This window comes from Myotis nattereri (assembly GCF_964212035.1).
Source record: "Myotis nattereri genome assembly, chromosome: 17".
NCBI lineage: Eukaryota > Metazoa > Chordata > Mammalia > Chiroptera > Vespertilionidae > Myotis > Myotis nattereri.
In genome coordinates this window covers 40,185,727-40,257,815 of record NC_138092.1, presented here as the reverse complement: position 1 = coordinate 40,257,815, position 72,089 = coordinate 40,185,727, and positions in this window count along the sequence as shown.

Genomic DNA, 72,089 nt, shown 5'->3' with positions numbered 1-72,089 from the left:
AATGTTAACGAAGCTTAAAATATTGGAAAGGACAGAAATCTTTTCCAAATAGAAAACAGCCACGTGTAAGTCACCCCACACCTTATCTTTCCATAACAAGAGGATTTAAGGGGCATTCAGGAGGGGGCAGTTGCATTCCTGACAAAGGAATTAACATAGACTCTAATCCTATCCTATATAATAAAATGCTAATATGCAAATTGTCCCCTCGGGTGGGAGTTCGACCCACCAGGAGTTCAACCAGGGGGTGGGGCTGCTGGCCAACTGCCTGCAGCCCCTCCCCCAGTCAGTCCTGCCCCCAATTGGCCTTCCCCCTGACCCCGATTGGGGGTGAGGCCAGCCTGCCAACCTCCCTCATCCCCTCCCTCCTGCCAGCCCGCCTGATAGGTCCCGATTGGGGTGGGCCAGCCAGACACCACCCATGCATGAATTCGTGCACCGGGTCTCTAATATGTGAATAATATTCTCTCACGGCTCAGAAATAATCATAAAGTCTATGTCTATTTAACAATCATAGTAACGAGCCCCGGACCGTGTGGCTCAGTTGGGTGTCATCCTGTACACCAAAGGGTTTCGGTTTAATTCCTAGTCAGAGCACACACTTAGGTTGTGGGTTTGATCCCCCAGTCAGGGTGCATACGGGAGGCAGCCTATTGATGTATTGCTCTCACGTTGATGTTTCTTCCTCTCCCTTCCTCTCACTCTCTAAAAAAATCAATAAAAAAATCTTTTCAAAAAACAAAAACTACAGTAACGACTCTGGAGGATTTTTGGTGCCAGGCATGAGTCTAAATGTGTCCCATTAATTGTTATTTGTTACTCAGTCCATTTTAAAAATGAGGAAATACAGGTACCGAAAAGTTCAATAACTCGCCCAGCCAAGTGGAGTGGTGGAGCTGGACTCTGGTAAAGGACAGGTTCTCAAACTGTGCTTTGGGGACCCCTGGAGGTCTCTGAGACTCTAACAGGGCCCACGAAGTCATACCTGTTTCGTAATAATGCTAAACTTTTACTTGCCTTTTTACTCTCCGGGTTTGGAACAGTTTTCCAAATGCTACAAGACATGTGATATTGCAACAGCCTCAATGCAGAAGCAGATAAGAGAGTCCAGTCTAGCTGGCTGCGATTAGGAGATAGGCAAACATGCAACGATGCCACTATTCTCACTAAATTGTTCTCGTTTTCAAAAATACATGTGTTTTCATAGAAATTATGTTTATGTTAATACGCACTAGATTTATTCATCTTATTTTTAAATGAATTAATAAATAAATGTTTACATTTTCCTAGATTTAATCTGTAATGTAGTAAATATCTATAGTTGTAAGCCTAACAAGCAAAAGCTATTTGGGGTCCTCAATCATTCTCAAGAGTGTAAAAGAGTCCTGCCCTAACCGGTTTGGCTCAGTGGATAGAGCGCTGGCCTACAAACCAAATGGTCCCGAGTTCAATTCCGGTCAAGGGCATGTACCTTAGTTGCAAGCTTCTCCCCAGCCCAGGTCCTGGTCAGGGCACGTGCAGGAGGCAACCAATCTTATGTGTTTCTCTCACATCGATGTGTCTCTCTGTCTTTCCCTCTATCTTCCACTCTCTCTAAAAGATCAACAGAAAAATATCCTCGGGTGAGGATTAACCAAAAAATATGTAAATAAATAAATATCATAAAAGAGTCCTAAGATCAAAAAAAACTTGGAAACAGCTGAAATGTTCTTTCACACCCTATAAAATGAGCATCGGCACGTCACATCCCTTCTGACAAAAGGAGTTGTGATAACATAGCAGGAGCCATATGTCAGTCCAAGGCCCAAAAGTTGTCAACACCTAAATATTTTGATACCTGACTTTGGAGCTGAGATTTCAAATTTTAATCTGAATATGTCTTGGCTTTTGAAGAAACCACTTGTGCTCCCTTTGCCTGGAATATCCCCAAAGAGTCACAGGCCTTGCATGCTTACTTCATTCGGATCTCTACTTGGATGAGCTGGCCATCCTATTTCCATCGGCAACCTTCCCTAGTCCCGCCACCACTCTACCCCTTGCCAGGCCTTCCTTTTTTCATAGCAGTTGCCACACCCAACACAGACATACTCTTTCTCGGTACCCTCTGCCCTCATGTGAATTGTAAGCTGCATGAAGGCATTTTGCATCCCTCGCATTCAGAAAAACACCAGAAATGTAACAGGTACTCTATATGTATTTCAATAAGTGACTGTTTTATATGAAAAAGAATACAATGAAAGAGCAAGAACAAAAATAAAATAGGTTTTTAAAGCATAAGTCATCTGAGCAAATAGCCAATAAATACTAAGTAAATACTGGAGGGCACAGTTGTAGAGACAACACAGTATTTTCACCACGCTATTTCCTCTTCTGGGGCCCCCATTTCTAGCGTCCTTTGAAGTGGGGGGCCACAGGACTGAGTTCTGGGCAGTGCTGCTCAAACCTGAAGTCCATGCAAACTGCCTAGCAATCTTTTAAAATGTAGATATGAACTCAGTAGGTCTGGAAGCTCTTATGTTAGAATGATGCTTCTAGTCTGTGGACCACACTCTGAGGCTCTTCCCACATCTAGCCCTTAAAACACATGCCAGGCAGAAGCAAAAGCCCCATCGCAGCAAGCATACCTAACACTCAAATCCTGGTTTCACCACTAAAAGGAACCTGGGAGAAATGGCTGATTCTGGGACTAGTGCAGAAAACACAAGCCTGAGGGTCTTGTTGTGCCAAAAAGTAAGAAGTGTTTACTTAAATCAAAGGGACACAGGAGCCACTGAAACACTCCCAGTGACCAAAGCTGGAACAATTCGAGCCACAGGATCAATAAAGAAGTATCCTATATAATAAAAGGCCAATATGCAAATCAACCAAACAGCAGAATGACTGGTTGCTGTGACGCACACTGACCACCAGGGGGCAGACGCTCAATGCAGGAGCTGCCCCTGGTGGTCAGTGCGCTCCCACAGGGGGAGCTCTGCTCAACCAGAAGCCCTGAGCCAGGCTCATGGCTGGCGAGCACAGCGGCAGTGGCAGGAGCCTCTCCGCTGCAGGCGGGTGGTAAGGAGCAAGGGGTCCCAGACTGCAAGAGTGATGTCTGACTGCCAGCTTAGGCCTGATTCCAGGTCAGCAGGCAGACATCCCCTGAGGGCTTCTGGACTGCAAGAGGGCGCAGGCCGGGCTGAGGGACCTCCCCCCCCCCCAACTCCCAGTGTACAATGTTGTGCACCAGGCCTCTAGTTGGATTATAAAGTGTAAAATAAATATATGAGTCCATACTTATATAAATTATTGAATAAGTTAATAAGTGCAAGACAAGCCTCCTTGCATAAGAATTTCAAATAATTTATGCAGATCTTCTGCCCTGAAGGAGAAAGAACATAACCCCCCACCCCCTATGTGTGGGCTGCGCATAGCAAGCAACCCTTTCCAAAGAGTATCACACGGGAAAGGGGGGAGAAGCCTAGCTTTTCAGTGGAGATACCTGACCAACACAACCTCAGCTAAATGGTCAAGGTCACCATCCACAGTGACAAAGCACGTTGATATGATGAGACAAAAATAGCACCTTATCTTTGTGGTCTTCCTCCCAAAAACATGCATAGACACCGTCTAAACCAGTGGTTCCCAACATGGGGCAATTTGATTTTTAAGGGGGGCAATTTGAGAATGAGTTAACAACAGTGAATGTTTTACATTTCTTATGGTTCTCGGGGCTCGTATACAGTATATAGGTATATATTGTGACATATTTATGCATTTCAGTTCTCTATTATATGTTTTGAAACTTTATTTGCTATTTTTTCATATCACTTCATATTATTTTTTTTACAGTTTCTTTGTGATTTCTTCCTCAGCACAACTGTCCTTTCGTTCTTTTATTTTTCTCTTTCATGGATGCCATGTTCTTTGGAAGCTTGTTTAGACCAAGTTAATGGCCTTTTAGGCTTCCTCCACATGAATAGGAGTTCACTTTTTGAATAATAAGAATTATATGTCCCAGGGGGAGGGGGGCATCAGGATTTTAGAGATGCTTAGGTGGGGCATGGCCAAAGAAAGGTTTTTCTGATCTAAACAGAAAACCACCAGACAAATTCCACTGTGTGTGTGTGGGTGGGGGGGGGGCGGTGCATTCTACAAAATCCCTGCGCAGTACACCTCAAAACTCTCCAGGTCATCAAAGACAAAGAAAGTCTGAGAAATATTCCATCCAGAAGGGGCCTGAGGAGATGTGACCACTAAATGTGATGTGGGATCCTGGCTGAGATCCTGGCATTTTATAAAAGGACATTAGGTAAAACTAGGGCAATCGGAATAAAGTGCACGCTTTAGCTAATGCATCAATATTGGTTCATTAACTGACATAAATGTACCATCCTAACACAAGAGGTTGACAATATGGGAGAACGGGGTGCAGGGATTATGGGAAGTTTCTGTGCTATTTTCTCAATTTCTCTGTAATCTAAAACTGTTCTAAAATATAAAGTCATATATATATAGCTCATGTGATTCCAGGGCCCTCCCTTTCCCTTCAGACAGAGAGCCTCCTTAAATGTTGTGCCCTAGGGGCCTCTCGCCCCATCCCAGTGCCAGCCCCATCCTGATGCAGGTGGAAGGCCTGCAGCACGGAGCTGGGCCACCTGAGTGGGCAAGCGTGAAATAATATTAAATGTGGTAAGCCACTGCCATTCCCAAGTTTTAGAGTTGTTACTGTAGCATAACCCAACCTACCCTGACTAATACAATGACCTCCATCAGCGGTCACATTCGTTCTGCAGACTGTTGTTGCACAGCCCTGGAGCTAAGAGTTTTTGTACATTTTTAATGGAAAGAACAAAGGGAGGAGGGGGCAGGGAAGGAAATGTGGAAGAGAGGGGGAGAGGAAAAGGAGCAGAGACCACAGGTGACCTGAAAAGCCTAAAAGGCTCACTATTAGCCCTTTATGGAAAACAATTGCCAACCCCTGATCTACACCAGATAGGTAACCTGGTTAAACAAAGGTGGTACCTACACAAAGTAGGTATCTCGTTAACAAAGTCCCAGTTATCACGGAGACCCTTCAAAAGAGCCCCGAAATCCATTCCTTTTATTTCTGAAATCGGTTCAGAAAGTAGATAGACTTTTTTAATTGAATTTTGAGAGAGAGAGAGAGAGAGAGAGAGAGAGAGAGAGAGAGAGAGAGAGAGAGAGAGAGAGAGAACTAACATTGATTGGGTGCCTCCCTTACACGCCCTGACTGGGGATCAGGGATTGAACCCGAAACCTAAGTATGTGCCCTGACCGGAAATCAAACACGGAATTCTTTTGTTATACCGGACAATGCGCCAAACAACCGAGCCACCTGGAGCAGAAGGTAGCTAGACTGTAAGAGCTTCCCAGTGATGCCAGTTCACATTGGTTACGCCTCCAGAGGAGAAATGCCTTGGAACAGGAAACACATGAAGACACATCAAAAACGCATTTATGAATTGAACCACATACATTTCATCCTATTCATGTTGTAGTCAAGAGGTATTTCAATCCCCTCATAGTGAAGACATGGGCCTTTTAGAAAATGACACCCCGTGCTGATTTCAAAAGGTGACATTTCTATCCCCACAGGTGCGAGAAAGGGGGCATTGCATAGGTGAGTGTGGTTAGCTGTCTGACGAGCTCCCCAGTTAAGCGTTTGTTAAAAGTGGATGAAATAGAAGAGAATTGCAACCATTTGACCATGTTTTCACAATTCTTCACTGTGGGATACCTTTTCCTGTGAAATAAAGTCCCAGCAAATTCATATCAAACTAAGCTAGGAAGAAACTCATAATCAATGAGGAAAATAAAAAAAGCTGCCTTCTGAATCTGAGGGAATCTGAGAATTAATGCCTACATTTGGTTCAGCAAATTGTCACTCACAAAGTTATTGGTTGAGAGCTGACTATGCACCTTACACTCTGTTAAGAGAATCTCCTTAGAAAGGTGCACTCGAACTAAAAGAAATATTCAGGCCCCAGCCAGGTGGCTCAGTTGGTTGGAGCATCATCCTGTATACCAAAAGGTTGAGGGTTCAATTCCTGGTCAAGACGTATACAGGAGACAACTGATGTTTCACTCTCTCTCCCTTCCTCTCTCTCTAAAAATCAATTCTTAATATATATATATATCTTTGGGTGTGAATTTTTAAAAAGATATATTTGGGCCCTGGCCCAGTAGTTCAGTTGGTCAGAGCATCTTCCAGATAATGTCAAGGTTGTGGGTTCAATCCCCAGTCAGGGCACATATAAGAATCAACCAACGAACAACAAATCAATGTCTGTCTCTCTCTCTCTCTCTCTCTCTCTCTCTCTCTCTCTCTCTCTCCTTCTTTCTTTAAAATAAATAAAACAAATGTAATTTTGCCCTGGCCAGTTTTGCTCAGTGGATAGAGCATCAGCCTCAGACTGGGGCGTCCCGGGTTCAATTCTGGTCAATGGTACATAACCGGCTTGCGGGCTCGATCCCCGGGGGGGGGGGGGGGGGGGGGGGCGGGGGGGGGCGTGCAGGAGGCCGCTGATCAATGACTCTCTCTCATCATTGATGTTTCTATCTCTCCCTCTCCCTTCATCTCTGGAATCAATAAAAATATATTTAGAAAAAAAATTAATTTTTTAAAAAAGCTATATTCACACACAAAAGAAAGCAAAGGCTGATGAGTTTATGTATGGAAATCTGTATGTGTGTATACACAGATGTGCACACACCCACACACACAGAACAAGCAGCTGACTGACTTCATAAGCCAGTTGGGGAGGCTTTGAGCACATTTACTCAAAAAAATAATAACATTGAAAATGCTGGGAAGATTCTCGGCTGGTTTACAAAAGGTCAGTTCTGCACAGTTGGTAGAATCTCAGGTGTAGTGGTGGAAATTCTTAATTCATCAGGGGCGCGATTTCCCTTAAGAACGCGTGCTGAGCGGGGAGCGCTGCTGGGTTGTTCAGTGGTTTGTGCTCCCGCCTGGATGGGCCACTGCTCCCATCCTGGCCCCACACAAAGCCCGCAGCTCTTCCGACTCCCCAGTGTGGCACACACAGAGGCACATCCAAAGTTTGCAAAGCTGGTGCTTGGAAAACTTGGAAGGAGTCACTTCACAAAAAAATAGTACAAATGACTAATATTAGGCATGAACGCCAAACAATTTGCGATTTTTAAGAAAGCTGATAAATACCAGTCACAACAGATGTCTGACACATCTCCCAATTTTTTCCCAAAGGTTTTGTCTACATACTCTTATATGACAAATATTTTCTGTACAAAAAAAAAAAAAAGATCATTTATTATTTTCTCTGGCATGGTTAATTTTTTTTTATTGAAAGTTTAGAAAAGTTGTTTTCCGTTTATTTTTAGGATTGGTGAAATTTTTAAAGTGTCATCAAGTTTCTTTCCAATGTGAACTGTGAGGTGTCAGAGTATTTCAACTTTCCTGTGCAGGGATTCATCCTATATAATCTTTAAAGTGATGACACTCAAAGACCAGCATATGGGACACCTTGTGGATTCCCCACCCTATTGGCCCACCTGGCTCCCAGCTGCTGCTGTCAGGAGGGATCTGGAAGCACAGCCACTGTGTAGCACTGGTTTTCTGTCGGGCCTTCTCTGCCTGGACTGGATCTGCTGCAGGAAATGGTTCAACCGTCTGCCTCACAACAAACCCTGGAATGTTTGAGGAAGTTACAGCTCAAGGAGCAACCCTTGACCATGGGGGATGGGGGCTGCTAGATATACCCTCCCCACCTGCGTGCCTCAGCAGACAATTCTCCACGAAATATATGTCTTCATACACAGACTTCCCAGGTTATACCCTTCCAGCACAGGGATTCTGATCAACTCTGGTTTGAACCTGCAACCAAAAAGAAAAAGGTTGATGGTGCACATGTAATTATATGTGCCAAAATAGCAAGTATATGCCTAACAGGGAGAACTTTTATTTTTTTTAATATATTTTATTGATTTTTTACAGAGAGGAAGGGAGAGGGATAGAGAGAAACATCGATGAGAGAGAGCATCGGTCAGCTGCCTCCTGCACACCCCCTACTGGGGATGTGCCTGCAACCAAGGTACATGCTCCCGACTGGAATCTACCTGGGACTCTTCAGTCCGCAGGCTGACGCTCTATCCACTGAGCCAAACCAGTTAGGGCAGAACTTTTACTTTTGACCAAGCATCTATAGAAGACCAAAGATGAGCTGGATGGACTCCATAAAAGAAGCCGAAGGCATATAAGAGTCTACAGGAGCTGAGCAGGGCTGTTGAGGACAAGACCTTGTGGATGTCACTCATCCATAGAGCTGCCAGGAGTCAGAGCCGACACAACAGCATGACACAGCTATGACAACTGAATCTTCTCCTCCTAATTATATGCATCTGATGACTGGAAGAATTTTCCCATAGCTTTTGGCTCCTTATTGAGCTCTGGTTCCACCTCAGACCTAGTTACCCTCCATCTCCCACTTGCTTCCTGTATGGGGCTCCACGGGGCACCTTCACAGGTGGGTAGAACGTCTGGCGCTGCAGCTAAAAACCAGAACACTGGTGTCAGTTCCACGACACTAGATAGGTCAGCAGAGTGACTATAAACCACAGAGTTACATCCCACCAAACTAAACTACATGAATCCCCAACTCAACTTCACCTTAGCCCGATCCCCAAAATGTCCACGGCCCTTCCGACACCCCCTGACATCAGGGGATGTGAGTTCCAGAAGTCACAGCAGAATGAAAGCAGTCCTAACGAATTGCAACCAAAATATCTTATTTTGCAAATTTTATAGCAACACGTGACCATGGGAGTCCATTCCTAGGGTTCTCCCAGGACCTGGGAAAGGACTCGTGCAGAAGAGGGTCCCTGAAGCGACTGAAGGGTTTCAGTCGCTTCATAGCAGATGCACCTCTGGGCATAGGTTGCCTCCAGAATCAAGCTCTGGGCCTTGACTCTGGAACCGAACTGCACGGGGACAGAACCCTCGCTCCACAGCTCAGTAGCCCAGTGATCTGTACCTCTGTGATTCACGTTGCTCACCTGTAAAATGGAGGTCGTGAGAGTGGTGACCTCAGAGTGCTGAGGATTTGGTGATTGGCACATGGAGGGAGTATCAGTAAGTATCCTGTTGTCTCTCTCAATGGCAGGGGGCAATGGGCAGCATTAGTCTTTTATTCGGAAGGGACCACAGTGCTAATTAGCATGGAAGGCATGCCCAGCTTGCATCCACGCCCCTCAGCTCCCCACTGAAATCAAGGACACCTCCATAAGCAATCCTCACCTTCAGAGAACAGTAGCTAAAGAGCTTCGCAAAAATCCAGGGTCCCCCTCACCAGTGTATTTTCCAAGGTATTGCCAAGGGCGGGTCCTGGTGGTTGACACACGACGCATGACCAGGTCCCTGCAAGATGCCCGGCTCTTGGAATTCCCTCTCTACCTGCTTCCAAAAGATGTTTAGCACATCAGCTTCATTTGATGTGAGCTGCTACTGAATTCAGTTTTGGTTTTGTTCTGGTTTTCTTTTTTTGTCAACTAATCAAGCTAAAAATTGGAATGATTCTTGGCTGCTGAAACTATTGCACAGAACTCATTTCCACAAATATTCCACAGGATTTTGCTGCTAGAAAGTAACAAAGTCCTATGATTCTTTGTGGTGGAAGCCTCCCCTTCCTGGCGTAATACAGCCTCCTGGGGCATGCTGGGATCTGACTCTGGTTAGAGACTTAGAGACAGGATCGTGGGTTGAGGGGGTCAGGTGGTGAATGGCGAAGAACTCAGAAGAACTGGCTTCACGTCAGGAGGGAGTTACAGGGCCTTCTAGCGAGGGAACGTCCCCCACCCCACGACACAGGGTGCCGCTGGGCTGCTCCGACTGGCAAGGAGGGCTCACTGGAGGGTCGGGGAGTCCAGCTACCTCTCTGGGTCCTTCAGATCTCCCCACACATCCTCATTCGAATTCTTCCCATAGCTCAGTGTTTTCCAATTTGGTTCACTGTAAGCAGAGTCTTTTTAAATAGAAGAGGACAAAAATAGCAGAACATTTTGCTTATAATAAGGATAAATATTGTTTCATCACACCTTTATCCAGCTTGTGTGTGTGTGTGTGTGTGTGTGTGTGTGTGTGTGTGTGTGTGTGTGCTGGATCAAAATAAAACATAGTTTTTCTAGGGACTGAAGTAAAAAATATATTTGAAATCCATTGTGTAAGAGATTACTAAAACTGTAGCTTTTTTGCAATTATAGTGGATTTATTAAAAACATTCAAAGTTTAGCTTATTTATACATATGAGGGGATCTATATTTCATCAATGATAGAAAACTAATCTTCAAATTAACCTAAATTTAGAATTACAAAGCTGTAGCTTGGACTAATGTAATTTGGCAACTGGCCTACTCTTTGAATTTGGTTTGGGGCTGCCTGACCATTCAGCATCAGGTGGCAAGAGAATTCTTTAGTGAGGTCAAGTGCAGTGCCAGGGCCTCATCGTTGCCTGTGGCTGAGGATTTACATATTGGGGTTCATTGCGCTTTCTTCAGGCTTCCTGGTGCTGTTAGAGGACACCATTTGCCTGTGACTCTTGAGTTCCCAGATCTTCATTCTGTTCTGTGTCAGCAGTAATGTGGCCCCCAACCTGCCCTTCAGCGACTGCCTCATGGCAGGCGGCACTGGACAATAATTTCATTAGTATTTGACACTGCATACCACGGGGTCGTCCAAAGCCCATGAATAACCCTAATGCCCTACTCCCCTCCTCTCGCTGAGGATCTGGGGTCGGCATCACACACCTCACTGTTCGTTCTGGGTCAACTGATTTCAAGGCGGGCAAAACCCCTGAGTAACCTACGGAGAAGATAAATGCACGTAGGGGGAGACCGAGAGCCTGGAAGGCGGGAGAACATTGGAAAATGGGCCGAAACAAAATGCAGTCTCTGAACGCAGTGCCAAGGCTACCACCTTAAAAGCATTTCTCAACAGTCCCTGCATCTTCCTCTCTTTCCCTTGGGATGTGAAGTCCCGGCAGGAGCATTAGACGGGCTGAGCAGGGCCACAGACCTGCCTCTCCTCTGCCGGGCACGTGAAGGAAGGCCCTGCCCCACATGGCGATGCCACCCGTGCAGCTCCTCAGGAACAGAAAGGAGGTCTGGATATGAGACACCCCCCTCCCCCCAAAAAAGACTAATGTCTGATAAAGCATTTGTCCCACTCTTTTGCCATTTCTGGGTGGTGTCCCTCTGTCTCACTAAGCTGTGAGCTACTCTAGCAATTACTGTGCTTTTCTGTGCCACGCCCCATGCCATGCAGAACAGTGGCAGGAGTAAAGAGGGTGATCAGGAAAAGTGGTGGGTGTTGTTTGCTTTGAATAAGAGAACATGTGGAGCTCCTGAGAACCACAGACCAGAGTCAAGCTGAGGGACTAAATCAAAACAACAAGCTCTATCCAATTTGGCTCAGTGGATAGAGTGTCAGCCTTCGGACTGAGGGGTCCCGGGTTTGATTCCCGTCAAGGGCACAAGCCTGGATTGCAGGCTCAATCCCCAGTTGGGGGCGTGCAGGAGGCAGCTGATCCGTGATTCTCTCTCATCACGGATGTTTCTATCTATCTCTTCCCTCTCCCTTCCTCTCTGCAATCAATAAATATATTTTAAAAAAACACACACACACAAGCTCAACAATTGCTCAATCTCCCTGGACCCAGCAGTGGAGTCACTAGGAAGCCATAAGGGATCAAAAGTCAGGAAGCTTGGGCTAGCATCCGCCCCAGGCCAGACTGCACAGAGGAAAATGGGGTTGTGCCAACAAAGCAAATATTCTACGTCAGGATCAACACTTAGAATATACAAATTCAACTTTTTTCATCTTTCCTCTTGATTATTTTTAAGTAAAAACTGCCTCTGAATTACTGCATTTTCCCAACTGCACCAAAGGGGATCTAGGCTGGTGCGGCTACCAGGGTGAGGCTCCCCAAGGAACAAGGCAAGACAGGGTTCACCCGGAAGTCCCAGGAGGAACCCACAAAGCTAGGACAACTGAGAGGCTCACGGCGGTTGATGCCAGGACAAGTAACTAGGGCAGTGGTTCTCAACCTGTGGGTCGCCAACCTGGGGGTCAAACGACCCTTTCACAGGGGTCGCCTAAGACCATCAGAAAACAGATATATAATTACATATTGTTTTCGTGATTAATCACTATGCTTTAATTATGTTCAATTTGTAACAATGAAAATACATCCTGCATATCAGATATTTACATTACAATTCATAACAGAAGCAAAATTACAGTTATGAAGTAGCAACAAAAATAATTTTATGGTTGGGGGTCACACCAACATGAGGAACTGTATTAAAGGGTCGTGGCATGAGGAAGGTTGAGAACCACTGAACTAGGGGATTCCTTCTTCCTGGGATCACTCACCTAGAGGTGGGAGGAAGAGGAAGAGCCAGGGAAGAAGGCAAGGAAAGTGAAGTCAGTGGGGAATGGAGCGAGGGATGGTCAGGTTCTAAATCCCACCGTGGGAACCAGACAAAAAATGTGCAGCACAACAAAACTCTAGAGCTAGGCCATCCATTCACTCAGGGACCTGCAGCTCCTGAAAATCACGTCTGTGTATCCCTTCCTGCCATTAAACATTGATGGTCCCTTTCAAATATGTGGGAATTAGACCCACTAATTCCTTTGTCTCAACTCCTCTCAGAGCTCGATGTTCTGACGAGGTAGATAAAATTGGTGTAATTATTTCAGAGAGAGTGATTTGAGATCCAGAGGAGGCGAACTAGCCGGAGTCACACGGCAAACCCTGAGCGCTTCCCAGCTCAGCACTGGGGCTGCGGCGGCTGCTTCCTGGCTTGTTGATTAAGACCCGTGCGTGAACACTTCTTCTCCATTTTGTGATGCCTTCATAAGTACCAATCAATTTAAATTCAAAGAGCCTTTCTAACTTCAGTAAGCAAGGACACCTTGGACATTCTTGCCGGAGAATTAGTATCTTGGTGAATGGCCTTTGTACCAGATGGTGATGGTCGTTCAGTCATTGGTGCATCCCTTTCTGGCCAGAAACACATTCGTGCTCTGGGTGTAATGGGCTATATGGACACTGAAATATTTTCAATATTTTATATCTCAGACTTTCACCCAAATAAGACAACTTTGAATCTCTCCCGTGAGCCACTATTTCTTACCCTTTAGGTTTTGTTAAAACGATTTTATGGAGCCCTAGAAAAGAGGCCCTAAATAAGCCAGATGGCTAGAGAGATCCGACTATGATTGGACACCACAGTCAGCTTTTTGACTTGCAGTATGATTTTTATTTATTGAGTTATTCAGAGTAACATAAAAACTTCTGGGAACTGGCTCATATCTTAAAGAGGAGTGGCTTAAATTAATGTTTATCGTGCTTCTTTGTGCCTGTGAATTTAATCCTCAGAACCACCGATATTTTGTAGTTAGGTTCCCCTTCTGGTTAGGTCACGTGCTCCATGTCGTTTTATATTATTGACATTTCCCAAGCCTATTTCAACCTGAAACATGCCTCTCTCCCAATTAGATTACAAACTCCAAAAAGGGCGGAGCCTGTAACTCACACTTTTTATTTCCCTAAAATACCTGATCCCGTATTTTGCTCCATAAGTATCTGGTCATTGGCTGAACCAGCAGGACATGGAAAGGTGGAGGAGGAGACCAAGTAATGGAGAGGTGAGCAGGGCCTGAACCCAGCACCGGAAGCTTCAGCACATTGCTCATGAATCACCAGTCACATCAGAGCGGGTGACCCTAGCTCCCCACTTGGAGATAATCGCTTGGTTCTTGCTGTTTGGCACTTGTCTCCCATCCCTTCCCATTTCATCTGAGTTCTAATTGGCCATTTACTTCTTTGGGCTACTCACCTCCTCCCTCCAGCCTCTTTGGTCTAACAGGGTAGCAAAATAACATAAAGGAAATGCACAGACACGTTTTCACGTACCCAACAGGCATCACTCTCAGAAAGAACATGCTGAACATGTAGAACCCAGATGGATACCCAAGTCACAGATGCTCCCTTCTGATTGGGGGTTGGACCAGAAAAACCTGAGGGCGTCCAGTCCTTTCAAGGATGTCTATGATATTGTGATTTACAGTAAGAAATTTATAATTGGTCTTCATCCTATTTTCTGGCACAGAACTCCTAAAACCCTCCGAATTTGTGTTTTGTTATATGAATGACGTGACTTTTGGAAAGTCCTTAAAGATGGGGGCTGGTTGATGGTAAAGTCAACCTTGCAATTACAGGGTTGAAACTTTTAATCCTGCCCCACTGACCTCTGTGAAGGGCAGAGGGGCTGAAGTCTGAGTGATTGAGTTCAATCAGTGATGGCCTATGATTTAATCAATCATGCCTGTGCATTAAAGCCTGGGTAGAAACCGAAAAGGGCTGGGTGTTGAGAGCTTCTGGTAAACAGGCGGAGATTCAAGGGGATCTGAGCACTCAGAGGGCTCCCCACCCTTTCTCCATATCTTGCCCTATGCATCTCTTCCATCTGGCTGCTCCTGAGTTATATCTTTTTATAATGAACCAGTGATGGAGTAAAATGTTTCTGAGTTCTGTGAGCCATGCTAGCAAATGAATTGAGCCCGAGGAAGGGATGGTGAGAACCTCTGATCTATAGCCTGTGGGTTAGAAGCACAGGTGACAACCTAGACTTGTGATCATTGTCTGAAGGGGGCAGTCTGTTTTGGAACTGAGCCTTTAACCTGTGGGATCTGATGCTATCTCCATGTAGACAGTCAGAACTGAGTTTAATTGTAGAACACCCAGCTGGTGTCCAAGACTTGCTTAGATGTGTGAGGAACCTCCCTCACCTTCCCCCCGATCCCACCCCACCACACACACACACACACACACACACACACACACACACACACACACATTAGAATTGAGTGTGGAATTGTTCAGGTCCTAAAAGCTCTGGTCCAAATATGGTCCCATATTTGGCCTGATTTACAAAAGATCTGAAGAATAAACTATGTTCAACAGCAACCCCAGATATAACTCCAATACAGAGTTGGATCAGGGAACCTAATTTGGTCTGATATTCCAGCTGAACTCACCAGAATTAATCAATTTAAAATATGTATTCAGGAGCTACACTGCCCAAGGCAGGAACGAGGCAGATGCAAAGATGGCAAACGCAGGTGTAAGACTCACTCAGTCTGCTGTCCGGAGGAGGAGATGCAAACACATTCCTCATGAACTATAAGACAACCTAAGATGTGCTCATTGCCACAGAAGAGGGGCAAGAGGAAAGTGCCATGAGATTCGGAAGTGGCATTTTCTTCTACCTGGCAACAAGCAGGGGCCGTTTCAAGCCAGCAGAGCATAGAGATGGTTGGGTCAGGGCCCAAACTAGGCATGTATGATGGGAAATCGTGGGAAATAGGGTTGGAAAGGGGTTTTATGGGACTTGAATTCTTCGAGGAGCCTTAGGGAACCTTACATTCTCCATCAAGGAGTCTGGATTCCCACCAGAGGACAGAAGGAGCTGCCCTTGCTTGATGAGGAGAGCCACGAACTGTTCCTGAGGGCGAGGTTCAACCAGCAGCAAGGGACAAAAAGCACCCGGTGAGGAACAGTGGAGACAGACAAAGCTAAGGTGCTTCTTGGTGGGAAGAGGAGAGCGAGCAGAAATGAAAGCCCAGGTCCAGCCCTTGTAAAGGCCTTGTGTGCGAGAGCGTTGGGCTCCAATCACTCTTTTCTGCACCGAGACCTCCTCCAGAACTGCTTGCTGCGCCACCTACAGAGCCAGCTGCTGAGAATGTCTCTCACTAAAAATAATTTCATCAGGCTCCCTGTTGCACATGTCAACTCCTTATTAATAATTTGGTGCCGTGAAGGAACTTTTGGTACCGAGCTTTAAATCTGAAATGACAAATGTGCTCCCATGACTGAACGAAATGGTCATTTGGTGCCATATTATTGAATTGTCACCTAGCATGACAAATGCCCCCTAGAGCAGTGGTTCTCAACCTTCTGGCCCTTTAAATACAGTTCCTCATGTTGTGACCCAACCATAAAATTATTTTCGTTGCTACTTCATAACTGTAATGTTGCTACTGTTATGAATCATCATGTAAATACCTGATATGCAGGATGGTCTTAGGCGACCCCTGTGAAAGGGTAATTCGACCGCCAAAGGGGTCGCGACCCACAGGTTGAGAACCGCTGCCCTAGAGCCACTTGGCCCCTTCTGTGTGTCTGGGAATCCTTTTACTCAGTTTACACTTGGGTTTGGCCAATGAGACACACCTGTGGGAGATGAGAAGTGACCACCACAGACCCCTCCTCCAGCTGGGTGGCCCTAGCCCAGCTTCCAGAGACCATGGCTCCCTGCTCTTACTAATCCCTGGGCACTGCGCTATACCTGGTTTCCCAAATCCCATCCAGGCCTTGAAAAATGTCCCTGTACTAAACTATCTTCCCATCTCCAAGCTTGCAGGTGCCATCTGCTTCCTACGGGAACCATGATGGATATGTCAGGAGTGAGATGAAAGTCTCCGCTGTTATATAAGCTAACCACACCTCTGATTACTGCGACTTCATGTGTAAAATGCTCTCCCCTGGTCAGAATCCAGAGGCCTCTCAACCATAGCTCTGTCACTGAGCCAGAACTTAAACTTGCCCCCTCTCCCAATACCAAGCTCGTTCCTGTGGGACCGCCGGGTGAATTATTTCTGACCAGCAACATTCATCAGCTCTGGGCCTAGGGCAGATTGATTTCAGTGAGTTGGCCTTTCAGCACTTCGGTCTTTTGGTAAAATGATTTGGGCAGGCTGGGCCGGTGTGGCTCAGTGGTTAAACCAGGTGGTCACGGGTTGGATTTATGATCAGGGCACATGCCCAGGGTTGGGGGCTTGATCCCCAGTAGGGGGTGTGCCGGAGGCAGCTGATCAATGATTCTCTCTCACCACTGATGTTTCTATCTCTCTCTCCCTCTTTCTTCCTCTCTGAAATCAATAAAAATATATTTTTTTTAATGATTTGGGCAAGTTGGTATTTGGTAAGGTGACCTGGTTCTGCACTCGATGCCTCCCTTGCTGTTCCGGTTCTGAACCCATTGCGACACCTGGAGAGGGAGAGTCATGTGCTGCTGTGTGTGTGTTTCCCCAGCTCCCTCCCAGGGCCCAGAGCGAGCCACTCGGTGAATGTTTGGTGAAAGAAAGCCAGTGAGCAAAGAGATACCGTGAAAGGCTGAAACAGAGACAGACAGACTCCATCGGGGAGAGACACACGGACACAGGGGGTTTCCCTCTCAGTGGGAAACAGTTACGGAGGGCGGGAAGGAAAGGCATAGAAGGAAGGAAGGGGGAAAAGAAGAGCAGGGAAATTAAGAAAAGGAAGAGAAAAGGAGGCTATCCTTTTATAAATCTATTTGAGTAAAAACAAATGACATAGTGACGAACATAAACAGGCGCACAGCGGAAAGGACTTTGTCCCTGGACACCTCGACGGCCTCTGAGAAAGCCGTTTCTGAAAACTGCCGGTATTCACACACAGAATCCCAACAGCTTATCTCCTCAACAGTATTCTCCAGGTTTGTCCTGCAACTCAGTGCGGATCACTTCAGCTCTCCCCAGAAGAACCTCTCTTGAAATGTAAAACTCAAACCAGAAGGCCGCCGGGATCCAGACGGGAATATGGAGGCTCTGTCTCTGATTTCTAAAATTGGACCTGAGGCATGACTTTCCCAGCGGTATTTTTAGCAGCGGGAGGGAAGGCGCTCCCTGCGCTCCTCCTTGGCGAGCTCGCAGTCTGCCACTCTGAGCCTGTCCCCCGAATCCTCCTGTCACGCCTGTCACCCCCGTCACCCACACCAGTCGGCACCCACACTCCTGCCTGGGAGCCTCTGGAGGGGTCCCCACAGCTGACGAGGGCCTTTCCCTAACATGGGCGTTTAAGACACCAAGCCCTCCTCCCGGGATTACGATGCGGACAAAAAGGTCCATGTGGTGCTCAGTTACACAGTTCCAGACACAGTGCCATGTAAAGAGAAGCTAATTCATGTGTCTTTAGAGTGGGCACTCTCTGTACTGATCATCCTGTGGAGAAGCAGATCCAATGCTCCTCTTCCCACAGACAGGGAAAAGGGCGGCTTAGGGAGGTGAAACAGCCTGCCTGACGCTCCTCAGCTCATTACCAGTGAAAGCAACACTCAACTAATAACCACCTGTGTACAGTGCTGCCCGGGTGGCCGTGTGCTTCTGCTTCCTGATTCTCACAACAAAACCCAGAGGGTGGATTGAATAGGTATTGTCATGATTCCCATTCCACAGAGGGGGAAACTGAGGTTCAGACAAGAAAAGCAAACACTCGTCTGGCCGGTGTGGCTCAGTGGATTGAGCATCATCCCATGCACCAAGATGTCACAATTCCCCATCAGGGCACGTGCCTGAGTTGCAGGCTCAATCCCCAGTAGGGGGCGCAGAGGAGGCAGCCAATTGATGATGTTTCTTTCTCATAGATGTTTCTATCTTTCTCCCTCTCCCTTCCTCTCTCTCTAAAATCAATCTATAATAATAGAAGCATAATATGCTAATTAGACCAGACAGCCGAACGACCTTCCAGACAAAGCCAGGGCTGTGAGGGCTGAGCCCCTTGCATGAAATTCATGCATTGGGCCTCTAGTAAAAACATAAAAAAAGAAAACAGTAAATTCTCTACGTCCATACACTGGGAAGGAGCCGTATCAAAGGTTGAGCCTGTGACTCCCAACTTCCCTGAGCCAGTGCCCAGCCTCTGCCCCTGTCCCTGGCTCTCCAGGCAGCCCGCTCAGGGGAACCAGGGCTCCTCAGCACTGTGGGTCACAGAAGTAAGCTGCCCAAGTCAGGGCAGCCTGGCAAGGGTGTCAAAGGAGTCAAACAGGGAATGTCACGTCTATATCCACAGGATCCCTAGGTAACTGCATGGCCCATCTGATCAAACAAAACAGAGTCAGTGGGGAAGAGTATAAAATTGACAACACATGGCATTTGGCTTATAGAACCTTCCTTGCAAAGCATGACTCAGGAAAGCTGGGTGACCATCTGTCCCATTTGCCTGGGACCGTTGCAATCTAGGCTGTTGCCCTGATATAACTGGGCATGGTGCCCTCTTTACTCTCAAAAGCATCCTGGCCGGCACAATCGATCGTACAGTCACCCTGCATACAGGAATTGGTATTTCATAATTGTCTAAAGCTCAGTGCCTCTCCTACTTCTTCAACACTCCAAAGTGTAACACCAATGTGAGCAAACAGGTGCGTCACGACCCACTGGTGTGGGACTAGCACTTTCTCGGTGTTTCCAGGTTGGTGAACAAAACAGAAAATCGTATGTTTTCCCACAGGTGCCTTGGGATCGAGGCTCCTCAGAAATCCTCCCAGAACAAGAGTCATGGCTAAGAGACAGCAGGAAATGCCTTCCTGCCCGGCCTCTTTGTTGCCATAATAAGGAAGCGACATTTGGAGGGAAAGAAGCAACTTCATTTTTTAAAAATCACACAAATACAAGATAGAATGCAAGACAATACTTTAAGTTCTTAAACCCTAAAAAAAATACGAAGTGTCATTTTTCTCCGGCGCTACAACTGCGTAATAAAAATGAACTCATCGGAGGTGTTGAATTACGTTGTCTACTTTCAGGCACGGCCACTGGTCCTTGGACGTTTCAAGATCAGCTCATGAGTTTACAGTTTCCTGAGCAGCCTTTCTGTCTTCTAATTGCCTTTAAAAGCCCCAGCCATTGAAGCCAGGAGCCTTTCCCAGCCCTTGGGCTTCGCCCAGGACAGCATAGCTCATCCTCTCCCACATCAGCAGATCGGGTTACAGTGCAGGAGGGCGCCCTGACCGGCCTCGGCCTCGGCTCTTTAAGGATCCATTACTGTGTTTTCCAGGCACCTATGGGGCTCCGCCCTCCGTGTCTCACTTACTGGCTTCAGAGGCGACTCTCAATGTCATGAGATTAAACCAGATCTCAGGGAGGCAACATAATGCCCTGGTTCAGAGCTTCAGCGTCAGCGTCGGAGGCTGAGGTGCAAACCCCTGCCCTGCTGTTCACAGGCCATGTGACCTGGTCAAGCGACCCACCTCCTCCTCATCTGTAAAATGGGATGATGACGGTGCACAGCTCATAGGGTGTGTGGGGGGGTGAGGAGGGGATGTGATGAAAGAATTCAGGTAAGCAGGAAGCACCATGCCTGGCGCAGAGTATGTGCTCAAAAAAGTAGCCACCATCTGTCCTTAGAAATGGAACATGGCCCAAAGTATCAGTTTACTTCAAATCGTCATGGTAAGGGAGAGGATGGTTTTCATCGAAAGAAGACAGAGTTTGGAATCAGAAAACCTGAATTCCATTCTTTGTTTCCTTATTCACTGATTGTCATGGTTTGGGATTGTTTAACTTCCCTGAACATCAATTCTTCCCCCCCCCCCCCCCGCCCCCCCACCCTGTGAAATGGTGATAAATATATCCTAGGGTCAGGGAGAGGATCCGATAAGATCACATAAGGAAAATTGTTTGGTAAACCCAACAAATATTTATTATCATTAATCAGAATTATGGTGAATGAAAATATTGAGACAAATATGTATTATTATTTATCATTCAACATATCTGCACAAACCTAAGGGCTAACATGTAACTAAAATGCCAGGTGCCTTTGCTGGAAAGTCCCATGTACCAGGGTCTCAGGACCAGGCGGGAGGGCTGTGCTGGCCCCTCCCAGGTGCTGGGCCACCCCTGCCTGGCTGCCCGGGCCTGTCCCCTGCGCCGTTTCATGTGATGCCGAGGGGCACAGCCGGACCTCCTCTGGGAGGACGTGGAAAGGCCGGTGTGCCTGCCAGCCCTGCAGTGTTTGCTCCGCGGCCGTGTGTTGGGGTGCTGTCGCCTCATTATGTCTGCAATCATCTCCTTATGAGACTGTGTGTGTTCCCATACATGCAAACTTGGCCTTTGCAAAGATCGCCTCCTGTTGCCCATGCCTCACTTCCTGTGCCCACTGAGAACATCACCCTGCTCCTCTCCGTCCCCAGACCCCGGAGAAGGAGGGAATCTGTGACCGGTGAGTTTGGGGAAATGAACTGGGAGGCTCCACGCACCTCCTTCTGGGTCCTCGCTGAGAGCCGGCCTGGCTACAGAGAGGAGCAAGAACGGAGCCTGCGTGCAGAGGAGGCCAGCTGTGCCCTCCGTCTGGCCACTCGTGACGACACCTGTCCACTGCCAGGGTGGCTCAGCTCCGCCTTCCCCACACTTCCGTCCTTCACTCAGTTGGGAACTGGAGCGGGAGGAAGTGCATTAAACTGTAATCCCAAAAGCCCTAAAACCTGGAATTGTATTAGCTCCCTCATCCAATCTCGCTGTTTGCTCCATTCCAGCCAAGGAGACGTTCTCATCTGCCTCACGGGCCTGTCTTACCTCACACTGTACCCCTCATGACGTCAGCCTCTTCCCATTCGACAGCAGGAACCGAGCTGCAGAGTTCCTAGTTGACCGTTCAACTTGGCAATGAGGAGATCTATACAAAGAGGACGCTGGCCATCCCCACTCTGACCGAACATACCCAGGAAGCCGTACCGAGTATTGGAAGTGACACGTACTGAACCATCTCACGCCGTCACTCTGGTTCCCATGGTGAGCAGACAGCCAGCCCAAACAGTGCCACCTAAGGTTGTGCAAAAGAATGACTAACACACAGGCGGTACTCCCACGGCCTGGGTGTCTTGAGCTCAGTACCACGACAACACGAGCAAGTCATCTCAGGCAAAACAGCCAAAGGGAAGGCTGTTACCCGGGAGAAGGCGGTCATGAGCTGGTGGCTGGGGCTCCAGCCCCAGCTTCTCTGCTTACTGTTGTCCTGGCTTCAGATGTGCTCTTCCGCCACCTGCCTCGGCTTCTCATTTGCAAAAGGGGGATAATGAGGGTGTGGTATAGCATTAAATGAATTCATGATTGTAAACACTTAGACGGTGCCGAGCATATCACAAACATTCGTTGAGTTGGAATGTGCTGCTATCCACATAGAATCGGGTAGCATTCCATTTTGTCATCCGGTTGTCTCATAACAGCCCAATGGGGCTCCATCCCCAGGAGCTCAACAGAGCCCCTTTGGAGGTTAGTAATGTGTTCGGCCTCCTCCATTCTACTCTAAATAACGAGGGACATTTAACATACATTTTCGTTGATTGGAGAATTATGTGCTAAATGTTAGTTGAGCTACCAACGGCAGGTGTGACAGTCCCAGACCGCTTAGAAACCACTAAGATTTCCGTTGCCATGGGTCTCCGGGAGCACTGCCTGCGACGTCATCTGCTTGTGTACCTCCGCGTCACGTCAGTTCTGCAGGCGACATCTTGCCCGGAGCTTTGGTTAGCAGCCTCCATGTGGGACATCACAGAGGTGAGCCCAAAATAGTGTGGCAAGCAGAGCAAGGGGGTCTGGGCATGAGGGCTCAGGGTCAAGAGCGTCGCTTCAAATTCTCCTAATGGCACAGAGAAGCGGCATGGTAAGCAGTGATCAACTTCCACAAGGAAGATCAATCCGATGCACCGAGCTCCCGTGGAGTCCTTTGTAATTCCAGTTCCATCCTTCCTTTGCATCTGCACACAATGGACCCCACCCCCTAACTGCTGTGTATTGCCTCAGATACAAGAAACACAGTATGTGCTGTCTTTATGCTAATTGAAGGTCTTGTTCAGAAGACATAAACCTCCACCAGTTGCTGAAACAATTAAGTTGTCGCTGCATTTCCCAGGCTGGGTGGCTCGGCCAGGCAGCACCCGCCTTCCTCTCCCCGTGGGGGCTTCTTTTTGCTTCGACAACAATTACCTCCAGGGCTGCCACTGAGGGTTCCATCACCGTGGAGAGGAAGGGTGTGATTTCCGGTTTGCTTATTCCTGCAGCGCAGGACTCCCTTCACTTCATAGAGGTCAGAAGAGGGTTTTTAATGAATGTGTCTACATAGAGAGTGAAAGCTAAGCAGCTGCTTTTAACTTGGGGCCCCGGGAGAAGCTGAAAGACATTTGAAAAGGCTGGGAACTGTGTGCGTGGAAAGTGGATTTTGGGGGAGTGGGGTTGGCATCGTGGTGGAGTGAGGGAGAGGATTTCGTGGCTGTGAGTCCAAAGGGCTGGGCACTTGGTTGGCCTGGTGGCTCCTGCCCATAGGTCTCCGCTGGGAACTCGAGGTGCCCGGGAGGATACATACATCTCTCCTGATTCAAGGTGGCAGCTGAGAGAGGACACCTCAAATTTCAGGGGGTGAGGTGGCTGGAAGAACTTTGCAAAACTCCCCTTGACTCCAAACTCTCTATAAAGTGAAAAGGCCTCGGTGCCGTGGCATAGACGCCACCAGCGTCCTCCTATGTGGACTGCTGTTGTTTTAAGCGATCCCATTTGTGACAATTTGGTACAGCACCGTGAGGAAGCTAATGCACCTGTCAACATGGCGGCGTGCAGCGCAGCTTTCCCGCTTCCATGCATAGAGTTTTAAATGATAGGCAGCTCTCATTCCAATCTGTCGTGGGTACTGATTCTAATCCTTCACAGCAACGCATCGAAGAGAACGATAGGGAGACGTAAGGAAGACAAATGTCTCTGATCAGTTCTGCCCAGAGTGCCTTATTCTTTAATCACCAGGTTTGTGTCCACACTGTGGTTCTCCTTCTAACAGACCCGGCTTTCTGACCTTTGACCTCTTCCTTCAATACCTGCCAAGGCAGTTCCAGCAGGTCCATTTCTTTTACTAGACGCCAAGGTTGTTTCCAAGCTTCTGGAGCTTGTGCCATCCACATAGGAGGATTGGCTTCGATGTGCCTTTGCCAATATATTAAATTCTGCCCCATGTCAGACATTGTCTATTATGTTCTGTAGTCGCTGAGCCAACATTCAAGTTCAACGCCCTCCGTCTCCTGTTGTTTTTTTTCTTTTGATATATTTTTATTGATTTCAGAGAGGAAGGGAGAAGGAGAGAGAGATAGAAACATCAATGATGAGAGAGAATCATTGATAGGCTGCCTCCTGCACACCCCCCACTGGGGATCGAGCTTGCAACCCAGGCATGTGCCCTTGACCAGAATCGAACCTGGAACCCTTTAGTTCTCAGGCCAACGCTCTATCCACTGAACCAAACCAGCTACAGCATCGTCCTCCTGTTCTTGCTGGTACATAGGAGCCCTGTCCTGCAGCTCCTTCCATGAATAATCCTTTGCTTCTCACAACAGAGCACGCCTTCCCTGGCTTGGGCCATGCTGAAATGTAATCCTAGTCACTGATCTGGAAGCAATGAGGAGAGGCAGAGCTTGAGAAAGACAAGCACCATCTTGCAGAACATCCATCTCAGGTGAGCCTTTTGCATGCCCTCCAGAGACTGCAGGTAGGATTGTGTCTCCTCAAAAATATGCTGAAGCCCTATCCCTCAGTACCTGGGAGTATGACCTCTTTGGACAGAGGGTCTTTGCAGATGTCATCAAGCTGAGTTCATCCTGGATTAGGATGGGCCCTAACCCAATGTGAATGGTGTCCAGATAAGAAGAGAAGACACACACAGAGAGAGGGAGAACTCCATGTGAGGATGGAAACAAAGAATGGAGCGATGCATCTAGAAACCATGGAACCCAAGGATGGCCGGTGACCACCAGAAACTAGGAGAGAGGCTTGGAACCGCTTCTCCCTCAGAGCTCCCGAGAAGGCATCACACCTTGATGTTGGACTTCTGGCCTCCGGAATGGTGAGGGAATACATTTCTGTTGTTTTAAGCCACCCCGTTTGTGACAATTTGGTACAGCACCATGAAGAAGCTAATGCACCCGTCAACAGAGGGCTGCTCTTCCACCTTCTGCCAGCCCAGAGCAGTCAAGAAGATCTCAGAGTGAATACTCACACATCCTCACCCCAGACCTCAGGGTCCCACCTACCACCAGGGCCCTAATTTTAACATAGGAGGCTATCTATGATTCTAACTATCACATTCACACCCAAATCTAGTGCCTGCCTTCCAGCTTTGGGGGATAAGGGGCTATTTAAATGCTGCCCTTAAGGACTTCTACCTTTCCCACTGTGCCTGAGTTGATAGGTATCTGGTCTGAGTAGATAATTTTCTTCCTTCAGGGTTCCTAGGGCCAGTAACACCAGTCAGCTAATCACCACTGCCCACATCTTTCAAACACTAGGAATGTCAGATAAGCCAGCCCATCTCCTTCTTCCTGTACCTTATCTGAGAGTTTTAGTTAGTGTGATGCTGCAGGACACCAGGGCTTATCACCACCACATGAACCCCAGCAAGGGGGCCCTCGTTGCCATGTGGCCAGAGAATAACCAACTTGAAGATCCCTGCCTAAGGCTCTGCTCAGGAGGGCCACTCCCAACAACAACTGCTTTAGATCGGCATCTCATAAGCCAAGGACTGAGAACAGGAGCTTGATTGGAAAGTGATCCCAGGAAGCACCGTAGGGAGTGGAGAGACGAGACAGGAAGGAAACAAAGCTAAGGTGGGTGTGCTCATGAGCTGGTTACCTCTGTGGGCAAGTGGGCGCAGTCCACTCTGGGAAATGTCACAGGACTCACCTCAGGAAAGGACAAGGACAGATGCTGGGGTACATACCCACCAGCTCCATCTGCACCCACCAAGTGCTACACTTGGGGGTGTTGACTTCCCAGCAATTCTGATCTGCACCAGGGATCTGTCAGGCATGCTCCTCAGCCAGAGGAGGTGCCAGGTGGCAGGTTTTGCAGTAAGAAGCAGCAGTTGCCTGTTCAAGAACAGTGATGCTGAGGGGTCTAGGTGCAGCACAGACCATGGCTGCTACACCCCAATATCACAGACTCAAGGACAAAGGAACAGCACCCCCGGGTTTTGTGGACTTGAGCTAGAGCAGAGGCGAGGCAAACTCTGAAGTGGGAGTGCAGGAAGAAGCGATGCTCTCCTCTTCAGTCATGGGTCTTTGTTCTTTTCTCACGCTCAGGGCCAGCGAAGTGAAGAGGCCATCTGCTCCGGCACGGAAAAATGAATTGTTTATTCAATTAAAGGGATCCCAGTTCTTTCCAGCTGCTGGATAGAATCTACAGTCTGCCATATAACATAGAGGCTCACTTTTCTTATGTCAGTTCGGTGTGACCGTGAAATTATTTGCTGCCCTGGCTCAAGAATGTCTTCTTGCTACTCCTGCAGCCACACTGCTAGAAGAATTTTCGTGGGATGAGAGCTGGAAAAGGCACCTTCTTGACAGGATGCTAACCCAAAATAAGCAAACAAGCTAAAGACATCACACAGAAGTCATTTACTCTACGGTTGTTTCTTGGGTCACACCCTGAGAAGTCGGCCTGTCTCCCCAGGTTCAAATGCAGCCTTCCAGCATTTGTTATGTAACTATTTCTAATGAGGATCGCACTCCAATTTAGGGAATGCTGCCATTTGGAGACAAACAAATGATATGCTCTCCGTAAAATACATTATAGTTGGTCTTGAAAGAAATCAACAAAAACACAAACTATGGTGTCAATGGAGTTGCTGAGCATTAAAAATATGTAAATTTTCCCTATTCTCTGCTTCATGCCAAATGGAACCAGGCCTAGGATTTCAAATGAAGGACTAACATGCCAGTCCCCCAGATGGTCAAGGACCTGGGCAGGACAGAGTGGGCTGTGATGGCCAGTAATGCCAGGAGGAGGTCGCCTGCCTCTTGTGCTTAGCAGAGAGGACATAACGTATTTTCCGTAATGAACAAACTCTCACAGAGTAGATTGGACCATATAAAATTGCTGATCTTCTACCATTTTTCTACTACAAAAAAAAAGTCAAATTTCATATTGTTTAAATTAATAACTCCCCAACTGAGTTACATGAGCTTTCCTGGACTCAGTATGGGTTTAAAAGTAATGAGCGACCCGTGTTAAATTAATATTTTTAAAAGCTGGAGGAAACTTCTGGTTTTAAAATGACATAAGAAAGCTGGCACTGCCCCCTTGTTCTCTTGGAAATCATCCCAAACAAAGAAAACAGGGAATATAAATCAAACCAGATATTGGGTGGAACCATATGCAGCCCCCAAATACAAAATGTGAGGCGGAGCTGCCCCATGCAGGGAGCTTCCAGTGGGGGTGTGGGGAGAGGCTGTGAGAGAATGCCTGTGGCTGCAAATCTCAGCAGAAGGAGCAACGCACACACGTGTGAAGGAGGTGACACATACCAGTGGCAAAACCAATAATTCCCAATTTAGAACAAGCTCTGTGGACCAAGGGGAAGCGGGGGGGCCGAGCTACTAGTAAATGAGAAATCGGTGGTTATGCCATGTTTGCAGGAAGCCATCTGTCTACAAGGCAGGGTAGGTACAGTCACTCATTCTTGTCAGCTAGGAAAAGTAAAGGCCACATACCACTGCCCCATCTCATTAAAAATATTGCTGTGAAATGGGAAGAATTCTTGCTGACCTGAATATGGCCTGAGTCCAACCACTACACAAGATCCCTCACACACACACACACACACACACACACACACACACACACACCTCCTGGTTCAACAGGTTCAAGGTCTCACTTCAAAGTTGAATAAGAGTTAAAAACAATTGGCCCTAAAACAACACAATATGTCGCCACCACATTGTCTGTCATGGCAAAAGAAGAGAAACACCTAAGGGCCCATCAATAGGCAACTAGTTGAACAAATTATAGGACCTCCAAACAATAGATTTCTGTGCATCTGTTAAAAATATTGAATAACTCTGTACATATTAATAAAGGACTCTATATCAACCAGGAGAGCCTAGGTTATTCTGCAGTAACAAGCAGCCCCAATACTTCAGTGGCTTAGCATAACAAAACTTTATTTTCCGACTGTACCACTCTGCTCCATACTATCCTTGCCAAGAGGCCTGAGTTCATCATCAGAACACCCGAATAGAGCAGTAGCGGGGAGAGGGAAAGAGAATTATTCACCTGCTCTTAAATCCTTCTTTCCAGAAGTGACACGTGTCACTTCTGATTATGTTTCCTTGGTTAAAGCAAGTCATATGACCACCTACCTGTAGACACAGAAGTGAATTCCTACTGCACCAGCCAAAAGGAAAAGTGGAAATGTTCGTGAGCAACAATGTTTACCACCATCTTCATGAGATATTATCAAGTGAAAGGAAAAGGCCAGCTTTTTCTTCATATTAAAAACATGTGACATGTTCATTTACTGGCCAAACAGTTCTATTACTCCATAGATTGGATTGAATCTTATTATTATTCATAACTCAATGTGTGGTTCCATTTTAGGTGGTGGATACTTGTTGTTTCATTTAAGGAAGGCCTAACCTGGCATTTCCTCTGAGAAAAATGATACTCAGTCATCCACTGCCCATTATCAATGAAAATGCTATGAAATAATGCTGACAAATTACTTACAAAGAGTGATTATTGTTCCCTTCCTGTTGTTGCAAAGGAAAAGTCATTTATTTCAGACTTGAACATTAGCTTCCTTTGTCATGAGACGCCATTACACATACAGGATGTGCTAGCCAAACCCTTCTTTCAACAAACATTTAATGCGTGGTTATTATGTTTGGGTCAGTGATGGGTAATTTTTATAGACTTGAGTCTCTTAACTGCAGGCATTTGTCAGTGCCAATCCAAATTTTCATCCTATTCATTGATATGCAAAAATGATAAGTTAAAGTGATGCTTAGACAATATCAAAAGCATAATCATTCCAGGAATCACACTAATTTATTTTTCTAATTTTGATTCTGGTTACTCTCTTATTAATAATAAAAATAAGGAAATTACACTAAAAATGCCCATTAAGTAGGGCATTAAAAGCTTGAAAAAAATTTTTTCAAATACCCACCTTAGGAGAGTAGTTATTTGTAAAACTCATGTGTTGGACTTTGAGGACCAGGGCAGGGATGCTCAGGGGAGAGAGACATTGTAGTCACAAAATGCAACTACAAAATCCCATACAAAACTGTTTGAATAATGTGCAGCATAGTAATTATAGTTAATAGTACTGCGTTGTATACTGAAAAGTTGCTAAGAGAGTAGATCTCAAAAGATCTCACAAGGAAAATAATTTTGTAAATATGTGTGGTGATGGATGTTAAGTAGACTAATTGTGCTGATATTTGCTATCAAATACTAAATCATTACGTTATCCGCCTGAAAAAATAAAATGAAATAAAAACATATGTCATATGCTTTATATTCGTGATATGCATTGAATATTTCTGGACGTCTATACTGTTAATAAGGAGATATCTCTAAGTAAGCCTAGAAAAACTGGGTGGTCTGGGTTTCTAGAAGGATTCATTTTCACTGTATGTGAATTTGAATCTTATGTATTTCAGACTATGCATGTATTATCTACTAAAAATGCGTTTTAAAACAACCAGAAATAAAAGGCATATGCCCTTTGACCCTAAAACATAAAGGGCAATATAAGAAATCTATTTCATTAAGCTGGAAGTCATATTTCAATTCCTGATCAAGGCACATGCCAGGATTGTGGGTTCAATCCCCAGTAGAGGTTGTGCAGAAGGAAGATGATCAATGATTCTCTCTCATCATTAATGTTTCTGTCTCTCTCTCCCTCTCCCTCCCTCTCTGAAATCAATAAAAATATTTTTTTAAAAAAAGAAATCTATCTCAATTGGCCTCCCCTTGAATACAATGATGTCAGGGTTTTCTAGAAGGAATGTGTGTGAGCCCAGAAGAGTTTTTAATTACTTACATTTGTAAGTATTTAGTAATCATGGCCTATAAATAAAATCTCTGAACAGGAAACACTTTTTTAACATTTTTTTATTCCTCACCTGAGGATATATTTATTGATTTTAGAGAGAGAAAGGGAGGGAGAGAGAGAGAGAAACATTGACCAGCTGCCTAGGTATGTGCCCTGACTGGGAAACAACCAATTGAGCCATCCAGCCAGGGCTGGAAGACACTTTTTTAAAAAATATCTTTTTATTGATTTCAGAGAGGAAGGGAGAGAGAGAGAGATAGAAACATCAATGATGAGAGAGAATCATCAATTGGCCACCCCCCACACTGGGGATCAAGCCTGCAACCTGGGCATGTGCCCCAACCAGGAATCGAACCATGACCTCCTGGTTCATAGGTTGATGCTCAACCACTGAGCCACGATGACTGGGCTGGAAGACACTTTGACACCCAGAGGCAAAGTCAATAGATCTTGGTCTGAAATGAATTGATCATGATCAACGTCTACAAAAACGATGACTAGATGCAGTCACCCATTTCCAGCAGAACAGCTGAATCATAAATGCATCCATTTGGGGGGAGTGAACTCCCTGAGGAGTACACATTATGAAAAGCATTAGGAAATAATTGATCACAGCATTATGGACAGGGCGTGAACCAGTCATCTGTCCATCAAAAAAAAGCTTGACCGCTTTCTAAAAGCAGCAGGGCCTGTATCGGGGAAAGGAGGAGGTTCTTTCCTTATATAAACCACACGTCCAGTACATTTCCCCAGCCCAGGGTCATTTTTAATGTAAACGTCATCTTGTTACGGAACACCTCGTGCTTTCAAAGTTCTTAAATCATTCATTAGCTATGCCACATTAATAGCAGCTTCTAGGTTCTGTTTCTGTCCACACTGACAGTTCTGTTTAAAAAAAAAAAAAAAAGAGTAGCTAAAAGTCAGGGAAGACACTGATATTTTCTGGCCACTCACATACCACCCTCTCCCCACATCATGGCCTCGTGCCACACGTACATTCCAGAAACACAAGAGCTCACAGTTAAAATAAACCATTCCCAATGCCCCAGTCTGGGACGAGACCACCGGGGAGAGTGAGGCAGTGTCTTGTGAGCCATCACAGGTGGCGTCCGCTTTGATCTAGCTGTGTCCTGAGGCCGGGGCAGGAGCCCATCTCGGTTCCCTTCCAGCCATTCTGCTTCAAAGGGCTGCCCGGTTACAGGTGCCAAACCAAACCTGGGATGAAAGGTCTTGAAATAGCCTGCACATGAAAAGACAAGTTCAAGGACAGACTCAGGAAAGGTGGAGTAAGAGGGAGAGAAATGCTGTCTTCTCATGGAGCTGGCCTACAGGAAGTGGTGCAGCACCCATGTGGCTCCTGGGAAAGCTGAACGAGAAGTCAGCATCTGCACTGCCTCCGCCCAGGATGGACGTCAGTCCTAAAAGGCATAGGGTGCTAACGCGACAGAGCCTAGTTCCCGTGAGTTCACAGAAAACCAAGACCCCAGGAAACCCCACTTCAGCCAAAAAAAAAAAGTGTAATCAGAATAAAGCAGTTTGGGGAACTTGTCATACTTGGTGTCTCTTTTTCTTTTTTAAAAAATATATTTTATTGATTTTTGACAGAGAGGAAGAGAGAGGGATAGAGAGTTAGAAACATCGATGAGAGAGAAACATCGATCAGCTGCCTCCTGCACACCTCCTACTGGGAATGTGCCCACAATCAAGGTACATGCCCTTGACCAGAATCGAACCTGGGACCTTTCAGTCCACAGGCTGATGCTCTATCCACTGAGCCAAACCGGTTAGGGCTGTGTCTCTTTTTCAACATAGCTAATAGAATAAATTAATTTTAATAACATTCTCCATAAATAAATCTACTAATAAGAAAAAATGCTTTGCCAGACCATATGCCCTGATTTTCTATTTAGGAACTATTGCCACTGTATCTTGATTTATACAAACAGCATTTATTGAGCACCTACTTACTACATACCAGGCACTATGCTAGATATTAGGAAAACAACATTTTTAAAAAATCACTGTCCCAGACCTCAAGAGCTTACTATCTAGACATGCAACCAGAAAGTCAACATAATAGCTGCATTGACCAGAATGCTTGGCATCTAACAGGAACTGAATAAATATTTATTGAAAAAATAAATTTTAAATAAATGATAGGGATTTGTCATAAAAGACAAGCCCTAAGTCTGAACACATTCATCTCTTTGGCTGAGAACTCTGCCCCTCTGTTAATATGCAAATAAATTCCTTGTATGCATCTTAAATATTTATGTATTGATAAAAAGATGAGAAGGACTCGTGCCAAAATGAAAACAATGGTGTTTCCTCTGGGTTGTAGAATTATTGGTATTTATTTTCTTTCCTTTTCTACAGACAGATTTTTTTAAATGAGCCTGGGTGTTTTTATAATAAGAAAGAAAATGTTTCAATGACTTTCAAAGGCAAAAAGACTGTATCCTTCTCCTCTACACATAACCTTGGGAACGGAAGCCCATTGAGCTCTGAGCATCTTGCTATTAGTTAGTCAGAAAGCCCGCCAGCTGATAGCAGAGAAGGGAGGACATGAGATGCTTGCTCTGCTCGGACAGGAAGGAATAGTTCTATGCTAGGTGACGCCGGAAAGGTGAGGGGCCTCCCTTTTTGGTTAAGGCATACAAGGTCAAGAGGAGAAGGCTTGGCAAAGATGGGCCTGGCAGACACTACAGTCACTTCATCCCTCACGCTCCTGTCATCGTCCCTCTCTGGCAGGAGACGGAGCCGACAGCGAGATGTGATTTTGCTCCTTGTGCCCAGGTGGGGCTCCTGCCCAGAGCCCTGCCTGTCTCCCTGCCTCCTCCGCTGATGGCTGAAGTCCCCTTTACCTCTCGCCCTTGAATGTAGAATCTAGAACTAGGCCAAAGCAGCTACTAGTCTCCCCTCCTCTGAGCCCTACCCTGGCCCAGAGCAGAAGGGGCCTTCCACCCAGAGACTCAACCAGAGAGACAGGGGCACAGGCAGGAAAGGGACTGCCCATCGTCTGGCCTTGTCTGTGCTCCGTCAACGCCGTCACTTCACCTGCATCTCACGCCCCTGGCCTTCCGGCCTCGCAGTCCTCCCAGGTGGCTCATTTGCACCTTGGTTCCCACCGGTGCCAGGCTGTTCCCTGGGGTCTGCTGACTTCTAATGGGCTCCCAACCCAGCGCTGTCCACCTGTGTGTGGGAATGTCCAGACTTCCTCCCTGCTCTTTGGAAGACAGAGGAGACTCAGGGCGGAACCCCAGACCTGTCTCTGCCATGACCCCTGTCCCCACTCCTAACTGAACCGACTCCCCTGTGTCAGCATTCAGGCCCCACCTGCATGTTTCCCTCAGATCCACATGTTGCAGAGCCACCGCCCCACCCTCAGGGAGTAGGGGGGCAGGGAGAAAACGAAGGAGCCCTTCTAGCACCTTTCCTTTCTCCTCTGTAGTGCCCAGGTCCCCGGGTCCCTTTCTACCATTTTCTGTGCCTCCTGGTTCTCCCTTTCAAATGCCAGCATCAAAGTATCTCTTCAAATGCAGCATCTGGTGAAAGAGCCACCAGAGCCTGCTGTCCCTGCATACACAGGCAACTGGGCATGTCTGCGACTTATGTCCCCACGCCCAGCCCCTCCCCCCATGGTCCTTCACCAATAGCTAATGGGGCCAAAACATGAAAGGCTATTTCTGTTAAAAATATTGAAGCCATTGTACATATTAATAAAGTACTCTATATCAGCCAGGGTAACCTAGGCTATTCTGCAATAATAAGCAGCCTCAATAGTAGCTTAACATAACAAGACTTTATTTTTCTACCATACCACATGTATTCCCGGAGCCGGGGTGATCTGCTCCCTACTATCCTTACCCAGAGGCCTCGGTTCATCATCCAGGCCTTGCTGTGGGTCCAGACAATTCAGGAGCACAACCTGTCCCCTGAGGATCGGGATGCAGCTGCCCCCTGGCCCTCCTGTGAGCTGATCCCCTCTCTGCCCCCCTCTCCATCCCCCATCCCCCATTCCCCCATCACCCCCCTCCCCTCACCCCCACCCAGTCACTGTCTTAAACTCCTCACTTGCATATGAGCCTGTCTCTGGGTCTGTTTCTGGGGGACACATCACTCTACTCCTCTTCTGTCTTCTTCCTAGAAGGGGTGAACTCAAACCCCTCTATCATCTAACTCCCCTGCCATAGTTCAGCAAACCTCACTTCTTATGGCGGAGAGACCACTGACTTTCCAAATGTTCTTCTAATCAAGAAATACCAAGACTGATTCAGCACAATCTTAACAAGACAGCTACCCTCTGGAAAAGATGAAAAGCCAGGCACTTCTTGGACTTGGCAACAATAGACAGCTGACAGAGCCCTGGGCCAAACGAATTCATCTCAGAATTTTAAACTTAGAATATCCCTGACCCCTTTACTGAATTTCATGTTAACACTTGCTCAATTTTTTTCAACCAAATTACAAGTTATTCTCCAGATGCTGAACTTGACCTGCTTTTTAAAAAATGGGTTAAAGACATTCGGTGAGCTCCCTTTGCCATCGTTCTGCATGAACATGAACTTAAAAATCGGAGCCAAATTTTTAAGGATGGCCAGTAAAATGGGGTCTGCAAAGACCTGACTGGGTTCGCTTCCGATTGGCTCTGAAAGTTGAATATGATACAAGAAGCTCCCAATATTGGGCTGATTCCTTCTTCAAAGCAACTCTGTTTCTGTGGGGCCTAAGGAAGGCCCAGTGGGCTTGGTATAACGAGGCCAAACCTGAAGTTAAACCATTTACCATAAAACGAAAGGTCCCCCATCACTGTCAACCAGAGACCTAGAGTCTCAGTCTTGGGGGAAGGCTCCATCTTGTCTTCCCACCAACACCCTCCATGGACTTTGGGAAGATCATTTTACAGTCGGAGATGTTCCAGCAAATGCTGAGTGATTAGCGACACATCCCATCCAATTCATTGTATCCTCCACGAATTCCATCAGATTCTGCCAAACAGAGCGCAGTAAAGCAGAGACCCAGGCCCACAGTCGTGGGTAATTTGGAAATTCAGGAACACACTTCAACCTGAAAGAAGCATTGCTGCTAAATTGCCAGCACGCTTCCACCATCATTCTCCTCTTTGCAGACAAATTAATAACTGGGCCAGAAATAGCCAGCAACTCTTGGACTGCAATCCCACACATATGGTATAGAAAGGAGATTGCATATGGTATAAAAAGTGCCAAGCAGCCCTGGCTGCCATGGGTCAGTTGGCTAGAGTGGCATCCTGTGCGCGGGAGAGGGGTTGTGGGTTCAATCTCTGGTCAGGGTACCTGCAGAAGGCAACCAATCAATGTTTTTCTCTCACATCAATGTTTCTCTCCTTCTCCCTTCCTTGCTCTCTAAAAATCAATATTTTTTTAAGTTTTTTTAAAAGCGCCAAATAATGTTAGCTAAGGTTTTTGAGTGCTTACTACATGCCAGACTCTGTTTTAGAAGCTTAATCGCATTAACCACTTAATCCTCCCAGCAATTCAGTGCGATAGGTGTTCTGGGTACCCCCATTTTCCAGAGAAGAAAACAGGCACAGACAGCAGGCCATGTGTCCCTGTCACCCAGCTTTAAGGGGCAGTCAGGACTTAAACTCACGCTTTTGCTCCAGAGCCCATACGCTTACCAACCACCTCATCTGGCTGCCTCTGGCAGCCTGGCCCAATCAAAAACACCCTCCCCCACAGCCACCAGGAGCCCTAAAATTCCTTCTGCGGGGCCAAGTCCCTGGAAAAGGACAGGCCTCAGAAGGCTCATGTGAACATGCAAATAGGAGATGAGGCAACGCCGCATCCTGTGAGCAAACCTGGGACAGAGACTACAGTGTGAGGGGTGCCCCCTGGAGGTGTGTGACTCCGAGACCAGAGTAAAGCGATCCAGTCTGTGAAGCCCCGGAGACTCGGTGGGTGAATCTGTGGGTCAGAAAGAGAAAAGGAGGGGAGCCCGGGGCACTTCTAGGCCAGCCAAGCAGTGCAGGCTGTTGGCACAAGGCACTTGGTGCCAGGATAAAGCCCCAACACAATGAAAGCTGGGTGGTGATTAAAGAAATTCTTGGGATACTCCGAATTTTGGCAGGTTGGGTCAGCACTTCAATTGCCTCTGAATTCCTAACTGCCCACTGGCCTCCTCGCAAATCCATCCTCACAGGCTGTGCTCTGGGCTAAAGAGTCAAATGACCACCTCACCAGCCTCCTCTGCACCTGTCACCAACATGCTTCCCCTCCAGTAGCACCTCCCACACACACTCTAGGTGCCATCCCAGCCTGCCTTTGCAGAGTTCTCTTAGACTCTTTGTCCCTACTCACCTGGGAAATGTCTACTTGTCTTTCCAGACAGTTGCTCTATCATCTAAGAGTACAGAGAGAGATAGAGATGATAGATGGAGGGAGGGATGGAGAGAAAGAAGGGAAGGAAGGAGACATGGAATATATAGTGTAGACTATATAGTGTAGACTATATACTATAGCAGCCGTGGGCAAACTACGGCCCGCGGGCCGGATCGGCCCATTTGAAATGAATAAAACTATTGAAATAAAAGACCGTACCCTTTTATGTAATGATGTTTACTTTGAATTTATATTAGTTCACACAAACACTCCATCCATGCTTTTGTTCCGGCCCTCCGGTCCAGTTTAAGAACCCATTGTGGCCCTCGAGTCAAAAAGTTTGCCCACCCCTGTACTATAGTGTAGGCATACTATAATTTTGATGGCTTCTCCAATGCCCTTAATAATTCCACCTGGTTCAGTAAATGAGGATTATCTCCAATGGACCAGGCGCTGTGTTAAGGATTCAAAGGTCTCTGTAAAAGCGGCCCCTTGTTAATGTCTCCCTCATATGAGCCCTGTAACTCTCAGTGTTTATCAGACTCACTTGAGGCACTTTGAACAATATTTTTGCCCAGGCTCCTCCCTGTAGACATTCTGATTTACTGTGTTTCATCAAACCTAAGATGTCACTGGCTATCTGAAGTTCATTTAATGTACAAATAAGAAAAAAAAAAATGCTTGCCCTAGCTGGTTTGGCTCAGTGGATAGAGCATCGGCCTGGGGACTGTAGGGTCCTGGGTTCGATTCTGATCAAGGGCATGTACCTTGGTTACGGGCACATCCCCAGTGGGGGGTGTGCAGGAGGCAGCTGATCAATGTTTCTCTCTCATTAATGTTTCTAACTCTCTAACCCTCTCCCTTCCTCTCTGTAAAAAATCAATAAAATATATATATTTTTAAAAAGTGATAGTGGACAGGAGATTTGGTAACAAAAGGCAGGGTGGGGAAGGGAGGGGAGGAGACTAAAATAGGTAGCAGCTTAAGAGCAAATAGCATCTCTTGCTGGCACCGTGTCAGGAATTAGAAGAAGAATGAGTGGAGTCCCACCCCCAGAAGTCACTCTTTTACTAAATAGTAGAGCAATTGATTCATTTAAGATTAATGATTATTTTTGCCCTGACTGGTTTGGCTCAGTGGATAGAGCATCAGCCTGGGGACTTAAGGGTCCCAGGTTCGATTCCGGTCAGGGGCATTTACCTTGGTTGCAGGCACATACCCAGTAGGGAGTGTGTAGGAGGCAGCTGATCAATGTTTCTCTCTCATCGATGTTTCTAACTCTCTATCCCTCTCCCTTCCTCTCTGTCAAAAATCAATAAAATATATTTTTTTTAAAAAAAGATTAGTGATTATTTTCTACTAGAGGCCCGGTGCACAAAATTCGTGCATGGAGGGGGCCCTCAGCCCGGCCTGCACCCTCTCCAATCCGGGACCCCTCAGGGGATGGCTTGCCCTGCACCTGGGATCCGGGATTCCCTCCTCCACCCGGTGCAGGCACCCAGGACCTGGGCTTCCCTCCCTCTGGCCAATTGCAGGCACCCAGGACCCGGACCAGCTTTGCCCAGGCCGGCCGCAGCTGCAGGGGACCATGGGCGGGCAGCTTCACCTGGGCCGCAACAGCAGGCACTTGGGACTGAGGGGTGGGCAGCTTATCCCTCTCCTTGACCAGCAGCCTGGCTGGTCCACATTCCTCTCTCTCAAGCTCATTTGTGCCTGGCTGGTCCCCATTCCTCTCTCACAAGCTCATTTGTGCCTGGCTGGTCCCCAATCCTCTCTCCCCAGTGTTGAGTGTCTGAGCCATTACAGCATGATGGTGTGAGGGTGTGATGACCATTTGCATATTAGCTCTTTATTATATAGGATCGTTAACATGGCCAGCCAACCCCATTGAAAGCTTACAGGCTTAAGACACAGTCATAAAGAAGGTCCCCCTTTGAGGACCTGCTGGGGACACCAGGAAGCCCAGGCTCTCTGCACTGTGTCCATGTGACAGCTCTGTGTCTGGATAGATGTCATCTCTCCTGATGTTACTCATCACTAGAAACTCACTCTCCCCATGTACATGTTACCTGGAAACCTTTCACTGAGTTTGCCATACATGTCTATTCTTGACATATTTACACCTACCTCCACTCTAAGTATTGAGTTTAAAATACAGCTGTTGATAATCCAAAAGGAAGTAAAGAGTAGATTCCTGCCTCTAAATTATATTCTAATTCATGCATCGTTCTTATTCCTTTGATAACCTATTCCGTGGATGACATAAGTGTATAACCAATCCAGGAGGCCTCCACACTAAACCCAGCACATTAGCAAACAGCTGCCTGAAATACTCAAAATTCTACCCATGAAGGGACCAGAGGAAAGGCAACCCCTGCTCCAATTCCAAAAACCTAGTCAATAATGCATCTAGCCGAAACCGGTTTGGCTCAGTGGATAGAGCGTCGGCCTGCGGACTGAAGGGTCCCAGGTTCGATTCCGGTCAAGGGCATGTACCTGGGTTGCGGGCACATCCCCAGTGGGGAGTGTGCAGGAGGCAGCTGGTCGATGTTTCTCTCTCATCGATGTTTCTGACTCTCTGTCTCTCTCCTTTCCTCTCTGTAAAAACTCAATAAAATATATTTTTAAAAAAAATAATAATGCATCTAATAGGATCCTAAGGTTATTTTTCTAAAACCTAGTAAACATCCCAGACTCCTTGATTTGAGCAGGGACAACCATCCCATGACGAGTGTGTATTGAAGGCCTGTGTTAGGCCTAATCCTGTGCTTCATCTGTGAGAGATGGAATGTTAGGCTATGCAGTCCCTTCACATCCAGAGTTTACATATCATCATTACCTCATCATATACCCATCCATCATTTATTGAGTTCCTACTTTGTGCCAGGCACTGAGATAAACCTCATACTACAGTGGGAGAAAGACACACATAAACATATCATTGGGACTATGCAGGAATTCCAGATGCCAAATCCATGTTGGCTGACCTGGATGAGCACAGGTGTTCATGGGACCACTAGGAGTCCTTTGGCCAAAAGACTCATTATCGGGTAATACAGAACAGAAGCTGGAAAGCTAGGCAGGGAACTGGATTATTAATGACTTTGCAGGTAATGTCAGAGTTCTGATTTCTTCTGGAAATGGGAATGACTGAAGGTTTTTAAGCTGAGGGGTGACATACTCTATGGTCTCTGGGCAATAGTAAAGGTGATGGGTTGAAAGAGGTGAGTCTGGACCCAGGGGGACCTGTTGGAAAGCCAGTGCAATAGTCCAAGTGAAGGATCGCAAAGGCTTGAATAAGCCAGTGGTGCCAGGGATGGAGAAGGGGACCCAAAGGCGTGCATAGGAATAGAATTGACAGAACTCAGGGGCTGGACGATGAGTTTCTAAAAGAAAGGGAAGAATCAGGAGGGGATTGGGCAATTGCTTAGGAGCTTATTTATAGAAACAGGAACAGGAGTGAGTTGGAACAGAAGGGAGAGGCAGGTAAGAGGTAGCGCTTCAGATATGCTGACGTTGAGGTGTCTCTGAGACATCCAAGGTTATATCTCTAATATCCATCTGGTGCTAAGAGAAATATCTGAGACAGATACCTGTTCTATGTTCAAAGATGTAACTAGGGAGACAGGACAGTATGTGCACATGGAAACGATTAACAAACAAAGAAGCATGGAACATTTTTGTGCTGAATTGCCTTAAATGGGGTAATCATGGGTTCAGAGTTCACAGAACAGGGAGACATGTGTCAGCTGGCTCAGCAGGGGAGGAAGCTTGGCCCTGAGGGATGAGTAGAATTCAGACAAGTAGAGGAAGGGCATTTCAATGGTCAGAACCTGCACCAGCCAAGTCAAATGATGGAGGGAGAAGCTTAGAGAGAAGCTTAAGCTAAAGAGCGTGGGAATCTTGAGTGAAAAGTAAGGGCAGATTCCTTGGGGTCCTGAAAAATCAGGAACAAGAATGAATGCTTATCACCATAGAGAACAAAAAGCTAATACACATTTTTGGAGAGAAGAATATCATGATGGAAGTGTTTAACCATCCAATCCACATGTAGTTTATATGGGGATATAAGTCATCTTCTTGGTATTTATGTCTGTGCCCAACACAAAGTTATCTCTTCAATAAAGCCCTTAGATCGCCTATATTTATATAGAGGATTCTTAAAAAGGAAACTTTATAAAAGATAGACCAAGGTGAAGAAGCAGAGTAACTGTGAAATTTCACAATGCCAAGTATCACTTCAATGAATGACTCTGCTAACAAATATTTCCATGTTCTGCAGATGGTCTGTGATAACAGTGTTGTGTTGAGCAGCTTAAAATGCGTTCACTGTCTTGAGAAAGCCCGTTGAACACATGCTTTCCTCTATCCTCGTCCACCCAGGTCACTGTCTATGGTGAATCTGAAATATTTATGAGCTACCCAAAATCTTGGGTTAAGATAGAAAGATAGGAACAGAAATCCTTTTTTTCTTTCTAACAATTATGTCAAAAATCTGACAAAGAATTTTCATGTTATTCCTGGGTAGGAGAATTAGCACAGGAGTCACAGTTTGAATAATAGGGACCTGATTTCTTACACTCTGAGTTTATGTGAGTTGAGCAGACTGACACAATACCTCTACCTACCACCATGGCCACCACCTCCACAGCACCCACACAGAAGACATGTGACTAGGGTGGTCATTGGGATTGGTTCAGGAATGCATACAGAACACTGGCAGATACTGTTTGGTACCACCACTTCTTCCTTGCTAATTGAACAGATTTTGTTTAGCTATTGGGTGACCTGAGAGACATCCATGGGCTCACACCTAGCCCCAAAGGAGAAATGTTAATAAGCTGAAAACTACCAAGATACGTGTATTTCCCTTGGAAAGGATTGGTAAAGAGTATGTGATATAATTCACCCATGAGATATAAGGAGTGGTCTGTCCCTTCAGTGGCTTCTGTAGAGATTTTCTGCGTTGTGTGTGCGTGCGTGTGTGTGTGTGTGTGTGTGTGTGTGTGTGTGTTCCAATAAAATCTGCATAGCCCTAGCCAGTTTTTCTCAGTGGTTATAGATCATCCTGCAGACCAAAGGGTCTCGGGTTTGATTCCGGGTCAAAGGCATGTACCTGGGTTGCAGGTTCAATCCCTGGCCCAGGTTAGAAGGTAGCCAATTGATGTCTCTCTCACATCAATGTTTCTCTCTCTCTCTCTCTCTCTCTCTCTCTCTCTCTCTCTCTCTCTCCCTCCTTCCCTCCCTCCCTCTCTTCCCTCCCTCTCTTCCACTCTCTCTAAAAATCAATAGAAAAAAATATCCTCAGGTGAAGATTAATAACAAAAACAAAACAAAAAAATCTACATTCTTGAAAAGAGACACAAAGCAGGGACTTATTCTTTCCTACCTTTGGGCATGACATTGTCATAAGAAGATGTGATGCTGGGAGCTTGGTCAACCATCTGAGTCAAGAGAGCCATGGAGAAGCCGCCCAGGAGCCCTGACATGATTGATGACCCGAGTTCACTGAGTCTGGAACTGCCTCTACCTGCAGGCTTCCTGCTACATGAGAAATATCAGCCCCTTTTATCCAGTTTTTGCATTATTTGTGGCCAAAACCATCCTAAACTGATTCAGGCTCAAACCTGGCACTTGCTGCCATGCTCGGACAGTAGCAGTTCTCCTTCCATTGATGGGATGAGTCTGACAGGCTGTGGCCCTGCAGCTCTCACCAGCCTCCGTGAAGGAGGCAACAATCTGAGCATAAAGCTGACAGAACAGGAAGTATTGCCTGGAGATGGAGAAACGAAATTCCCAAGGTCATTGTTTGAGCACCTACATCCAGTTTTCCATGAAGTTACCCCCAAATCTTTCAGTTGCATGAAACAAAATGTTCCCCTTTTTGCTCTTTGAGAGGTTTTTCTTCCACTTGTAATTTAAAGAGACCTACATGAATTTAGGCAAAGAGAGAGAAAGAAACTGGCTGCAATAACATGTGGGAACCCTAGGTGTGTGGTACACAGCAGGCGCTCAATAAATAACGGGGGACCGTCTACCTAAGCTTCCTGCACCTCTTTTACACTTCAGTCAAGACATCATCACGGAGCAAACGTTGAGCGAGTTCCAGTATTGTCCAACTCCCTCCACCTCCCAAATCTCGAATGTTCCACAACTTGAAATAAAACCTGTCTAGGCATCCGTAGCAGTCCCCAAAGCAAGTAAGAAAAGGAAGCAAGGTGGCCAGTGAACATGGCCTTTCCTTCTTTCCCTTCCTACTTTAAGAAAGTATTTTTATTAGTATTAGGTCATTTTCATATAAATTATCCCCAGCTGTTTCACCCTCAGCTTCTGCCAAATGGCTCGGAACAATTCCCAGCATTGTGTCAATGATGGCGGCAGGTCACGTCTGGCTCAGTCCTCAGCTGCAGCGCAGAGGGTTTGTATGCTAGGGCTTGTCTGCTCTGCAAGCGCTGAAGTCCTGGAGGCTAGGAGCAGGCTTCCCGTGGAACACTCCGTGCCTAAGGCAGCGTCTCACACGCTGAAGGCACCTAGTGACATTCGCTGATTGACTAAGTGAACGATTCAGCCTCGGTCTCCCTTCATGTGTAGGAGAAAGCAGGGGTGTTCTTTCGAGATGAGCCAGGCCACAGAGTCCAAAGCAGATCATTTACCTCCTGGGAGCAACTCTTCACTGCAGGAAAGGAGTTTATTTCAGAGATAGTGGGGAGCACAAAAGTAGCCGGTGGGGGGCGGGGGGGCGGAGGGCTGGAGAGCAGACCTCACTTTCTATAAACAAAGCCCCATTTCAAACCACAGATCTGGCCAGATAAGGAAACCAGCTCCACCTGAGCCCCGGAGGGAGATGCTGCCGTGGCCACCAGGGCCACCAAAATGCAGGCGGATACTTTCCCATGCTCCTCACATCTGAGCGGCAGACTCAGGCAGACGCCTCTGGCGGGTAGATTCTGGGTCCATCCCTGCATCCCTGCGGCAAAGAGGCCCGGAGCCTGAGCCGATGTCTCTGCTGGGCGGTAACAGCTCATTGTGAGGGGCTCCCCTACTACAGAAAGGCCCTCCAAAGGATGATGGACGGCCAAGAGCCTGGCGCATGCTCACTACTTTGGAACTCAGAAGCTCAGGCAGGAAGTCACCTGCGTGAGTTGCCTGCCACCTGCCCAGGCCCCCAAGAGGTCAACACCTGACTCCAGGTCCCCCTGAGCCAGAGCTTCGGGCTCTTCCCCTCGGTCTGCATTGGCCTCCAGGCCGGCCCTAAGCAGGGAGGACCCTGGAAGGGATGCGAGAAAGGTGTGGAGGTTTAAGAACCATCTCAAATGATTGGTGGAAAGTAAATGCTAAGGAATTTGTAGCCATTATCTCAGGGCTTTGTGAGGCAGGTAGAAATTCCCTTCACTCCACATCAAAGCAATGAACCAGAGAGAAGGTTCTTGGACTGGTTGGCCCCGCACTGCCCACCAGCTCCGTGTCTCCTGCCTTCTCTCATGGGCCCCCTTGTACTCTGACAACATTTTCAAATCCGTTGGCTCTTCCATTTTGAAAATTTCTCAACTGAAATACAAGGTCTTTTCCTTTCTCAGTTTCCCAAGTGTTTATTCAGGTAGATTTTCCAAAACTCCTTGAACAAAACAATGCAGACTTTGAAAAATACAGATTGTTTTAAAAAAGCTTAAATTATCTCCACTCCCTGCCTGTATGGACCTGGAATCCGATGTCTCACAATTGCTGGGAAGGCTTCTCTCTCTCTGGGAAGTGACAGACAGGTCATCACAGCCTGCCACACAGCCCATACGGTGCTCTCAAACCAGCAAAACAACATTTACCCTCACGGCACGCACGTTCTGTAGTTACTGCTTATGTGAAAATAAACCTCAGCAGACAGCTATGAGAAAAATCACTTCAAAACAGAGCCCCTCACTTGCCAACACTGCCCACATGTTTACCGATGTGTACAGGCCATTTACATGCAGTGGCCTCCGCTAAGGAACTAACAGTTCACAAATTGCTCCAAGAGTCAATCGTGTTGACAAGGAGACAACATGGAATTGAAAAATGCTGTCAACTCCGTGATTTGTCTGCAAATTGTCCATGATAATCAGTGATTCCTGATTTCATTATTTCTCCCAGCACCCACTCTAGGGGCGCTAAGTGTGTTTTGGTGACATGATCCGGTGAGGACATGGCCCAGTATCGTTCCCTCATGCCTTTTAGTGGAAGGCAGCTGCTGCCATGGCGAGACCTAGGTGTGAATCGTGGCTCTGTCTCTTGCTGTAGGACTTTGGGTACATTATTTTACCTCCTTAACACTCCATTTTTCTATCTTAGCACTGATATACCCTCAGGATGCTTTGAGAGGGCCAAACTGAAGGCATTAACAAGCAGGGATGCAATACATGTTAGTATATGTAACATATACTCACAGTATACATTTCCACTTGAATTCCGAGATAGAGATAGATATTACTTGGTAGATATACTGATGGACTTCATTTCCATCAGGCTAATATGCTTTACAACAGACCAGGAGGAGATCAGACCAGGACCACAACTGAAAATATGCTAAAACCTCTCTCTCATCTCCAATTCCTATAAATGACAAGAAAAAAGTGTAATTGAAAACAGCATTAGAAAGTAAAACTTAGTGCTCTCCATAGACCAGAAATTATAGAAATTCCTGAAAAATTAAAGGCAGATGAGTTTCTAATAAAGAGAAAAAAATAATAGCCAAAACAATAGAAGAGGACTGAGGGAGAGGGTGAGAATGAATGTCTGTGGGGTCCCAAGCTGAGGGAGGATCTGGGTTCGAGCAGAAGGGTGGTTGGTGGAGGTAGAGGCATCGGAAAGCTTGAGCCCTTTGTCCCTCTGCTTCCTGTGGCAAAGGTAGAGGCTTCCGCCCAAGGTGGGAGCAGTGCACAGCCAGACAGAGGTGGTCCCTGGTCCTGGGCCTGGGGACGGTACTTACTGCCACCTGGAAGGAAGGGGCCTCCATCGCCCACAGGCCACAGGCCACAGCTCCACCTGGAACCCTGGAGACAGGCCAGGTAACCGGGTCCAGCAGAGACGGACTAACCAACCCCGCAAATACTGAAGGGAAAGTAGCCTTCAGAATGAAGGCACCACCATCATCACGTGGATAAACTAGCAGCCAAAGAAGCAAAGGTGATGGAATAAACCAATGGGACTTTAGAAGATGTAGGTGCCGTACATGTAGTTAACATCCTCAGAGGAATAAGAGAGGAGAATGGCTCCTTTTAACTAAGACTGGTTCTTATGAACAAGAACTGGGAAACTTAGAAAGGAAAATTGTGGTTATTGAGCGGGGGGCGGGGGGCAGGGCGGGGGGGGGGGGTTAACTCAATAAATGTGCTGAATAACAGAAAATATATCATTGAAGAATGATTACTTGGTTAGAAGATACAACTGAGGGATTCTCCTGGAACACAGCTCTCAAAGAACAAATAAATGATAAATGTTAAAAAAAAAAATTTTCAAAAGAACAGAGAGAAGAAATACAGATTAACAAGAAAGAAAAAGACTTTCAAAAAAGATTAAAAAATCCTCATAATAAATGGATTCAACAAATGTCCAGCAGGATGAAAGAAAATAGACCAACAGCCAGGCACACCAAGATGACATTCTGTGGCTGGGGGTGGAGATTAGCTACAAAGAAATAAGAATCAGATTGTCATGAGTTTTCTCATAGAAAATACTGAATGCAAAAATACACTAAAAAAGTATTTTCCATTTTATATGGTAAAAAAATTATGATTTTGAAAGTCTATATTCAGTCTCAGGGTCAATAAGAAATAAAGCTATTGTAGACATGCAAGAATATAGGAAGTCTTCCACCTACATTTTACTAGCTGGAATAATATTTTAAAAATCAGCCCTGACCAAAAACTAACCAACCAAGCCCTGGCTGGTGCTTCTCAGGGGTTAAATGTCAGCCTGCAAACTGAAGTATCATGTGTTCTATTCTGGATCAAGGGCACATACCTGGGTTGCAGGTTCAATTGCCGGCCCAGTCAGGGTACATGCAGGAGGCAACCAATCAATGTGTTTCTCTCACATCAATGTTTTCTCTCTCTCTCTCTCTCTCTCTCTCTCTCTCTCTCTCTCTCTCTCTGTCTCTCTCTCTCCCTCTCTCTCTCTCTCCCTCCCTCCCTCCCTCCCTCTCCCTCTCCCTCCCTCCCTTCCACCCTCTTTAAATATCAATGGGAAAAATATCCTCTGATGAGGATTAACAAAAAACAACCTAATTTAAGAGAAAAAAGTGATACACTCAAAATGATGGTGACAACTCCAAATGATCTTGGCATGAAAGATGATGTCCAGGGAAAGAGAAGAAAGTAGAATTGTGGCGGGGAGATTCAGGACAGAAAGGAGGAAGTAAAAGTGGGCTTTTGTTCTTATCTGGTTTAGAGAAAGGATGTAGATATTAACTCATTATATATGTTGATACTAAAAATACACTTACAGGTAACTGATAAAAACCTTAATCACCAAAAGACAGATAAGAGTTCACTTCTAAGTCAATGAAGGTAGGGAAATGAAACCTAGAAAACTCCATCTTCACCCAAAAGTCAGAAACGGGATTAAAGGTAGAGGTCAGGGCAAGGAAGAGAAAGAAACTAAGGAAAAGAGAAGTAGAAATCAAGAATGCAAGAATAAATCCAATGTATACAAAAACCACAATCAGTGTGAAAGTGTTAGATAGTCTATTAAAAAACAAGGCCCATTACTTGTTTTTCTAATCCAGCCAAATGCTTTTTCTATTAAAAAAGCCTTTAAGTCAGGTAACAAAACAAAATTTACTCTCAAAAACAATACACAGGAACATTCTAGCTGCTTATTCCACAAAGCCCAATAGGCACTTGGAGTCATTCAGAAAGATATATATATTATTATTATTATTATTATTATTATTATTTTCAATGTCTGGAGGCTATAAATGACAGAAAGATTCCTTTTGTTGCCCTAACTGGTTTGGCTCAGTGGATAGAGCGTCAGCCTGTGGACTGAAGGGCCCCAGGTTCAATTCCGGTCAAGGGTATGTACCTTGGTTGTGGGCATATCCCCAGTGGGGGTTGTGCAGGAGGCAGCTGATCGATGTTTCTCTCTATCTTCTCCCTTCCTCTCTGTTAAAAAAATCAATAAAATATATTACCAAAAAAAAAAAAAGGATTCCTTTTGTTCATTCTTGCCCAAAGGTCTCAAATTTCTTCTCTGGGATTTAATCTTCCTTTCCATCCTGAAAACACCCTTGGCCTAGACAAGTAAGCACCATAATTAAAACTAAGTTCTTAGTTATGGCTATGTGCAGCTCTATTGAGCTCTAAATGTAACTCCTGAAAAATAAACAATTTCAAAGTTTTAAAATCAATTGATAGAGTAACATAAAATGCCTTTCTCTTCAGCAAAATAAAAGCATGTGATGGGGTGAATAACAATATTCTGTTGTTCCACCAGGAATAGCCATCTTTAATTCAAGATTATTTTTTGCTTCACTTCCCTAAGGTATATAAATATCTAATCGCTATGTTGTGTACTTGAATCTAGCATAATATTGTATGTCAACTCTAACTGAAAAATAAATTTTTAAAAAGATATCTTTCTTTTCCTCCTAACCTGTAGCTAAATATTCATGACAAAGCGAGGGGCTTTATAAAATACTACCAGAGAGGGACTGAATCTGTGGAGATATCTTTGCATAGCACCGATGAAGGGAATTTATAACTTTAGGCTTACTAAGTATTTCTAGATGATGCTTGAACGACATAATGCATGTTGGACCACGACCTCCACCCCATTCCATTTTCAACACAGAAATTCTTATGGGAATGCCTTTACTCTTAAATTACCCTCCTGTTTAATACTATGCTGCAGTAAAAAAGAAGGAACTCTTACCATTTGCAACAGCATGGATGGAACTGGAGAGCATTATGCTAAGCGAAATAAGCCAGTTGGAAAAAGATAAATATCACATGATCTCACTCCTATGTGGGATATAATGATCAACATAAATTGATGAACAAAAATAGAACCAGAGACAAGGTGGCACTGAACAAACCATCCAACCTCGGGGAGGGGGCGGGTTAGAGGTCAACCAAAGGACTTGTATGCGTGCATATTAGCATGACCAATGGACACAGACACCAGGGTAGTGGGGGTTTACCCTTAGGGGTGGGAGTGGTGTGTGGGGGGAGGGGTGTTAATCAGGGGAGAAACGAGACATGTAATACTTTGAACAATCAAAAAAAATTACCCTCTTGTTTTACTCATAAAGGTCTGGTGTTTACATTGATTTTTCAAGAATAACACTAAAGTTTGGACAGCCCCAGTAGGGCTGGGAACCTTTGCATTTTAGAGCCATGCCATTCTCTAGATTGAGGGGCAAAATAATTCATTCTCCACCCCTTTCCTATTGAGTTACCAACCCCCAGTTCTCCAGAGACCCATCTGCAATCCCACAGAATGTGAAGCCCTGCTCAGAGGTTGAATGTCATCCGCACGTTCTCAGAATGCTTGCCGAAGGGAGTTCAAATCCTGGTGTACTGGCCAGTGTCTCCTTCACCCTTCCTTTCGCAAACTTGATCTCTGCCTTCTAATCTGGTAACCCAATGTTCCCTGGGGCCAGTTATCACCCAGTTCCACAATCTACAAAACTTAGCCAGGCACAGAGCCATCTCTGAAATCAAAGCAGGCCACGCTCAGGCCTCCTCTCAACGCCAAACTTTTGATCTGCCATTTGTTCTCTCTGCCCTTCCCTCCCGGGATCATGGCCCAGATGGCACTCTTCGTTGGTGCTATGCCCCGCTCCTGACACAGAACAACCGAAGTTCTCATTTCCACATATGGAAGCAAGGGTTCAGAATGGAGGGTGCTACACCATGTAAGGGCATAGACTTCTCAAGGCATTTCAAAGATTTGGATATCTGCTACCACAACTGATCATTCTTCAAGTTATGTTGACGAAACTATAAATATTTTAGCAGTGGATTCACTCATGTTTTAAAGACACTGCCCACTTACCCAAACACAGGTTCATTATTCATAGACTATTTCAGGTAGCTGAGGCAACATCCTTTTACATGTAGTAAGGGAGTACAAAACAGTTAAAGAGATGGGATAGATTTGCACTAGTATCTTACTCATAAAAGTGAGGAGGTGAAACCTTTTATTTTATTTTATTTTTTGGGAGTTACTAAGCAAGGAACCCAAATAGACTAGAAATTTTAATGATGAGAATCCAATAGCAGAATAAAAGCCAATTCTCATTTACGTACCTCTATGCAGAATTATTTAGATGGAGCGGTGGGGGAGAAGGAAGGGAGGAAGGCAGGGAAGGGAGAGGAAGGGAGAGGAAGGGAGGGAGGGAGGAACCTAAACAAGTCACACATGAAAGAAAATATTTGAGTTTGGAAGTAGAGATTTTGAGACCTAGTAGGAAAAAGGTGTGAAGTTACTGTAATAAATGGCACCATATGTAACTAATCCTATTTCCAATCAAAATTTAAAACCAAAACAATTTGTATGATCAATTATTGTTAAGAGACTGTGCAAGGCACCAGAGGAGATACAAAGAATAGTACATTTTCTTAAATAGATAACTCCTCTGCTTAAAAGAATTCGGTAACTTCCTCTGCAGGGTTCAAAAGATGCCCATGACTAGGTCTCTGAGCCTCTCCTTCCATCCCATAACCCAATGATGCCAAACTGTGTTGGGATTCTCCTATTTCACTTTTTCATATCTTTGCACATGCTGTTCAATAGCTTGTCCACCCATCCAGGAAGTATTATTCATCCTTCAAAACCTGACTCAGTTATCTCCTCTTCTGTGAATTTACAGGTGTTATCTCCTAGTTGGTGCGACAAATGAGCCTTCAGCAAGCCATGCCCTCCTTTGCCATCAATGACTCTCCATTTGAAATGCAACTTCTGGCACCCTGGCCAGGGTGTCTCAGTTGCTTAAGCTGTGTCCTGTGCACCGAAAGGTTGCCGGTTCAATTCCAGCCAGGGCACATGCCCAGGTTGCAAGCTCGATTCCCAGTAGGGGGTATGCAAGAGGCAACTGATCAATGTTTTGCTCTCACATCAAAGTTTCTCCCTGTCCCTTCCTCTGTCTCTAAAAATCCATTTTTAAATCCTTTTTAAAAAAATAAACGGAATGCAGCTTCTGGCTTATTCCCAAGCCCTGCTGGAGAGTGAATGCCAGACCATGGGACATCAAGAGACACAGCGATTTGAACTATCATGACCTGGGTGTTTATTTGATCCACCAAATTATAAAACCTACTGTGCACAGCAGCACATGCATTTACCCTGGAAATGGTACAACATAGACTAGCCTCGATGTGTTTGGGAGACACATCTCTTCCTCAGCCCACCTGTGGTGACATTGGAAGTTCCCTGGGATCCGCTGAGAGAGGGAGGAAATGCTTGGGCCTGATGACAGACAGATGGGCACTGTATGTCTTCCAGGCCATGGGCACAACTTTGGCGCGTACATGTGCTTGTCTGCTTCATGAGAAGGAAAAAAAATGGCTGAGGCCTAGATCTGCACTGGCACATGGGCAGGGGCTCACAGTGTTGGCCGGCTGGTCAGGGACGTGAAAAGAACAAGATCAGAAAACTGGTGACAAGGAAAAGCTACGTGAATGGACAAGATATGTGAAGGACTCCTAGCACGGACGTGAAGTATGAAGGTACCGACCACAAGGATCCCTTTGTAGGAGGCTCTTGATGATCAAGACAGAACGACCTACTCTGCGTGTCAGGCAGCCTCTTTCCTTGGCCTCCGCAGCGTTTGCTTGACGGGCCCATGTAAGAAGTGGCGCTATAGCAGGGCTGAGGCTGTGCACGGACGCCCCAAGCTTATCTAGCTGCCCCGCCTGTGGAGTGCCCAGCCTGCCCACACCAAAGCCCCGATATAACACGATTTCCCAGAGTTCCAGCCAGTCACCGGGAAGCAGGTAAGTTAAACTGGACTTCTTCCATGAGTGCAGGGGGAGTAAATTTGTCCTCATGTTAGACTCATATGCTGGGTGCAGATTTGCTTTCTCAGTCTAAGGTGCTTTTTCCAACACCTCCGTACATGGACTTACAGAATGCGTTCATCCTTGGCATCAGTGTCCCACACAATTTTAATTTTTAAATTCCTCCTTTAGGCAAAGGAAGAATAGCAAAGAGTTCACATACATTTTACTCATTGATTTTAGCATCCAAAAATAACTGGCTTGCAAGAGAAAGATAAGTATCACGTGATCTCACTCATGTGGAATCTAATGAACAAAAGAAACTGAGGAACAAAATAGATCCAGAGACATAGAGGCACAGAACAGAGTGATGAATCTCAGAGGGGAGACGGGGCTGGGGAAGTGGGTGGGAAGAGATTAATTGGGGAACTTATATGCATATATGCATAGCCCATGGACACAGATAATATTATGGTGAAAGTCTGGGAGGGGCAGGGGCGAGGTGAAGAGGGTCAATGTGGGGGGAAAGAGAGGACATCCGTAATACTTTCAATAATAAAGATAATTTTTTTAAAAAAAATGGCTTGATAAAATGGCAGAATGGCCCGTTCAAAAATCAGCTATTGCACCAGCTGGAGCCCACGCACCGTGAGGCTGGGGTGCTATCCTACAGGATATGGTAATATAGGCCTTAAACCAGCTTCCGCTAGATAGTCCTGTCTCTCCAGGAACCAGAGAGAGGAGATAGAAGTACTCCCTCACTATTCTATCTAATGAGTTTTTCATCTTGTCCCCATAACTCAAAGAAATTTTGTATCCTATCAAAGGGACGTTGAGCTCAGTGAGTGTAGATGTCCTAGTGTCCAAGGAAAGCACACTGCTGCCAGAAAACACAATCACTCTTCCAATGAATTCTGAAGCCCTCCTCTGGCCTTTTTAAAATTCTGGCGCCTCTGAGTCAACAGACAGAGGACGAAGGTCACTCCGCTGACCAGGGTGATCGATCCCAATTACCAGGAGGAAATTGGGTTGTTGTTACAAAATGGAGGCACGAAAAACTGTGTTGGAAACACAGAGATCCCCTAGAGCCGTGGTCAGCAAACTGCGGCTCGCGAGCCACGTGCGGCTCTTTGGCCCCTTGAGTGTGGCTCTTCCACAAAATACCACATGTGGGGCACGCACGTACAGTGCGATTGAAACTTCGTGGCCCATGCGCAGAAGTCGGTATTTTGTGGAAGAGCCACACTCAAGGGGCCAAAGAGCCACATGTGGCTCGCGAGCCACAGTTTGCCGACCACTGCTAGAGCATCTCTTAGTACTGTCTTGCCCAATAGCCCTGGTCAGTGGAAAACTGCAGCTACTCAATTAAGACAAAAATCCAAGGATGCAGACCCCTAGGGATGAAGGTTTGGGTTACCTCACTAGGTAAAGCACCATGTTCAGGTGAGATGTTAGCAGGGAAAGCAGGGAATGGTTGCTGGACAAAAGTCAATTAAGTCTTGTGACAAGCTATAGCGGTAGAAAATGTAGCAGCTGCATTTTGTATTCATTATTTCTTTTCCTCTTCTTCCCCCATATCCTTGTATATATGAAGAACACTGGTGATTGCTAGTTTTCTGAGAATATGACCAGATTGATGACATCAGTGCCAATGATTAACTGAAGGAGCTGATGGGACCGTGTTACCTGTGTTGGGACACTAACATTTACTGAGTGAAGGACAAGAGTTGATATAGAGAGGCAAGAAGAATGGAGTGTGTTGGATATCTTCTTTTGCCCTCCAAACCTACTCTCCACTCTCCTCCACCCCATTCTCCTCTCCCAGAAGGTTGACCTCTAAGGACTAAATCAATAAACGTATCAATAAATGTCCTTGCCTCCTGATCTCTGGTTGAGGGACATCAGGAGATCTGAGGACAGAAGTAGAAGGAGAATGGGGTATTTATTTCCTCCACCCATCTCCCTCTCTGCAAAGTGCCCAGTCCTTCCCTCTAAGATTTCCTCTCTGGGCAGGGACTCTGGAGCATTTTCTCTCTCTCTCTCTCTCTCTCTCTCTCTCTCTCTCTCTCTCTCTCTCTCTCCCCCCCCCCTCCCACCCTCCCACTGTCTCTGTAGGTTTCAGTAACTGTTTCCATCAACCCTTCAGAAGCCCTGCATAGCTAGCCCCTAGATCCTGCTCTATCCCTGGTAAGTTCCCTGTACTCTGACGTGTGAATAGTCTCTGCTAGCTTCTCTCCCATTCATCCTGTGGATGGGCCATCTGTTTGCTGCTGTGACACTGACAGACAAGCATCCTTCTCGCGCACTAAGATAGGAGTTCCTTGAGGGCAGAGTCTGTGCCTTAGTCATTGTCATACTCTCCAGAGCTTAACCAGTGCCTGCTTTATAATAGGTGCTTGTTGAACATTTGCTGATTGAATGAATGATAAAGTACAAACACCTATCATACCGGTCAGATTATGAATTGTAACAGCAGAGGCCATCGCACAACAAGGAGAGACAGTGGGTTTAAAAAGCAATCTACACAGAGCTGGCACAGAGCTGCCTTAGCCTGACCCAGAGAAAGGGGTACTTTTTTGTAATTATCCAGCTTATTAATTGGGGTACCTTTTGGTGACATGCACAAAGAAATGGTATATTCTAGCAGGTGGTCTTGCATAAGAAAAATATGTGACTCAAATACTTCGGGCAATCAGAGAAAAGGTTTATATCTGCTTGGGAACAACAAAGAAAACTTCAGCTAGGACACATCTCATAATTACATTTACCATGAGATAAATGCATTACTATTCAGTCACTTACTTATAATATATTTAAAAATTGTAAATACCATATAAGGAAGAAGTAGGGTCTTTCTAGCCAAGTCTACACAACCTCAGACAAATCATAATGGCATTTTTTCCAACTCCAGCCCAATTAGTTGAGGGCTAACCACGTGATGGGAGATGCTTCCCAGTACGCAGCTGTATAAGGAAGTGGCTGAGCGCATTTGTCACGTGTTCTAATTTGGCCACAGGTGTACAGACCAGGATTTACGTAAAGCTTGAGTTCTCTCAGAGAAAGAAGATAAATGATCCAAGACCAATACATGTTTTTCAGGTTGCTAAACGAATCCCTAAGCACTATGAGATAAATAATCCAAAACATAAATGACAATACCATGTTCCAACCCCACCTGATAAATACTAGTAATGGTACAGAGAATGCCAAATGCTCAACTAAATTGCTATTAATAAGACGAATCGGGGATTGGCGCCTGCTACAAGACCTCTCTTTATTTGGTAAATCAAGGTTCATTTCGATTACTTGCAGGAAATACTGAATCTGATTTTGCAATGATATTTTAAAATCTTTGGGATAGACCCAAAAACTCTGATATTAGCATTCGTGACATTCTCGGGTACTTAGTAAAAATTACAGGGTTTGGGGTTTGTGAAAGAATTAGTAAGCCTTCACGTTCACAAAGGAGAGTTTATTTTAAGATTTCCGGGCACAAGTGGATAACTCAATAGAGAACTCACACACTTTAATGGTTCTGTGTGACCAGTCCTTTAGCAAACATGGGAGGCAGCTTTAGTTACGCTGCTGCACTGGGCTCATTTAAACCACACCTGTTCAGGAGGGTGTCTGGGGAATTCTGCAAGCTCTGACCTGCATCTCCTCATTTAGAATGAACGAGAGTTTGCTCCTATGTCATATTTATGTCTCACGTTTCAGGACCCTCTGACGGGGAGCAAAGCTAGTTTGCCGTTTTGCCAGGCACTCCCAAAGAAAATGCCTCCTTTCACATTGTTCTAAGCCAGGCTAACGTAGATTCAAATTCTAATATTCCTGTTATTTTAACCGTGTGGATTCTAAGTTGTTCCGTTTTCCCTGTTTATAAAATTGGGCTAACAATAATTATCTTACAGGAATGTAAAAATGCATATAAAGTATCTAGTGCAGTACCAGGTGTTTAGTCTTTTAAATACTTACTTCAGAGAGAGGATGGGAGAAGAGAGATAGAAACCTCAATGATGAGAGAGAATCATCAATCAGCTGCCTCCTGCACGCCCCCTACTGGGGATCAAGCTTGAAACCTGGGCATGGGTCCTGACCAGGAATTGAACCATGACCTCCTGGTTCATAGGTCAACACTCAACCAAAGAGCCACATGGGCCGGGCATTACCAGGTGTTTAGTAAGTGGTGGCAGCAGAGGAGTCATCTGTTTTCTTGTTGTTACTATTATAAGCAGGACTTCTAAGATACCAATTTGATCGCAAGAACCTGCAGTGGTTAGAAAAGAAATTATTCAAAATTATTCAAAAAGTCAGGGTGATCACTAGTAAGTCAGTTGTATTTTATTCAGCAATATGTACCTGGTGATACGATAGGCTTCTTCGAGCCTTTTTACTATATAAAGCATGTGCATACTAAAACAGTCAGAGAACCGGTGAGGCGAGAATTCAGGTGAGGCCTGGCACCCTAAGTCACTGCAGAAAGGGGTTTTTCCTTTGCCGATATTGGTCCAGAATTTAGCATCCTCTGTGAGCCATTGACAGTTTTCACTATTGCCTAAAATATTAGATCTCCATAAAATGATTTCTGATATTTTTGTTGCTGTAATTATTGCCATTGTTCACTTAGACATCATCTATAGCTCTTCTGTCAAATCCTAATATATAAAGAGCCAGGGTTCATCATGACCAAAACGTCCAGATGGATGACCGAACACCAGGCTGGGGTCCTGACTGGCGTGGTGGAAGTCAGTCCTGGATGCCAGTGGTGCGGTGGAAGTTGGTCCTGGGTCCTGGCGGCCTGCGGCAGGAGTCAGTCCTGGGAGGGAGCTATGGCTCCCTGCCGTCTGCCATGCTGCCATCGGGCTGGCCTCTTGGTCCCTGCCCCTCCCCCCTGGCCCACAGACCTGGGGAACCAGAGCCATGCTGCAATGGGACTGGACCCTACCCGAGGGGTCCCGGATTGTGAGAGCGTGCAGGCTGGGCTGAGAGACTCCCCTGAGTGCATGAATTTTTGTGCACCGGGCCTCTAGTAAAGAAATAAAAGTCCAAATCTCTTGAGACAGCTGTACACATATGTCTAAGGGGCCCTTCCAGTAAAACTATAAATCCCAAAATTCCAGCCATGTTATAACATCAGTGTTGAAACACATTTGCATAAGGAATTGGAAACACTTTCACAATGTGCTTAACATCCCACATTATCCACCATCTCCACCTTTCTTCTCCCCCGAGCTTTTCTGAGATGAGTCTAACAATATTAATTTGCCCTCCTCTTTCAAGACGTCCAATGTCTTTTTTCCTTGTTCGAATGATTTGCTCTCAGAGATGTGGCTTGGAAAAGCATCAGGAGTGTCAGGTTTTATAACAAACCATGTGGGTGGAGGGTTTTGTTGCATTAGGGTTTTTTTGTTTGTTTGTTTGTTGGCTGATAGCAAACAAGTCTATCTGAAAACACGCTAAGCTCCAGCAGGTGCCCAGAGTTAATTTGGTTGGACCTATTTTTAAAAAGCACCAGCTAAGTTTTATAATAGTCACACGCAACGGCTGTACTGCTTTTCTGTCTTCCTGCAATCCAGGCGCCAGTTGTGAAATGTTACTCTAAACATAAGGCCACAAACTGGCCACGGACTAAACAGATCTAAAATACCCAGATCCTGCCCGGCCAGTGTGGCTCAGTGGTTGAGCATCGACCCATGAACAAGGAGGTCACAGTTCAATTCCTGGTCAGGGCACATGCCTGGGTTGCAGGACTGATCCCCAGGAGGGGGCATGCAGGAGGCAGCCGATCAATGATTCTTTCTCAATGTTCTATCTCTTTCTCCCTCTCCCTTCCTCTCTGAAATTATCAAAAATATATTTTAAAATAAATAAATAAATAAAACACCCAGATCCTTAAATCTTCTCACTGATCCCTAGACACCAAGCACGTAGAGGTTTACACTTGAGTCTCCTTGTTAGACATCCCTTCATGAATTCTCTGCGTTTCATGTTCGTAGTTTTCACTGAAATCTAGTGAATTTGGCTCTGGCCATCACGGATGATGTGAAATGCTTCCCATCAGCCAGATTCACACGGATTTGTCGATTCAGCCACCTGCTTGGATTCGGGCTCCCCGGGCAGATACTGACACTCCCTGTGGAATCTCATGGCATCCCCGCCCACTGACATTCTTCTCCTAACACTCCCAGATTCAACACCCACGTAGGTGTGGTGTTTGAAGAACCCTCAGCTTGAATCTCTCTGATACGGGCATTTAGCCTGGCCTTTCCTTCCTCAAATACAGAAGCTCTACTTGGATTAAGATACAAAGGTTGGATTCTTGGTGTGTTCATTTTTTGTTGTTTTATCTCTATACATACAAGTACAGAAATCACGAATGTTTGTCCTACAACTGAGGCAGCAGGTGCCAGGGGAGGAGCAGGGGTTTTGGTGCCAGCTATACCTGGATCTGAATTCTGGAAAGTCCTCCTGGCACGAGTGAGATCTTGGGCAAGTTACTCAGTAGGTTAATAATACCTACTTTACAGGATTGTTATGAAGACTAAGTGTGATTGTGTATGCAAAATTCTTTTCTTAATATATTTTTATTGATTTCAGAGAGGAAGGGAGAGGGAGAGAGAGATGAAAACATCAATGATGAGAGAGAATCATTAATCGGCTGCCTCCTGCACACCCCACACTGGGGATCGAGCCCGCGACCCGAGCATGTGCCCTGACTGGGAATCAAGCCATGACCTCCTGGTTCATAGGTCAATGCTCAACCACTGAGCCACGCCAGTCGGGCTGTATGTAAAATTCTTAACCTTACATCAGGTTTATAATAAACGCTCAATAAATTCTAGCTTCCTTGCAACTGCCTCTCTTTAACAACGAAACAACCCAAATTTGTTGCTTTATGTTCACTGTGCCACAGGGAACAGTTCAGCATGGCATAACAAACACTGTCCATCTGACTCCCCTGGTCGCTCAGGAACATGGTCGTGGCCACTATGGCTAGCCTCCTCCGGGGAAACTGAGGTGCTAAAGGTGAAGTCATTTTCCCAAAGCCTCACAGAAGGCAAGTAGGAGGCCCAGACGAGGACCTGAATCACCTAACCCTGTGGTGGGCAAACCGCGGCTCGCGAGCCGCATGCAGCTCTTTGGCCCCTTGAGTGTGGCTCTTCCACAAAATACCACGTGGGGGCGCGCACATACAGTGCGATTGAAACTTCGTGGCCCATGCGCAGAAGTCGGTATTTTGTGGAAGAGCCACACTCAAGGGGCCAAAGAGCCGCATGTGGCTCGCAAAGTGCGGTTTGCCGAGCCGCAGTTTACCGACCACTGACCTAACCCTAAATCAGCTTCTTTTTCTCCCATTTCATCATTTGCCATTGATTTTGTTCACCACACTCTGAATTATTTTGTGAAAACCTACTCTAGCTCGTCTCCATCTCAGCAGACTTGGTAAACAGGATTGTGAGCAGACAGTGGAGGGGAGCATAGCTGTCAGAGCATGTCCACACTGTCCCTGTCTGTCCCTGTGTCGGTCCCTGCCACTGCAGCCAAGACCATCCTGGGGGAAGGGGTCCTGTCAACTCCACAAGACTGGGGTATTAGGGCCAGAGAGGACCACAAAGGGCAGGGGGTGGCCCAAAACCACGGTTAAGATGTGATGACTTCAATGTTGACGTTTTGAGGCTGAAGAGACAATAGGACAGCTAGCTCGTTCTCGTGCCCATTCATCCCATTCAGAGGGTTCGCTCTGGAACTAACACTGGGTCCTCTCAGCTGCCCTGGGAGGTCCCAAAACTTAATTCCCAGATACGTGGTCTCAAAAATGCTGCCCAGTGTCTCAGTGTTAAAAAAAAAAAAAAAGGTGTTTTAAGCATCATTGGAATTCTCTTGTTTCCCTTGACCCTCACAATCACATTGTACTGTAGACAAAACAGGGATTGTTTTTATAAGGAGTGTGAAGTTCAAACATGCCAGCTGGTAAGAGGTGGCACGAGCAGGGGGGCCCAGGTCACCCAACTCCTCATCCTGAACTCTCTGAGTCATCATGCCCTGCGGGGGCGTGGGAACACAGTCAGTCTCCCTCAGCACCGGAAGCATCAAGGGACTTCTGTCAACATCTGGATGAATGGATGGTACCACAAAGGACAGTGGAAGCTGCAGGCTCTAGTTTTCTATGAGTTCTGACTCTCACGTTGTGAGGGAAACTCCCAGGAAATTCAGCTCAAATAATCAACTCATTTTGGTCCTGTTGGGACAGTCTGTCATATGGTAGCTGATCCAGGTCAAAGCACCCAGAAGGCTCCTGAGGAAGAAACCTCTCGATCAGGGGAGGGTGCACAAAGCAATCTCAAAAAAAAAAAACAAGGAAAAGGCCACAAAATTAATGTGCCCACCTTCGGCCTTCGCTCGGTTGGCGTCTCCAGTTAGCTGCTCTGGGCGGCTGACCCATGGAAATCTGTAAATGTGATTTCCGCAAAGCATGAATGTGATGAAATCACTTGGTCAGCTCCGAAGTCAGACCCATCACGTCTCAAAAGTTGGAGCATGAAAGCGTGTAAAGAAGACAAACCTGTGGCTGGCCTGAGAAAGCAGAGGAGAAACTGACTCAAGCAATACTAACGACGACCTGTGCTGGGGCACGGTTTTGTTACCACGTCTGTCCACACAGTCAACAAAAACCCCTCAGATCAAACAGATGTCTCCTTCCTTAAAATTCCTTTGACTAGTTCACATTATGATTACGGTTTATAACAGATCGATGAATCAGGTGGACCTGGCCCACCTTTGTCAAAACATCCTTACTTAGACTAGCGAAAGACTGGTTCTCCGCAACTGCATTGATGGGCACTCGAGTCCTGGATTATAATTCTTCTTTAATGGGGCAAGATGGCCTCTCAAAACCCAGACCTTCTTATTATTGGGTCACATTTCTGTTTCAGATTTTAATCTAAATTCAGGGGCATACAAGGGCAAAACCTTTGATAGCAAAGTCAAAGACACCTACAAGATGGGAGGGGGAGAAGTGTGTGGAATGTTTGGTTTGAGTTCTGGGAAACATTCCTTGCCTCTCTGGTCATAACTGAAGGAGACATTCATCTTCGTATCCATCCCTGTGAAGTGCTAAGTGTGGGGGAATCATACTATTTTACCTCCCAAAACTCAGTCAACACATTATGCATCTGTGGAGGTAGAAAAGTCTCATGTGTCCAAGGCCTATAAGATGCAACAGAGTCTAGCATACAGGGGAGAGACTAGATAGCTACTAAGGAACACCAAAAGTCAATATGTATATATTTCTATCTTTTTTTTTTTTTTGATTGGGGGGAAGGAATCTTAAAACAGTGATTCCCAAACAACGTTAGCCCGTCCAGGGGACATTTTGGACATTTGTGGGGGTTATTTGGTAATGGAATACTAAAGACATTTAGGGGTGTGGGCCAGAGATGGCCGATGTCCTGGAATGAGCAGGCTGGTGCCACAGTGCAAAGTCCTATTCTGCATCCCATAGGACTTGCTGAGCGCCCTACCCAGCATCCATGTAGGTAAAAACTTATTTATAATGGTCCAAATCCTATGTACATGTTTTAGATTTAAAATCGAATGATTTATGCACTATTTTAATGTATTTGAAGTAAACTGAGGGATGACTGTGCTCTATTTTGTTCCAAACTTCACCAAGAGTTGTTCACCATTTTCAAAAGTCATGTTACTGACATATGCCCCTGGCTGCACCCGAGCCATCAGTAAGCCACCTGTACGTGGAGTGGCTGTCCCTATCAACAGGACTCCTCACACCTGACTCCTTCCTGAAATACGTATCATTTTTACCATAAGTCACTCCTCTTTCCTTTCTCCTTTGTTACAGTTGAAGTTAAGTGTAGGTAGGTTATATCATCTATGACAGGGGTCCTCAAACTACGGCCCGCGTGCCACATGCAAATACAAATATTGTATTTGTTCCCGTTTTGATTTTTTACTTCAAAATAAGATATGTGCAGTGTACATAGGAATTTTTTCATAGTTGTTTTTTAAACTATAGTCCAGCCCTCCAACGGTCTGAGGGACAGTGAACTGGCCCCCTGTTTAAAAAGTTTGAGGACCCCTGATCTATGCGATATATTGTAGGCTAGTAAAGGGAGAGTGGCAGATAATTTTTTATAAAAACAGTTCTGATTTGCTATCTCCATCACTTCTACATTTATCACTTGACACAATAGAGCTAGGAAATTATCAACGGATGAACATTTAATGAGAGACAGGCTACTTAGGCAGTCAGAAAGCATCTCCTTGCAAATTGCTCACTAATTGCAAAGAGAAAAATAGTACTTTATAGTGGAGAAGCCTGGAAAAACACCACCTTAATTAAGTGATCAAGGTTTAGAAAAATATATATATATTTATATATATGTATATATATATATATACAGATATTGATTATATATATAAAATGTGTGTGTGTGTGTGTGTGTGTGTGTGTGTGTGTGTGTGTGTAGGGGAGGGCAAAATAAAAAAAGGAATTAAAGGTTGAAAGAATTATCATTTTAAAATTATTATGTATTTTATGTGTAAATCTGGGAGGGTTCATATTATATAAATTATTACTGTTAATTTTCCATTTCGTACATGTAGACAGACTCATGGAAATATCTAACAAGATAGTAACAATGGATAACAGTGATACTGAGAAAGAAGAAAGAGAATAGCACAGATTGCCAGGAGTCATTAATTTTTAAAACAAATGTGGGTGTGGACATATATTCACACATATCCCTTTATTCTGGTTTGCAAAACTTTTTTAAACTCCGTGAGAGTTCTGAACATAAGAGACTCCGATAGAATTTTTATACCAAACAAACAAAACCAAAATCAGACACCTCATTCTCACCCTGTTGGATCCAACAGTGAGGGCTCTCCCAGCATAACCTGCAGCAGCTTTTGCATACTTACGGCCCCAAATGGTGTGCACAGGGCTTCCCTCTGAGGGGCCACGATCAAAAGCTCCCAAGAACAAATGTTAAGTAAATGATTAGCCCATCAAAGAACTTTCAGGCGATGGGCAGACTAATGACTTCACAGATTTCAGTATCTTTCACGAGACCCCTGAACTTGCCCATGTTGTTTAAAGAGGGGTACGTGGCAGGCACTTCCCTTCCCAAGAGAACAGGAACCATTGTCCCGCTCGGAGGTCCCCGCACAGCCCAGAAGGAGGGAAGGAGCTTTCTCCTTCTCGGGCAGTTGTCTTTTTCCTGGCAAACAAACCAAGTGCCAGAAAACGTAGCCAGATAGGGAGGGCGAGGGAGGAGAGGATGCAGAAGAAGGAGAAAGGCTAAGCAAGAAAAGAGAATCATTAGAAAAAAGTGAAAGATGGTGTCAAGATGGTTACAATTTGAAACGGTCTCAGAAAAATCCGAGTTTTCAAAGCATGGAAAGCCTCTCAAAGCTCTGGAAAGGCATAAGCCTGCAGAAAAACAGGACACCTCCCCCCGGAAGTCACAACAGTGGGCACGCTTGTGTGAGCGCCATTCATTGCTGGTTGAGTTTCATTTCTTTGTACTAAAGAGAAACTATTCTCACAAGTTACCATCAACCCCAGGGACACCCTGCCAGCACGGTTCCCAGGGCTGTGTCCTGCGGTACTTTTCTCACACCTGTTCCTTCCTATTTGTCTGTCACACGCCCCTCTCCCTTTCACCTGAACAATAGTTACACCTTTCCCAAGTTCCTGAATTAAATCTAATTTTATCCTACAACTACCCAGAAAACAAACAAAGTCATTTGGAGTCATCTCTTCAAGGTTGAGAAGCCTGAGCCACCCACCTGCTCCTGCTCATCAGAGTCAAACCTGCCAAATGCTGAGTTGCTTGAACATGTCCCGTTAAGTCATTTAAAGACGTAGCTCTTCATACACCTAGCAAAGCAAGACCTGTACTTGAGACATACACCTCGCCACAATCACCGAACTTTTCCACAAGATGCTTTCTTTATTAGAAAATAAAATAAGCTTCCATCTGAAAGTGTTATTATCCATGTTTCATATCCGTATTCCTTACCTCCTTAACCAAAAGAACACTCTTTAGCCCGGCCAGTGTGGCTCAGTGGTTGAGTGTCGACCTATGAACCAGGAGGTCACGGTTTGATCCTTGGTCAGGTCAGGGCACGTGCCCTGGTTACAGGCTTGGTCCCCAGTGGAGGGCATGCAGGAGGCAGCAGATCAGTGATTCTCTCTCATCATTGATGTTTCTCTCTCTCTCCCTCTCCCTTTCTCTCTGAAATCAATAAAAATATTTTATAACTAAATAAATAAAATGTAAAATAATATAAAAGAACAGTATTTAATGTAACCACTTGCTAACAGTAAATATTTTTTTTTTTGTATAATGACCTAACATTATTTTAGTTTCAGGTGTATGAACAGCCATCACCATATATATAGTTACAACATTTTTTTTCTTGTGATAAGAACTTTCAAGATCCACTCTCTTAGCTACTTTCAAATATGCAATACAGTATTATTAACTACGAGTAGCCCTACGCACGAATCCAGGTGCCAGAAACTCTCCAGAAGCTCACTACCGCCCTCCTGTAGCTCTCTGCCCACTGCCCCACCCTCCTGTAGCTCCCCCATCCCCCCACCCCCCTCATAGCTTGCTGCCCTGCCCCCTCCTGTAGCTCTCCACCACCCGCTTGTAGCCAGTAGCTCTGATCCGTGATCCGGTCATTACATGCTCGGTTGCTACGCTTCACAGCGTAATGACCATTTGCATGTTACATCTTTATTATATAGGATAGTCACCATGCCGTACCTTTCCTTCGCCCATTTTGCCCCCCTCCTTGCCTCAGGCAACCACCAATCTGTTCTTCGGGTTGTTTGTTTAGATTCCAAATATAAGTGAGATCATATTATATTTATATGTATGTAGACACACTGTAACAGCTGATAGGTCAGTTTTGAAAATGAAATGTATTTTAATAAGCACTGCCTTTAATAATTATTCAAAGTGTGTGTATACATTTTGGGGGACATATATACATATCCCACAATTTCTTCATTCATTCACTGATGGACATTTCGGTCGTCTCTATGTCTTGGCTATTGTAAATAACGTGGCATTAAACATGGGGGGTGCATTTATATTTTTGAGTTAGTGGTTTTATTTTCTTCAGATAAATATCCAAAAGTGGAATTGCTGGATCATATGGTAGTTCTATTTTTAATATTTTTAGAAACCTCCGATGTTTTCCGTGGCTGCACCAATTTACATTCCCACCAACAGCGCACGGGGTACCCTTTTCTCCTCCTTGCCAACACTTACTTCTTGTCTCTTTTATAATAGTCATTGTAACAAGTGTGAGGCGACCTTCCTTGTGGTTTTGACTTTCATTTCTCTAATAATTAATGTTGAACATCTTTTCCATGTGCCTGTTGGCCATCTGTGTGTCTTCCTTAGAAAAATGACTATTCAGATCCTTTGCCTATTTTTTAATTAGGTTGATTTGTGTGTGTCTCTCTCTCTCTCTCTCTCTCTCTCTCTCTCTCTCTCTCTTTTGGCTATTTAGTTGCATGAGTGCTTGATATATTTTGGATATTGACCTCTTATCAGATATAAGATTTGCAAATATTTCTCCCATTCAGTAGGTTACGTTTTATTTTGTTGATGGTCTCTTTTCTGTGCAGGAACTTTTTAGTTTAATGTAGTCTCACTTGTTCATTTTCTGCTTTTGTTGCCTTTGCTTTTGCTGTTAAATCCCCAAATCGCCAAGACATGTCAAGGAGTTCACCACCTATGTTTTCTTCTAGTTTTATGCTTTCAAGTCTTACAGTCAGTTCTTTAATCCATTTTTGTTACTTTGTGTATGATGTAAGATGGTGGCCAGTTCCATTCTCTGCATGTGGTTTTCAGTTTTCCCGACACCATTTGTTGAAGAGACTGTCCTCTCCCTATTGTACATTCTTGGATCTTTTATTGTAAATTAATCGAGGGTTTATTTCTGGGCTCTTTATTCTGTTCCATTGATCTATGTGTCTATTTTTATGCCAATACCATACTATTTTGATTACTATACCCCTGTAATATCGTCTGAAATCAAGGAGTATGATGCCTCCAGCTTTGTTCTTCTCTCTCAAGATTGTTTTGGCTATTCAGAGTATTTTGTGGTACCATTCAAATTTTTCATACAAGTGAGATTATTTGTTATATTTCTGTGGAAAATGCCGTTGGAATTTTGGCAGGAATTGCGTTGAACCTGTATATTGCTTTGATTAGTATGAACATTTTAACAAAAATTTTTGTTGCTGTTAATCCTCATCTGAGGATATTTTTTTCATTGATTTTTTTAGAGAGGGTAAGGGGGAGGGGAAGAGAGAAAAACATTGATGTGAGAGAGACACATCAATGGCTGCCTCCCACACGCTCCCTTCCCTCCTCTTCCACTAGGGCTAGGGATCAAACCTGCAATCCAGGTTCATGACCTTGACTGGGAATCAAACTTGCAACTCCTTGGTGCACAGGCTGGTGCTCTAACCATTTAGCAATACCACCCCCAAATTGTAGTGCATTCTTCCAATTCAAGATCATGGAATATCTTTCCATTTATGTGTGTCTTCAATATCTTTCATTAACGTCTTATAATTTTCAGTGCACATATATTTCACCTCCTTGGTTAAGTGTACTGCTAGGTATTTGATTCTTTTTGATACAATTGTAAATGGGAACATTTTCTTAATTACTCTAATAGTTTGTTATTAGTAAATAGAAACATAACAGATTTTTGTATACTGATGTGTATCTTGCAACTCTACTGAATTTATTAGTTCAACAGTACTTTGATGGAGTCTTTAGAATTTTCTATATGTAATATCATTTTATCTGCAAATAATGACAGTTTTACTTCTTCCTTTCCAATTTGGATGCCTTTTACTTCTCTTTCTTGCCTAATTGCTCTGGCTAGGACTACAAATACTATCTATATAAGTAAAAGGCTAATATGCTAAGTGTCCCTCCCACCATCCAACCGGTCACCATGACGCACTCTGACCACCAGGGGGCAGATGCTCAACATAGGAGCTGCTGAGCTGCAGTGACTTGGCAGAGGTTCTTGGGTGACACACCTCGAAATCAGAGAGGAGGGAGCCCGATTCCTTGTGGGACCGTGCAATTCCACCTTCGGCCGTGGGTTATGTTGTTGCTAGGGCACTGTCGCCCCGAATCTGGTTTACTGCACACTTGCGTTTGCATTCCACACCCTGTATGACTTTGCAGAGTGCCCTCTTGCACTCCGGGACCCCTCAGATGATGTCAAGAGCCGGTTTCAGCCTGATCCCTGCAGGCCAGGCAAAGGGACCCCACCTGCCTGAGAGACCCTACTCACTCCACCATGGTGCGGCCCCAGGTGCAGCCAGCCAGGGAGGGACAGCAGGAGGTTGGCTCCAGGGCATGTCCGGCCCATCTCGCCCAGTCCCGCCCTGCTGGCCACCTTCTAATTAATTTCCCTTCAATGTACATGAATCCATGCACGGGATCACTAGTGTTAAATAAAAGGGCAGCCTTGTCTTATTCTGATCCTAGAGGGAAAGCTTTTAGCTTTTCACAGCTGGGTATGATGTTAGCTGTGGGTTTGTCATATATGGCCTTTATTATGTTGAAGTCCATTCTCCCTATACTCACTTTGTTAAGATTTTTTATCATAAATGGATGTTGAATTTTCTCAAATTCTTTCCTGCATCTATTAAGATGGTCATATAATTTTTATTTAACATTTTGTTAATGTGGTGTATCACATTGATTGATTTGCAGATGTTGAACCATCCTTGCATCCCTGTAATAAGTCCTATTTGATCATGGTGTATAATCCTCTTACTGTATTGTTGAATTTTGTTTGCCAGTGTTTTGCTGAGGATTTTTTTCATCTATGTTCATCAGGGTTATTGGCCTGTAACTTCTTTTCTTGTGCCTGGATTGATATCAAGGTAATGCTGGGTTCATAAAGTGAGTATAGAAGTGTTCCCTCCTCTTCTATTTTTTGGAAGAACAATTGGTATTCATTGTTCTTTGAGTGTTTGGTAAAATGCAGTGAAGCCATCTGGTCCTGGAGTTTTGTTTGTTGGGAGGTTTTTTATTATTGATTCAATATCCTTACTAGTAAGCAGTCTGTTTAGATTTTCTATTTCTTCATCATTCAATCTTGGCAGGTTGCATATTTCTAGGAATTTATCCATTTCTTCTAGATTGTCAAGTTTGTTGGAATATAATTGTTCACGGTAGTCTCTTATGATCTGTTGTATTTCTGCAGTATAAGTTGTAATGTCTCCTCTTTCATATTTTTTCAAAAAAAATATATTTTATTGATTTTTTAAAGAGAAGAAGGGAGAGGGATAGAGAGTTAGAAACATCGATGAGAGAGAAACATTGATCAGCTGCTTCCTACACACCTCCTTCTGGGGATGTGCCCGCAACTAAGGTACATGCCCTTGACCGGAATCAAACCTGGGACCCTTGAGTCCACAGGCCTACGCTCTATCCACTGAGCCAAACCGGTTCGGCTCCTCTTTCATTTTTCATTTTACTTGTGTCCTCTCTCTTTTTCTTTTTCTTTTTTTTTCTTTTTTTTGTGAGTCTAGATAAAGGTTTGTCAATTTTGTATATGTTTCCGAAGAACCAGCTCTTAGTCTCATTAATCTTTTCTAGTCTTTTTAGTCTCTATTTTATGTATTTCTGCTTTTACACATTTACTGAAAACTTGTACTATATACCTCACCAGATGCTGAGATTGACACAGACAAAAGCCCCTGACCTCATGAGGATGACATTTTAGTAGAAGAGGCTGACAATTCAAAAATAAGCATAATAAATAAGCATGTTATATAGTGTCTTATTAAATGATACATGTTATAGAAAACATATAGAGCAGGGGGACCAAGAGTGCTGAGGTGGGGTGCAGATTGCAGTGGCTATTAGGGTCATCAGGAAGCAGATGGCATTGGAAGGACTTGAAATGAGGGAGTTAAGAACACCCGCCTGGAGGAGGCCCTAAAATGAAAACACACCTGGAATGTTTAAGAACCAGCAGAGGCCACACTGAACCTGCAGTGCATGAGCAACAGGAGAGGAAGTGAGATAGTAGCAGGCGGGGGGAGGGGCAGGTCCTGCAGCACTTACAGGCCTTGGTCAGGGCTTTGGCCTTGACTCTGAAGGAAACAGGGAGTCACTGAGCAGAGAAGTAACATGCCCTGACTGGTGTATTAAACAGCCCACTGGCCGCTCTATGGAAAACTGACTAAGGACAACATCGCTAGAAGCTTGGAGACCAGTTAAAAGGCAATTGAAATCATCCATTCAAGGGATGTTGGTGGATCAGACTAAGATGGTAACAGCGAGGTGGTGAGAAGCCCGGATATTGTGATTCTTTGAAGGGTTGGATGTAGAACTGAGGGGAAGAGAGGAGTCAGGGGTGCTCCCTGCACCTGGAAGGATGAGGCTGTCCTTCACTGATAGGCACAAGACTCTTAGGGAGGGCGACTTGGAGGGAAGACCTGGGTTTTACTTGCAGACACATGAAGGTGCAAATGCGGAGAGAGACCCAGACTAGTTGGTTGATGATGAGTCTGGAACTCAGGGACAGATTTGGGCTGGCGATGTCCTTATGCGAGGTGTTACCATATAAAGCCATTGTACCAGTGAGATTGCCAAGGGAGTGAGTCAAGCGGAGAAAAACACAAGATCTAAGCCCTGAGCCCTGGATGGTGCATGAAAAGAGAAGGAAGCGGCAAGCTTCTGGAGAGAAGGGGCCAGTGCGATAGGAGGGAAACCAAAGAACCATGATGTCTTAAAAGGCAAGAGAGCGAGGAAGTGTTTCCTGTGCCAGCTCTGCTGAAAAGTCATGTCAAAGGAAGATAGGACTGAGCTTTGGATTTAGCAAGGCTGGGGCCATGGACGACCTCAGAGTTTCAGGGGAGTAAGAAGAGGAATTGTATCTACAGAAAGGCTAGGAAAATCTCAATGATTAACAAAAAGGTGTAGTGCCTGGCACTAAACTTTTAGGAAGGGGACGAGGAAGAAATGACCGTGTCTTTGGCATTTAAGGGACAGGCTTGTGTGTGAGCGCAGCAGAGATGTTCTGTGTGTGTCTAAGCCTTTTTCTCGTGACTCAACAGATTATGCTGCTAACGCACTGACTTTTTATTCTCTCTTCAGCTCTGTCCTGAATGAAGCTTAATCTTTTAAGTGGAGGGGGGAGGAATTAAAGGTCACCACCAGCAATTAAGACATCACTCATGCGAAACCTGAACTTAATTCATTACAGGAAAGGGATGCTTGCAACACGGTTCTTCAACTTGAAAGTCATCGCTGCAACAATGGATTTTCGCTTTTCATGTTGTTCCCACACCTTTGGAACAACAGTACTGGGAAATACACACTGTCCTTTCTCGGTGTTCAACCCAAAGAGGCCAGGCTTCTACGTTCAAGGCCAAGCTTGCTGTTTCTATCATCACACACTCCGTCTCTAAAATCATCTCCTATCACCACAATTCCTGCCAAGTTACCCATTTAGAACTGTCTCTTTCTTTTCACACACAGTCATATGCAGAATGCACAAGAGGGGGTATACTTAAACCCATCAGAAAATTTTCTTTCTTTCAAAAATGGAAGATCTGCCTCGAAAATTCCTGAACAGAACCTTCTAACGCATTAGAAATTATCAATTGCTTATTTCTCCAGCTAAAACAGAAGATGAACTATATTTCTAGCCAGGGACCTAAGACGTTATATTTACACGGCTTAGCCTCTGCTTTGTTTCAACCTGATGGAGAGAAATACCTTTAACTACTATAAAGAACGAAAAAAATTGTAGCAAAACCTCATTATTTCAGATGCTAGGAGTTTGAAAATAACAGTAATTCAATCCTGACGGAAGATTACTTTTGTGTGGCCTGTTTGAGAAAGAGATTATTGCAAAGAAAATGAAAACATTAGTAGTTTTCAGGAAAGATATTTAGTCCCCTTAAAACAAAGTGTTTCAGATATTATCCACTTGTTAAAGGAGAGCTATCTGTACACTATTAGCACAGAAAGGCATTGCGTGTGTGTATGAGAAATATTTATGTGTTCATGGGACCATTCCACTGCTTTCTGAAACTTAGTAGATTTTATTGTAATTACTGATCTACATACACACTCACCTACAGTCAGGCAAGTATATTCATCCTACCAACCCACACATTTTTTTTAAAATATGTTTTTATTGATTTCAGAGAGAGGAAGGGAGAGGAAGAGATAGAAACATCAATGATGAGAGAGAATCATGGATTGGCTGCCTCCTGCATGCCCCCTACTGGGGATTGAGCCCACAACCTGGGCATGTGCCCTAACGGGGATGCAAACTGTGACCTCCTGGTTCATGGGTCAACATTCAACCACTGAACGGCCAGGCCCAAACCACACATTTTATTTGCCAATGCCCACAGCCCATGAGCAAGTCCGTTTCCCAGAGTAATAAAATAAAATCACTGATCCTCTTTTTGTTGACAGCAACAGCCCCCTCTAATCTCAAGTCTTAAGTGGACTACTCCCCAGACTGCCTTTTCATAATGATATAATTGAAATTTTAGCAGTGTAAAATAAAAAGAAAGCTATGTTCTTTCTTGGTTGGCTAAGAAGTCACCCATAAGAGAGATGTGCCTCTTCTCCATGCCTGCAGGCTTATCACAGAGCAGAAAGGATCAGAACCCATGCTTAATAAACATAATACAGCCCTCACCAGTTTGTCTCAGTGAATAGAGCCTCAGCCTGTGGACTGAAAGCTTCCAGGTTCGATTCCTGTCAAGGGCACATGCCTGGGTTGTGGGCTCGATCCCCAGCAGGGGACGTGCAGGGGGCAGCCAACCAATGATTCTCTCATCATTGATGTTTCTATCTCTCTCTCCCTCTCCCTTTCTCTCGGAAATCAGTAAAAAAATATATTTTTTAAAAAATAATAATAAATAAATAAATAAACACAATACACCAAGACACATTTTCAAACATTCCTTTCAGAGGGGTTGTATAAGCAACCTGCAGAGGATGGAAATGGAGGGCAGCTCCTCACGCGGTCGAAGTGTGAGAGGCATATATTAAGAATCTTACCAGCCCCAGACCTGCCGATGATGAAATCTGACAGATTGGCTGGCATTCCCCTCCCCACTCTGGGTGCTTGTCTCATGCAATCTGCTCCCACGGGGCTGAGCCATTGCCTTGTTCTAAAAACACCAACCACACACACACACCCCACCTCCGATCCTGGAAACTGAGATCTCTCCACTGCAGGAAACATTTGTTCTCTGAAGTTTTCTTAACTAAACTTTTAGGGTTCGTATTTACTGCAAGTTAAGAGAGTACCAAACGCACAACGTCCAGGAAATGTCCTCCGCTGCTAGCCACAATCGTTCAAAATCATCTTCAGCAAACAGCCCCCGAGCGCCTGCTGTGAGCCAGGCACTGCAGCAACTGCTGAAGACGGGCAGCGGACTCGGAGGCTGGTTCTTAAAGGACACAGATGTGGATGTGGAAAACAGTGTCACAGCCACGAGGGGCAGCGCACGGGGAGAAGAGGAGGCAGCGAGATTCGTTCTGCCTGGGAGGCTGCGGGACACAGGCCGCCGAGGCTATATCTGAGCTGGCTTCTTAAGGATGAGGAGTTCGCCGAGGAGAAGGACAGAAAGAGGGTCCCCGACACCACAAAGCCCTGACACCTCTTTGGGAATCTGAAAACCTAGAATGACAAAGAAGAGAGCGTCGAGGGGGCGGGGCTGAGTGGCACATGGGCAGGGCAGGCTTTGAATGCCATGCTTTTATTTTATGCTGAGACAATGAGGTTGTTAGTCAAGAAAGAACAATGAAATCAAGTTCCATGAAGATAATGGGGGCCGTTTGGGGGATGGATGAAAAGGGTGAGGACTTGAAGAGGAGCTGTCTCAGGATAAAGACAAGTCCAGAGATGAGATGAACAGGTCTCAGGGGCTTTGGAAGGAGGTCAGCTGTGAGGACAAGAGAGGAGCACAGATGAATCCAGGACCCTCATTG